The sequence below is a fragment of the Oncorhynchus tshawytscha genome, linkage group LG06 (genome assembly GCF_018296145.1).
Source record: "Oncorhynchus tshawytscha isolate Ot180627B linkage group LG06, Otsh_v2.0, whole genome shotgun sequence".
NCBI classification, from domain to species: domain Eukaryota; kingdom Metazoa; phylum Chordata; class Actinopteri; order Salmoniformes; family Salmonidae; genus Oncorhynchus; species Oncorhynchus tshawytscha.
Genome location: NC_056434.1, coordinates 112,266 through 184,354, shown reverse-complemented (window position 1 = coordinate 184,354; position 72,089 = coordinate 112,266). Strand labels below are relative to the sequence as shown.

Below are 72,089 nucleotides of genomic sequence, written 5' to 3'. Positions count from 1 at the left end.
CTCAGTTGTTGAATCTTATGTTCATACAAATATTTACACATGTTAAGTTTGCTGAAAATAAACGCAGTTGACAATGAGAGGACTTTTCTTTTTTTGCTGAGTATATACTGCCAATTTTAATGTTACCTGATATCCACTGTCCTTGACTCTCACAAAGGCAGTCAAGCACCCAAGCTAACTGGCTAAATTTTGTTAGCATGCTAGCTATTTCCAGACATAAACAAGAAAACACATCCTCACTTTCCATTTCAACATTACTCACCTAGCAGAGCCGATTAGGCTTTTTACATGTTGTTCTTTTCCCTAACGTTTACTGACAATGGACAAATTCAACGTGTGTTGACCATTTGTAAATGCATCAGTTACTCTGAGCTCTGGAACATTCAGTCCAGTGCTCTGAAATCCAAACAAATTTCCCTGGCTAATTTACAAAGCACCCCATTTAACAATGTCCCAATGACTATACCATTTAGCTAAGCTAAGAATGACTTGAATAGTCAATATACTAGCAAGTTCGATACAATGATATGCTATGCTGTTCATAAGGATAGCGCAACCAACAAATTTGTCAACCAACATAACATATCACTCAATTTTATTTTAAAAGTCATTACTTCATGACATTGCTCAATATTTTCTTAACATCTTAATTAGTTAAAACAATGAATTTGTATCTTAATACCAATAAGCATACGACATACTCAATTTACTTCACAAATAGTACGTCTAGTGTATTTAAGCTGAGTACATCTACTAATTTTGATTTGATGGATTTTGCTTGTCTGTTAATAGGACGCTAACATCACTACGCTGGTGTATTGAGCTTTTGATTCTGCCTTTATTACATCACATTCGCTCCGTAATATATGACTACTATTCCAATTATTACTTTATCAAAATCTCTAGTAATCGATTATACACACATACAATTTATCACATTTTCATATCTTCACAGAACCCATATAGAACGTTAGAAATTCTTAGGTACCCACATCAACCATCCCATTTGCATTTTCAAGGACTCTCCACAGCTACGAAGCAGCTCTCCAAACATACTCCCAGCAGAACCAAAAAAATGCACCTTTTGTTTTCCAGACAATGACCGGCCCGTCATGGGATCCTCAACGGTTCTCTAACCTCCCAGAAACCAGGGCAAAATCAAGCCTCCCAGAAAGTATAGACCAATCGATGCTTTCTAAAATATTATCCCACTCTCAATACCAACCGTGATATTCTATGATGGGCAGTGAAGGAACGGAACCCCAAGATAACGTTATATCAAAGCTTATCATCCATATTTCAATATTTTTGTCATTTCTATCTCATGGTTAGTCCCTAGGATAATGCAACTCATGCATGTACATCTTTCAATACTTCTAAAATGGGGTACAGGTTTAAAACAATTACAGGTGTACCTTACTATCTTATACTATATCATAAATGGTCTTAACTAGTACACAGAATCTAGTTTTCATCCAGTTCACACAGATTCCGGATGTTTTAACGTTAAATGGCCAAAACTAGTTCACACATATTCTAGATGTGTCACATTCTGACCTTAGTTCTTTTGTTATGTCTTTGTTTTAGTATGGTCAGGGCGTGAGTTGGGTGGGTAGTCTGTTCTTTTTTCTATGTTGTGGTTTTGTGTTTGGCCTGGTATGGTATGGTTCTCAATCAGAGGCAGGTGTCGTTCGTTGTCTCTGATTGAGAATCATACTTAGGTAGCCTTTTCCCACCTGTGTGGTGTGGGTAGTTGTTTTCTGTTATGTGTATGTTACCTTACAGAACTGTTTCGTTTCGTTCTCCTTTGTTATTTTGTTTAGTGTTCTCTGTTTAATAAATATAATGATGAACACTTACCACGCTGGGCTTTGGTCCTCACCTCATTCCACCACAGACGATCGTTACAGAATCACCCACCAACCAAGGACCAAGCAGCGTGGTATCGGGCAGCAGCGAGTTCTGGACTCCTGGACATGGGAGGAGATTTTGGATGGAGAGGCACCCTGGGCACAGGCTGGGGAATATCTCCGCCCCAGGGAAGAGCTGGAGGCAGCCAAAGCAGAGCTGCGTCATTTTGAGGAGTTGGCACGGCAGCGCAACAGGGACGAGAGGCAGCCCCCCAAATTTCTTGGGGGGTGGCACATGGGGAGTGTGGCTAAGTCGGGTAGGAGACCTGAGCCAACTCCCCGTGCTTACCGTGGAGAGAGGTGGACCGGGCAGGCACCGTGTTATGCCGTGAGGCGCACGGTGTCCCCAGTGCGCAGGCATAACCCGGTGCTCTACATCGCAGCGCCTCGTATCGGCCGGGCTAGAGTGGGCATTGAGCCAGGTGCTATGAAGCCGGCTCAGTGCATCTGGTCTCCAGTGCGTCTCCTCGGCCCGGGTTATATGGCACCAGCCCTATGCACGGTGTCCCCGGTTTGCCAGCACAGCCCAGTGCGGTCTGTTCCACCCCGCCGCATTTGCCGGGCTATGGGGAGTATCCAGCCAGGACAGGTTGTGCAGGCTCGGTTCTCGAGACCTCCAGTGCGCCTCCATGGTCCGGTCCATCCGGTGCCTCCTCCACGCACCAGGCCTCCTGTGACAGCCCCACGCAGCATGCTGTCTCTCCGTCTCCTCCCTCCAGGTGCTCCCTCCTGTCCAGCGCTTCCAGAGTCTCCCTCCTGTCCAGCACTTTCAGAGTCTCCCTCCTGTCCAGCGCTTCCAGAGTCTCCCTCCTGTCCAGTGCCTCCAGAGTCTCCCTACTGTCCGGAGCTGCCGGAGCCGCCCGTCTGTCCTGAGCTTCCGGAACCGCCCGTCTGTCCTGAGCTTCCGGAACCGCCCGTCTGTCCTGAGCTTCCGGAACCGCCCGTCTGTCCTGAGCTTCCGGACCGCCCGTCTGTCCTGAGCTGCCGGAGCCGCCCGTCAGTCAGGAGCTGCCGGAATCGCCCGTCACTCCAGCGCTGCCGGAATCGCCCTTCACTTCGGCGCTGCCGGAGTCTCCCAACTATCCGGTGCTGCCGGAATCTCCCGTCAATTCGGGTCCGAGGTCAGTGGCGAGGGTCGCCGCTCCCAAGGCGCAACTTAAGTGGGCCGAGACTATGATGGAGTGGGGTCCACGTCCCGTGCCAGAGCCGCCACCGCGGACAGACGCCAACCCAGACCCTCCCCTATAGGTTCAGGGTTTTGGGGTGGGGGGACTGTCACGTTCTGACCTTAGTTATTTTGTTATGTCTTTGTTTTAGTATGGTCAGGGCGTGAGTTGGGTGGGTAGTCTATGTTCTTTTTTCTAGGTTGTGGTTTTGTGTTTGGCCTGGTATGGTTCTCAATCAGAGGCAGGGGTCGTTCGTTGTCTCTGATTGAGAATCATACTTAGGTAGCCTTTTCCCACCTGTGTGGTGTGGGTAGTTGTTTTCTGTTATGTGTATGTTACCTTACAGAACTGTTTCGTTTCGTTCTCCTTTGTTATTTTGTTTAGTGTTCTCTGTTTAATAAATATAATGATAAACACTTACCACGCTGCGCTTTGGTCCACACCTCATTCCAACGACGAGTGCTACAAGATGTTTAACTCTAAATGACCAAACCCAGGGCATACCTGCCGAACACATTTAAAATAATTGGAATTCACCACTTCTGAGTCACACAGACAGTTTTCTTCATGTGGTCTTTCCAATAGAGTTTCACTGGGTACCGTGCGCCACACAGAACCCACAGTTACCCTGGCCCCTCACCCTTACAGATCGCACCAATCTCCACTGTGATCAAGTTAGTATCAGGACGGCTATAGGTCACCCACAACTGACCAATGATTGGTGCCATTGAGTCGACTAACTCTATGATCAATCCTCCACTGACTCAGCCCTGTTCATGCTTCCAAGGTGCCCCCCTCACACAGGAGTACACACTCAGAGCCTACGTAACAGAGTTTTTTTTTTAACTCGACTTTGCGTGTTTTGCTCACCTCTTCCTTTAAAAAAAAATAGTTTGGGATGTAGTATCCACTCGGCTCGCTGTCTTTCTGATCATGGATGGGTCCATCTGCTCCATTCCCGAAGTGCGATCTCCCTGAGATCCCAAGTTTGACGGATCCCTCGTGCACAATTTACCCAGGTCGTCAGGAGCGGTCACCAAGTGAAGATTCACATCCCCATCGCCAAATGTGGTAGTTAATTTCTTTACTATCAAATGAGGAGAGACAAAGACAGATGTATTGAATGGGTCACAAGGGTAAGATTTGTATGAAAGATACTTATAATTCACAGCAGACAGTATCTGCTGTAAAAACTATTCTCATTGTGTAGAAACCAGGGTCTGGCCCCGAGCCATCTCTCCCTGGTACCTCATAGAACAGAAACATTAACTCATATTCTGGAATGTAGTATTGCCCAAAGACATCATAAATCTTCTGTCAGTGTTAAATCTCCCAGAGGCCCACTTTCAGTTCACACAGACACAATAGAGTTGTAAGAACCCTCTATTATGTTGCATAAAACAACCATTTGATGCAATAAAAGTATTATTACATAATCTTGTAATTTCTCTCACAGTACCCAGAGGAGGACAGAAGCTAGCTGTCCTCCGGCTACTCCATGGTGCTACCTCAGAGAGTGCTGTTGAAGTTTCTATAAATATTCATTGCAAAACCGTGTATTTTAATCAATTATTTGGTGACATATTAATATATTTACTATAGTTTTAATCTAAAAAGGATAACCTTTTTAATGTTTCACTATTTTTATTTGTTTGAAATTTTACTGAGGAGGATGGTCCTCTCCTTCCTCCTCTGAGGAGCCTCCACTGGTATATGTTGTGTAATTTGTTAGATATTACTTGTTAGATATTACTGCACTGTCGGAGCTAGAAGCGCAAGCATTTCGCTACACCCGCAATAACATCTGCTAATCATGTGTATGTGACCAATAAAATTTGATTTGGACGAATATAGCCCAAAACTATTGCACTTGTTTAAGTCAAAAAGAGGAGCTGTAAAGGCAGACATGCAGAAAATCCTTGAAGTTTAGTACGGGTTATGCACAGTAACACCTTTACAATAGTATATAGGTTATACTGTATGCATTTAGTTTCTGGTATTAAATGCAATTATTTGTATATCATATTACAGTGCAACACCATCCAGGAAAGAAGAGACAGTGTGATCCGTGGCCTGATCATATACCTCGGCGAGGTATGCTGACTACACCATGATTCGAGAGGACCTCGTTCAGCATGTGATGGTGTTCACTGTGAAGCATCTGCACCAGAATATAGAGCATGGGATCTGCATCGAAGGAGCAGAGGCCCTGGCTGGTATTCCTAGTCTTACACAGTCATGTACGTTGCTTATGGGCCTCATCTATGGCTTAAATCTAAGGTCCCCCAAAGAACTGAAATATACCTTTGAGGTGATCCAAAAAGTATTCTTGGGACTTGATGATCTCAGGACCTCTCCACAGGTCGAGCTCTAAAGATGAAGTTACTTGTTTTCAGCGATATCTAAAGATATCTATGAGAACTCTCAAAGGGGTACTCAAACTGTGGTCTAAACCCTACTCAGTAAGCTGAAAAGCTAGTTACTAGGTGGTATAGGAGCTACAGTTTACATGATGCTCTTTGTCAGGTGAAGTCATAAGAGACATTGTCAATTCCTGTTTAAAAACAGCTTTGTTTAAAAATGGACTCCATATACACTAGTGGATATCTGAGATTATTTGTCAGGTACAAACTATCTGGATATAACTTTACCTAAGGAGGCAAGGTGGAGTTATACCCAGAATGCTTATACCTGTCAAAATAATGTCCATAAGGGCTTCACTAGTGCATATGGAGTCAGGTTTAAGGGACAATTTTGCATATAATTTGTAACAATATGCACAATGTATGTTTTGAAAAGCCATGTTTTGATTAATCTAAAACAGTTTGAATGAGGTTGTATTTGAGCTAAAATTCATTTTGTGCTTTGTGTAAAGTCTATTAAGACAAATCGTTAATTTACGTTTCTGTTGAAATACCGCTTTGTTGTTAAGGGGCACACAGACCACCAGAGAATTCTTGCCAAACTGTACAAGATGTGAGGTCAAAGTGCTAATCCCAAACTATCACCTAAACCTTATGCAGTTGTGAAGATCTGAAATGATGTGTAGTCAGGTTCAAGCTATCTGGACGTAACGTTACCTAAGGGGGGGGCAAGGTGTAGTTATACCCAGAATGCTTACAGATGACACAATGGCGGACAGAAGACAGGGTGGTGCGGCAGGTGCCGCTTCTCATACCAATGCTGTTATTTTATCTAAAACATCAGGTGTACGCCGACCCCAGCTAAGTAACTCATGCAAAGAGTTCAAGCTCAATTATGTGATTGATCTCCAGTTCTTTGCCATGATTGTCAGTTATGTAGTTGCTCTACTGATAATCTCAGTGCGTCCTTGCTGGGATGACCCAAATCTACTGCCTGAGAATATCAACACCAAACACATTGGTTCACCGTTCCACGGGAGAGGACAGTACACAGCGTACCATAATGTTCTGAATAATGGCCAAGTCTACCTCGCTCCCTATTCCACTGATTTGCTTAGGCGTAACAAACACAAGTCCAACATTTATTGGAAACTGTTGAACTACCTGTTCACTACCCTCCTGCTCTCCGGGGATGTGCAACTCAATCCTGGGCCTAACATCACCAAGCCAGCCTCAATCCTGGGCCTAACATCACCGAGCCAGCCTCAACCCTGGGCCCAACATCACCGAGCCAGCGATACTCACCGGAGTGGAAAGCAGTGGATGGCCTCGTTCACTGATCGTCGCCGCTGTGGAAGTGGTTGAGTGCTATGGTCCCATGGTTTCTCTCGACTCACCCGGCTCCAGGATAGATTTTGACTCTTCAAACATACCCAAGTCTCTATATGTGATCCCTGACTCTACTTCTGGTACCCAAGCTGTTTTAATTAGTTCCCTGCATCCAGTGCAGGCGGGAGGGAGTGTTAATTGCGCTACCGAATGTGTCAATCACTCTCGAGTCATCTGGGACCCACAAGCTAAGCCCAAGGGACTACTAGGGGGGCACTTGAACATTCGTAGTGTCATTCCAAAAAGTGATCAAATTCAACATCTACTCACAGACTCCAACCTTGAATTTCTCTGCCTCTCAGAGACACGGCTCCATAAAAACTCTCCATATGCTGCTTTGATTGTGATTAGCTACAATGTTTTCAGGAGAGACAGGATTGAAGGAAGAGGAGGGGGTGTGATGATTTACATTAAAGAACATAACTGATGTAAACAAATTGAGTGGTCATGTGATAATGAACTAGAATGTATTGGCCTGAACATTACACTGTTTCCCCAAATGTCTTTTACCCGTATTGTAATGTATAGGCCACCTTCCACCAAAAGTCTGTTTTTTGATCGGTTTAATAACATGCTTAGGGAATGTGATTTTGGGAAAGAGGTCATCTTAATGGGAGATTTTAACATTAATTATGAAGACAAGTCTTGTAGGAAAACCCTTAAATGGATCACTAATACCTTTGACCTTACACAGCTACAGTGGGGAGAACAAGTATTTGATACACTGCCGATTTTGCAGGTTTTCCTACTTACAAAGCATGTAGAGGTCTGTAATTTTTATCATAGGTACAACTTCAACTGTGAGAGACGGAATCGAAAACAAAAATCAATTTTTAAGTAATTAATTTGCATTTTATTGCATGACATACGTATTTGATCACCTACCAACCAGTAAGAATTCTGTCTCTCACAGACCTGTTAGTTTTTCTTTAAGAAGCCCTCCTGTTCTCCACTCATTACCTGTACTAACTGCACCTGTTTGAACTTGTTACCTATATAAAAGACACCTGTCCACACACTCAATCAAACAGACTCCAACCTCTCCACAATGGCCAAGACCAGAGAGCCGTGTAAGGACATCAGGGATAAATCATTCAATATAGTTACTGGGCTATCTGATCATAATCTGACACTTATAGACAGAAAGCTGTCTAAGAGCAGGTTTAACCTCTCTACTGTTAGAAAGCCAGATCAACTAAGAATACCTAAGAGTGAATTAAACTATTTTGAAAATGCAATTAAGGCAATTAACTGGAATGATCTCTTGAACTATACAGACGTGGAAGCTGATAGTCAGGTTTTTCAATCCACAATCCAGACTACAATAAATGGTTTCCTAAAGAAAATCAAATCCAAACCTGGCCAAAAGAGCACTCTTCCTTGGCTAAATGGAGAAATCTGGAAATTGATGAAAGAACAAGATTATGCTCTAAAAATAGCCCTCAGGTCCAAATTGGAGCATGACAGACGTAGGTTTACCATGTTGAGAAATAAGGTAATAAAAGGAATCTGACAGGCTAAGGCAAACTTTTTTATTAACATAATTGGTGAAGCAAAGGATAATTCTAAATTGATTTGGGAGAATCTAAAAAAGTTAACAGGGAAAGACCATAGTAACACTGCAAAAAGACTAGAAATCATGGTGAATAACAATCTAACACAGGATGCAGTCGAATTAGCAATAGCCTTCAATTCCTACTTTATTGACTCTGTCAGGGTACTGACACAGAACCCCTCCACTGGTTTCTTGGGCTCAGTGCTAGTGAATGATGCTCAACCTGTCTTCATCATAAGGGAGGTTTCTGAGTCAAAGGTGAACAAGGTGATTAGCTCTCTAAGGAACTCTAAAGCCAAATATGTGTTTGGGCTGGACTCTACCTTTCTTAAAAAACTACAAAGAGTCATTCATTGGCCCCATTACTAAGGTCACCAACACATCTATTGGTCTCGGGGTGTTTCCAAGGGTATGGAAGTCGACCATAATAACGGCCATTTTTAAATTGTGCGACCCTGCTGACGTGAGTAACTACAGGCCCATTAGTATACTACCTGTGGTGTCAAAGGTTGTTGAAAAGTGTGTAGCAGAACAACTGATTGCCCACCTCAACAACAGCCCCTTCACATTACACTCCATGCAGTTTGGCTTCAGAGCGAAACACTCCACAGAAACGGCCAATTGCTTTCTTCTGGAAAATATGAAGTCCAAGATGGACAAAGGGGGTGTTGTCGGGGCTGTGTTTCTGGTACTGTTAACCATGAGATTCTCATCACAAAATTGTCCAAGTTCAACTTTTCCCCCGATTCCTTTAGAGGGATAAAATCATACCTCAAATCAAATCAAATCAAATCAAATTTTATTTGTCACATACACATGGTTAGCAGATGTTAATGCGAGTGTAGCGAAATGCTTGTGCTTCTAGTTCCGACAATGCAGTAATAACGAACAAGTAATCTAACTAACAATTCCAAAAAAAAAACTACTGTCTTATACACAGTGTAAGGGGATAAAGAATATGTACATAAGGATATATGAATGAGTGATGGTACAGAGCAGCATAGGCAAGATACAGTAGATGATATCGAGTACAGTATATACATATGAGATGAGTATGTAAACCAAGTGGCATAGTTAAAGTGGCTAGTGATACATGTATTACATAAGGATGCAGTCGATGATATAGAGTACAGTATCTACGTATGCATATGAGATGAATAATGTAGGGTAAGTAACATTATATAAGGTAGCATTGTTTAAAGTGGCTAGTGATATATTTACATCATTTCCCATCAATTCCCATTATTAAAGTGGCTGGAGTAGAGTCAGTGTCATTGACAGTGTGTTGGCAGTAGCCACTCAATGTTAGTGGTGGCTGTTTAACAGTCTGATGGCCTTGAGATAGAAGCTGTTTTTCAGTCTCTCGGTCCCAGCTTTGATGCACCTGTACTGACCTCGCCTTCTGGATGACAGCGGGGTGAACAGGCAGTGGCTCGGGTGGTTGATGTCCTTGATGATCTTTATGGCCTTCCTGTAGCATCGGGTGGTGTAGGTGTCCTGGAGGGCAGGTAGTTTGCCCCCGGTGATGCGTCGTGCAGACCTCACTACCCTCTGGAGAGCCTTACAGTTGAGGGCGGTGCAGTTGCCATACCAGGCGGTGATACAGCCCGCCAGGATGCTCTCGATTGTGCATCTGTTTGTGAGTGCTTTTGGTGACAAGCCGAATTTCTTCAGCCTCCTGAGGTTGAAGAGGCGCTGCTGCGCCTTCCTCACGATGCTGTCTGTGTGAGTGGACCAATTCAGTTTGTCTGTGATGTGTATGCCGAGGAACTTAAAACTTGCTACCCTCTCCACTACTGTTCCATCGATGTGGATGGGGGGGTGTTCCCTCTGCTGTTTCCTGAAGTCCACAATCATCTCCTTAGTTTTGTTGACGTTGAGTGTGAGGTTATTTTCCTGACACCACACTCCGAGGGCCCTCACCTCCTCCCTGTAGGCCGTCTCGTCGTTGTTGGTAATCAAGCCTACCACTGTTGTGTTGTCCGCAAACTTGATGATTGAGTTGGTGGCGTGCATGGCCACGCAGTCGTGGGTGAACAGGGAGTACAGGAGAGGGCTCAGAACGCACCCTTGTGGGGCCCCAGTGTTGAGGATCAGCGGGGAGGAGATGTTGTTGCCTACCCTCACCACCTGGGGGCGGCCCGTCAGGAAGTCCAGAACCCAGTTGCACAGGGCGGGGTCGAGACCCAGGGTCTCGAGCTTGATGACGAGCTTGGAGGGTACTATGGTGTTGAATGCCGAGCTGTAGTCGATGAACAGCATTCTCACATAGGTATTCCTCTTGTCCAGATGGGTTAGGGCAGTGTGCAGTGTGGTTGAGATTGCATCGTCTGTGGACCTATTTGGGCGGTAAGCAAATTGGAGTGGGTCTAGGGTGTCAGGTAGGGTGGAGGTGATATGGTCCTTGACTAGTCTCTCAAAGCACTTCATGATGACGGATGTGAGTGCTACGGGCGGTAGTCATTTAGCTCAGTTACCTTAGCTTTCTTGGGAACAGGAACAATGCTGGCCCTCTTGAAGCATGTGGGAACAGCAGACTGGTATAGGGATTGATTGAATATGTCCGTAAACACACCGGCCAGCTGGTCTGCGCATGCTCTGAGGGCGCGGCTGGGGATGCCGTCTGGGCCTGCAGCCTTGCGAGGGTTAACACGTTTAAATGTCTTACTCACTTCGGCTGCAGTGAAGGAGAGACCGCATGTTTTCGTTGCAGGCCGTGTCAGTGGCACTGTATTGTCCTCAAAGCGGGCAAAAAGTTATTTAGTCTGCCTGGGAGCAAGACATCCTGGTCCGTGACTGGGCTGGGTTTCTTCCTGTAGTCCGTGATTGACTGTAGACCCTGCCACATGCCTCTTGTGTCTGAGCCGTTGAATTGAGATTCTACTTTGTCTCTGTACTGGCGCTTAGCTTGTTTGATAGCCTTGCGGAGGGAATAGCTGCACTGTTTGTATTCAGCCATGTTACCAGACACCTTGCCCTGATTAAAAGCAGTGGTTCGTGCCTTCAGTTTCACACGAATGCTGCCATCAATCCAAGGTTTCTGGTTAGGGAATGTTTTAATCGTTGCTATGGGAACGACATCTTCAACGCACGTTCTAATGAACTCGCACCTTGAAGGCAGAACTCAGTGTGTCAGAGTGAGCAATGAGCTGTCGCCCATTCTTAGCTATGATGTGGGCGTGCCCCAAGGGTCAATACTGGGGCCCCTCCTGTTCAGCCTGTACATTAATGATTTGCCTTCTGTCTGTACTGGGTCTGAAGTTCAAATGTATGCAGATGATACAGTGATATATGTGCATGCAAAGAGCAAACAACAAGCTGCACAAGAACTCACTACTGTAATGGTCCAGGTTACAAAGTGGCTCAGTGACTCGTGTTTGCATCCCATTGTGAAAAAAACTGTTTGCATGTTCTTTACAAAGAGGGCAACAGATGCTACTGAACCAGATGTGTATGTGTGAGGGGAGAAGCTCCAGCTGGTATCTGATTTTAAGTACCTAGGCATCATACTTGATTCCAACCTCTCTTTTAAAAAGCATGTGAAAAAGGTCATTCAGATAACCAAATTCAACCTAGCTAATTTCCGATTTATATGAAATTGTTTGGCTACAGAGGTAGCAAAACTGTGCTTCAAATCTATGATACTCCCCCATTTAACATACTGCTTGACTAGTTGGGCCCAAGCTTGCTGTACAACATTAAAACCTATTCAGTCGGTCTACAAACAGGCTCTCAAAGTGCTTGATAGTGATGATGGCTATTGGGCTTCCTGTTACATCCTCAGAAAGCATGAGCTCCTGAGTTGGGAAAATCTTGTGCAATACACTGATGCATGTCTTGTATTCAAGATCCTAAATGGCCTGGCTCCCCCTCCACTCAGTATTTTTGTTAAACAGAAAACCCAAACCTATGGCAGCAGATCTACAAGGTCTGCTATGAGAGGTGACTGTATAGTTCCCTTAATAAGGAAAATCACCTTTAGTATACCCGCTTTCTCTGTGAGAGCTTCCCATTTCTGGAATACACTGCCATCAGACACACATAACTGCACCACCTACCACACTTTCACAAAATGTATGAATACATGGCTAAAGGTCAATCAGATTTGTGATCATAATCCCTAGCTGTGTATTGCCGCTTTCCATGTTGTCTGTTGTCTGTAGCTTGTGAGTTGTGGAAACACTTTGTTGCTTTTATGAATTTGTCTTGCTCCTTTTTGTTCTATGTTGCTCTGTCTGTATGCTATGTCTTGCTTGTCCTATGTTGCTCTGCGTGTGCTCACTGCTCAATGATTGTCTATATTGTAATTGTTTTTAATGACCAGCCCAGGGACTGTGGTTGAAAATTAGCCGGCTGTGCACTGTCCCTGTAAAAATAAAATAAACTCAAACTCAATAATGAGCTCTCCACAAATGCCTAAGGAGTAGGGTTTAAGGGGCAATTTGAGATTCAAGTTTGAAGAAAGTTATAACGTTTCATTTATTCAAAATAAAGTTTGAATTTAAACACTGTTGTTTCTTTTTGCATAATCCCTTGTATAGAAATAATATTTTTTTGTAAATTATCCCAAGTATATCGAGGTAACTATTTGCATCAGCTTTTTAAGTATAGTTGTGAGTATATATTTGAGTAGTAGGAACCCAATTTAAATACATTTTACTAACCTGAGTACCATAAGTAACTGAGCAAAAACATTTATAGATAAAACATAGAATATAAATTACAATACTGATTAAATTTAGCAAATTAAACTTACAATATTAGTTCTGTAACTGATGACATTAACTATATCAACCTTATAACATTAGTTCTGTAACTGATGACATTAACTACATCAACCTTATAACATTAGTTCTGTAACTGATGACATTAACTATATCAACCTTATAACATTAGTTCTGTAACTGATGACATTAACTATATCAACCTTATAACATTAGTTCTGTAACTGATGACATTAACTATATGAACCTTATAACATTAGTTCTGTAACTGATGACATTAACTATATCAACCTTATAACATTAGTTCTGTAACTGATGACATTAACTATATCAACCTTATAACATTAGTTCTGTAACTGATGACATTAACTATATGAACCTTATAACATTAGTTCTGTAACTGATGACATTAACTATATCAACCTTATAACATTAGTTCTGTAACTGATGACATTAACTATATCAACCTTATAACATTAGTTCTGTAACTGATGACATTAACTATATCAACCTTATAACATTAGTTCTGGGACGTGAAGAACTTAAGCAGGTAAAAAAAAAAAATCTGAACCTGTTAAAATTAAGTTGAATGAAAGGAATTTTTGAGATCCAGTTAGTTGTTTGCATTTAATATATTTGAGTTTGTAGTACACTAAAAGCAAAGTATATTATACTTAAAAGATCCTCCTTGTTGGATTTACTTAAAGAGCTGTTGCAAATAGTTACCTAATATTTTGTTACAGTGCAGGAAGCTGTCTTGTTTCCCATAATGTCAGGAATAGCACTATTACCTCCACACTCCTGGAAAGCCCCCATACCTCTGGACTGCAGTAGTTACTGGTCTAGTTGGCCTGGTCATGCTACTGATCTGATTCTTGGCAAACCAAACAACTGAAAAACCGGTTGGCCACAAAAATGTTAATTGTAATTAATTTGAGCCTACCTACGTGGAACACAACCAGGGAATTTTCCTAGAAGCCTGCCCATTTCCTAGAACCCTGCCCATCAATACAGGGGCGTAATCCCCCATCCTTCTTCCCAACAAAGAAAAAAACCCGCTCATGCAGGTGAAGTGGATGGCAGAATAAATCAGCCGCCAGCGCCTACTCAATATAACTGTTCATGGCTGGAGTCTCTGGACCTGAAAGAGAATACAGCCCTCAGAGGAGTGGTGCCGGACAGGAGGTCGATGGCACAATTGTTTGCTGGCCCTTTATGGGTGGAAAGGCGCGGATGTCCAAGAACCAGGGGAAGCTCAGGAGAGTCAACCAGATGTAACTGGATAAGCTCCATGGTCATCCAGAACTTGTAGTTGGATATGCATGGTGAGTTGCTTCACCTTCCCAGACCCTAGGGGTTGACCATCCAGGACAGTGACCGAAAACAGCATGTCCAGTTTAGTGAGTGGCAGCCTCTGTTGGCGAGCTAATGTGAGATCCAGAAAACAGCCGATAGCCCCAGAGTCTATGAAAGCCGGAATGTCCAACTATAAATGTCTGATTGCTGCTCCCAGATGGCAGTGGCCCAGGCCAGAGCCCGTCCTGAGAGAAAGGAGATGACATATGCCACTCTGGAATGCTCGGTGGGAAATGTTGATGCCTGCAGCTCAAAGAAAAAGTGAATATTGGAGCAGGAACCCACGACACCTCCCAGGATACCCCTCAAAGTACTCCGGTGCTGAGAGATGAGGCTCCCTAAGGGGAGGGAGATGATGAGCTGGTAGGAAGTGGAGGGTTAGAAACCACCACAGGTGCAGAAGCAGTTGCTCTCATCTGTCCGGTCTGCAGAGTGAACACAAGAGTTCCTAAATCCTCCGACAAAGTCTTCAGCCGCGCCTCATGGCGACCAATCACTGTTCCATGGTGAGTGAGAGCCGAGCGTAAGTGGTGGAGCTCGGAGTGTCCCTCGGACGATGTAGAAATCTCTGTTGGGTCCATTTTGTGGGCTCAGGTCTACTCTGACAATAGTGCTAGTATGAACTTGGACCCAGGCGAAGAGAAACACAGCAGGCAGAGGTAAGGGTAAATCCAGAATATTTACTTAAGGTCTTCATAGCAAAACAACAAAGCAAGGGCACACGAGAACACTGAACAAAATATGAGACCTGAGCAACTGGCCCAGTCCACAGAGGAACCTAAATAGTCATCCAGCAGGTGATCCCAATAGACCAATCAGGGTCACCTGGATACTAGAGGACACCCAAGGGTGCCCTCCAGTGGCAACCGTAGGTAGTACACTCCAGGAAGAAACCCTGACCTGTGACACAATGGACTGTGGACTCTCCTTCTCCGTGGCCGATGTGAGTAAAACATTTAAACGTTTTAATCCTCGCAAGACTGTCGGCCGAGACGGCATCCCTAGCCACGTCCTCAGAGCATGCACAGACCAGCTGGCTGGTGTGTTTACGGGCATACTCTGTGTTTACAGGCATAATCTCTCCCTATCCCAATCTGCTGTTCCTACATGCTTCACGATGGCCACCATTGTTCCTGTACCCAAGAAGGCAAAGGTAACTGAACTTAATGACTATCACCTCTGTCATCTTGAAGTGCTTTGAGAGACTCGTCAAGGATCATATCACCTTACCTTACCTGCCACCCTAGACCCACTTCAATTTGCTGACCGCCCCAATAGAGCCACAGACAATGCAATCGCCATCAACTTGCACACTGCACTATCCCATCTGGACAAGAGGAATATCTATGTAAGAATGATATTTATTGACTATAGCTCAGCATTCAACACCATAGTACCCTCCAAGCTCATCATTAAGCTTGAGGCCCTGAGTCTGATCCCTGCCCTGTGTAACTGGGTCCTGGACTTCCTGACGGGCCGACCCCTGGTGGTGAAGGTAGGAAACATCACCTACACTCCGGTGATCCTCAACACTGGGGCCCCACAAGGGTGCATGCTCAGACCCGTCCTGTACTCCCTGTTCACCAATGACTGCGTGGCCAAGCACGCCTCCAACTCAATCATGATGTTTGCAGACAATAAAACAGTAGTAGGCTTGATTACCAATGATGACGAGACAGCCTACAGGGTGGAGGTGAGGCCTTTGGGAGTGTGGTGTCTGGAAAACAACTTCTCACTCAACGTCAACCAAACAAAGTAGATGATCGTGGACTTCAGGAAACAGCAGAGGGTGCATCCCTCCTATCTACATCGACGGGACCGCAGTGGAGAAGGTGGAAAGCTTCAAGTTCCTTGGCATACACATCACTGACAAACTGAAATGGACCACCCACACAGACAGTGTGGTGAAGAAGGTGCAACAGAGCCTCTTCAACCTCAGGAGGCTAAAGATATTTGGCTTGTCACCTAAAACCCTCACAAACTTTCACAGATGCACATAAACAGCAACCTGTCGGGCTGAAAGCATCCTGTCAGGCTGTATCACCGCACTGCCACAACCGCAAGGCTCTCCAGATGATGGTGCGGTCTGCCCAACGCATTACAAGGGGCAAACTACCTGCCCTCCAGAACACCTACAGCACCCGATGTCACAGGCCAAAAAGATCATCAAGGACATCAACCACCCGAGCCACTGCCTGTTCACCCTGCTATCATCCAGAAGGTGAGGTCAGCACAGGTGCATCAAAGCTGGGACTGAGAGACTGTAAAACAGCTTCTATATTAAAGCCATCAGACTGTTAAACAGCCACCTCTAGCACATTAGAGGCTACTGCCTATAGGCATAGACTAGAAATCACTGGTCACTGAGAAATGGAACACTAGTCACTTTAATAAGGTTTACATATCTGGCATTACTCATCTCATATGTATATACTGTATTCCATACTATTATACGGTATCTTAGTCACCAGATGTTTACATATCTGGCATTACTCATCTCATATGTACAGTTGAAGTTGGAAGTTTACAGACACTTAGGTTCGAGTCATTAAAACTTGTTTTCAACCACTCCACAAAATTCTTGTTAACAAAATATAATTTTGGCAAGTCGATTAGGACATTTACTATTTGTATGACACAAGTCATTTCTCCAAAAATTCTTTACAGACACTTATAATTTCACTTATAATTCACTGTATCACAATTCCAGTGGGTCAGAAGTTTACATACACTAAGTTGACTGTGCCTTTATACAGCTTTGAAAATTCCAGAAAATTATGTCATGGCTTTAGAAGCTTCTGATAGGCTAATTGACATCATTTGAGTCAATTGGAGGTGTACCTGTGGAAGTATTTCAAGGCCTACCTTCAAACTCAGTGCCTCTTTGCTTGACATCATGGGAAAATCAAAAGAAATCAGCCAAGACCTCAGAAAAATAATTATAAACCTCCACAAGTCTGGTTCATCCTTGGGAGCAATTTCCAAACGCCTGAAGGTACCACGTTCATCTGTACAAACAATCGTATGCAAGTATAAACATCATGAAACCCCGCAGCCATCATACCGCTCAGGAAGGAGACGCATTCTGTCTCCTAGAGATTAACGTACTTTGGTGTGAAAAATGCAAATCAATCCCAGAACAACAGCAAAGGACCTTGTGAAGATGCTGGAGTATCTATATCCACAGTAAAACGTGTCCTATATCGACATAACCTGAAAGGCCGCTCAGCAAGGAAGAAGCCACTGCTCCAAAACCTCCATAAAAAAAGCCAGACTACGGTTTGCAACTGCACATGGGGACAAAGATCATACTTTTTGGAGAAATGTCCTCTGGTCTGATCAAACAAAAATAGAAATGTTTGGCCATAATGACTATCATTATGTTTGGAGGAAAAAGAGGGATGCTTGCAAGCCGAAGAACACCATCCTAACCGTGAAGCACGGGGGTAGCAGTATCATGTTGTGGGGGTGCTTTGCTGCAGGAGGGACTGGTGCATTTCACAAAATAGATGGCATCATGAGAAGGAAAATGATGTGGATATATTGAAGCAACATCTAAAGACATCAGTCAGAAAGTTAAAGTTTGATCGCTAATGGGTCTCCCAAATGGACATTGACCCCAAGCATACTTCCAAAGTTGTGGCAAAATTGCTTAAGGACAACAAAGTCAAGGTATTGGAGTGGCCATCACAAAGCCCTGACCTCAATCCTATAAAACATTTGTGGGCAGAACTGAAAAAGCGAGTGCAAGCCAGGAGGCCTAAAAACCTGATTCAGTTACACCAGCTCTGTCAGGAGGAATGGGACAAAATTCACCCAACTTATTGTGGGAAGCTTGCGGAAGGCTACCCAAAACGTTTGACCGAAGTTAAACAATTTAAAGGCAATTCTACCAAATACTAATTGAGTGTATGTAAACTTCTGACCCACTGGGAATGTGATGAAAGAAATAAAAGCTGAAATAAATCACTTTTTTCTAATATTCTGATATTTCACATTAACACAGGACATGTTTACTAGGATTAAATATCAGGAATTGTGATAAACTGAGATGAAATGTATTTGGCTAAGGTGTATGTAAACTTCAGACTTCAACTGTATATACTGTATTCTATACTATTCTATGGTATCTTAGTCCATTCAGCTCTGACATCGCTCGTCCATATTTATAATGGTCCATATGAATAAAAGTCTTCATTCATTCCTACTTAGATTTGTGTGTATTGGGTTTATGTCAGTGGAAGCCGGTGACTTGAAAAATTGAGGAGGATGAGAGACCCACGTTATAGGTGCGGAACACACGAAGACCATAAATTCTGTTTCAAAAATCGTTGAAGACTAATTATTTTAACCTAAAGCATTTAATAAAGACATTTATAGTACAATATTATGGGGAATGGGAATGAGAGGGCTACTTACACACTGTTGAGAAGGGACCACAGCAGTGATTGTATGAGGCATGAGTTCAGAGGCTTGACTTCAGTGCAGGACAGGATTTGACTGGGAAGACAAAAAAAACAATAACACAACACACTACACACTACACAGTTAGACAAAAGAGGTAAGAATGAGTTAGTCCAAGCAATGAGTAAAATCATTGATGTGTAATAATGTAATTGTGTTTGTGATTGAGTCTACATACAGTAATGAGATAACACATTGATAGGGGTACTCACAGTGCTTGGAGGAAACATTCAATGTGCCAGTGGATGAGCGGGCACATGAGACGTGGCTTCAGTTCATGAAAACCCTGTCAAATTGCAGCAACCTTATACTTGTTAAAATTAATTATATTTAAACTAGATTAGGGGGGGGATTTCCTCTACCCAGAGACAGCAACAACAACTGATAGACAATAGAACTCACAAGGCTGAGCTTGCTTTATGCATGTTTGCGTCATACAGTTCTATACAACTGTAGGCCTTATAAAAAAAAATGTACTCACATCTGTCATCAATATTATGTTGATAACTTCCAGTTAATAATTTTGGATTGAAAACATATAGGCAGCCTAGCCCACCCAATTTTGTATATATACCAAATTGTCACATTCACACTTTCTCCTGACACACAAATGGACTATAAATACATAACGTTACCAATTAGTTTACCCTGACCAAATGGATGCATCTGTTCTGTATGCATCTGCTCTTATTAGTAGCCTACAGTTGATCAGATGGAAAATTTCTCTCGTTTTCATCCCATATAGCATGTCAGATTTCTCATGTTTAGGTGTAGCCTAGGCTGCTGTAACATTTATGTAATGAGTTGTTGCTTGTGTCTGTCCAGGGTGATTATGTGTTATCATCTTCGCTAAATAAATACAGGAGGAAAGTGGAAAGTCTACTTGAGCGAGCGCGAAATAAATTGAGCCCTCTCCTGTACTCCCTGTTCACCCACGACTGCGTGGCCACGCACGCCTCCAACTCAATCATCAAGTTTGCGGGCGACACAACAGTGGTAGGCTTGATCACCAACAACAACGAGACGGCCTACAGGGAGGAGGTGAGGGCCCTCGGAGTGTGGTGTCAGGAAAATAACCTCACACACAACGTCAACAAAACTAAGGAGATGATTGTGGACTTCAGGAAACAGCAGAGGGAACACCCCCCTATCCACATCGATGGGACAGTAGTGGAGAGGGTAGTAAGTTTTAAGTTCCTCGGCATACACATCACAGACAAACTGAATTGGTCCACTCACACAGACAGCATCGTGAAGAAGGCGCAGCAGCGCCTCTTCAACCTCAGGAGGCTGAAGAAATTTGTCTTGTCACCAAAAGCACTCACAAACTTCTACAGATGCACAATCGAGAGCATCCTGGCGGGCTGTATCACCGCCTGGTACGGCAACTGCTCCGCCCACAACCGTAAGGCTCTCCAGAGGGTAGTGAGGTCTGCACAACGCATCACCGGGGGCAAACTACCTGCCCTCCAGGACACCTACACCACCCGATGTTACAGGAAGGCCATAAAGATCATCAAGGACAACAACCACCCGAGCCACTGCCTGTTCACCCCGCTATCATCCAGAAGGCGAGGTCAGTACAGGTGCATCAAAGCTGGGACCGAGAGACTGAAAAACAGCTTCTATCTCAAGGCCATCAGACTGTTAAACAGCCACCACGAACATTGAGTGGCTGCTGCCAACACACTGACTCAACTCCAGCCACTTTAATAATGGGAATTGATGGGAAATTATGTAAAATATATCACTAGCCACTTTAAACAATGCTACCTAATATAATGTTTACATACCCTACATTATTCATCTCATATGTATACATATATACTGTACTCTATATCATCTACTGCATCCTTATGTAATACATGTATCACTAACCACTTTAACTATGCCACTTTGTTTACATACTCATCTCATATGTATATACTGTACTCGATACCATCTACTGTATCTTGCCTATGCTGCTCTGTACCATCACGCATTCATATATCTTTATGTACATATTCTTTATCCCCTTACACTGTGTATAAGACAGTAGTTTTTTTTTGGAATTGTTAGTTAGATTACTTGTTGGTTATTACTGCATTGTCGGAACTAGAAGCACAAGCATTTCGCTACACTCGCATTAACATCTGCTAACCATGTGTATGTGACAAATAAAATTTGATTTGATTTGATTTGAGCTACGAAGCAGCTCTCCAAACATACTCCCAGCAGAACCCAAAAAATTCAACCTTTGTTTCCCAGACAATGACCGGCCCGTCATGGGATCCTCAACGGTTCTCTAACCTCCCAGAAACCAGGGCAAAATCAAGCCTCCCAGAAAGTATAGACCAATCGATGCTTTCTAAAATATTATCCCGCTCATCCCTCACCCCTACAAAACGCACCAATCCCCACTGTGGTCAAGTTAGTATCAGGACGGCTATAGGTCACCCACAACTGACCAATGATTGGTGCCATTGAGTCGACTAACTCTATGATCAATCCTCCACTGACTCAGCCCTGTTTACGCTTCCAAGGTGCCCCCCTCACACAGGAGTACACACTCAGAGCCTACGTAACAGAGGCTTTTCTTAAAAACTTGACTTTGCGTGTTTTGCTCACCTCTTCCTTTAAAAAAAAATAAGTTTGGGATGTAGTATCCACTCGGCTCGCTGTCTTTCTGATCATGGGTGGGTCCATCTGCTCCATTCCCGAAGTGCAATCTCCCTGAGATCCCAAGTTTGAGGGATCCCTCGTGCACAATTTACCCAGGTCGTCAGGAGCGGTCACCAAGTGAAGATTCACATCCCCATCGCCAAATGTGGTAGTTAATTTCTTTACTATCAAATGAGGAGAGACAAAGACAGATGTATTGAATGGGTCACAATGGTAAGATTTGTATGAAAGATACTTATAATTCACAGCAGACAGTATCTGCTGTAAAAACTATTCTCATTGTGTAGAAACCAGGGTCTGGCCCCGAGCCATCTCTCCCTGGTACCTCATAGAACAGAAACATTAACTCATATTCTGGAATGTAGTATTGCCCAAAGACATCATAAATCTTCTGTCAGTGTTAAATCTCCCAGAGGCCCACTTTCAGTTCACACAGACACAATAGAGTTGTAAGAACCCTCTATTATGTTGCATAAAACAACCATTTGATGCAATAAAAGTATTATTACATAATCTTGTCATTTCTCTCACAGTACCCAGAGGAGGACAGACGCTAGCTGTCCTCCGGCTACTCCATGGTGCTACCTCAGAGAGTGCTGTTGAAGTTTCTATAAATCTTCATTGCAAAACCGTGTATTTTAATCAATTATTTGGTGACATATTAATATATTTAGTATAGTTTTAATCTAAAAAGGATAACCTTTTTAATGTTTCACTATTTTTATTTGTTTGAAATTTCACTGTGGATGATGGTCCTCCCCTTCCTCCTCTGAGGAGCCTCCACTGGTATATGTTGTCTAACTGGTTAGTGTAACGCTTGTCGTCTGGGGAAGGAGAGGAGGACCAAGGTGCAGCGTGGTAAGTGTTCATATTTTAAATATTTTAATGAACACTGAAAACAAAACAATAAACAACCAACGAACAGTCCTGTAAGGGGCAACACAACACTAAACAGAACACAATGGAAAACAGGCTCCCTAAATATGGTTCTCAATCAGGGACAATGATTGACAGCTGCCTCTGATTGAGAACCATACCAGGCCAAATACAGAAATAGAATATCAAAGACAAACTAACATAGACAACCCACCCAACTCACGCCCTGACCATACTAAAACAAAAGACAAAACAAAGGAACTAAGGTCAGAACGTGACAGTTAGATATTACTTGTTAGATATTACTGCACGGTCGGAGCTAGAAGCGCAAGCATTTCACTACACGCGCAATAACATCTGCTAATCATGTATATGTGACCAATAAAATTTGATTTGGACGAATATAGCCCAAAACTATTGTACTTGTTTAAATCAAAAGGAGGAGCTGTAAAGGCAGACATGCAGAAAATCCTTGAAGTTTTGTACGGGGTATGCACAGTAACACCTTTACAATAGTATATAGGTTATACTGTATGTTTTTGTTTCCAGTATTAAATGCAATTATTTGTATATCATATTACAGTGCAACACCATCCAGGAAAGAAGAGACAGTGTGATCCGTGGCCTGATCATATACCTCAGCGAGGGGGTTGAAGACCTTATCACAGAATACAAGGTAAAGGTTTTTATTTTTGTATCCTTATTTATCTCTAAATGCAGTATCTTCCTTTCTTTCCCTCTCTCTCCTCTGAAGTTGCACAGTTAATCTAGTAGCCTAGTCTGTTGTTTCTTAATTATTTCACTCAGGATGCTGACTATGCCATGATTCGAGAGAACCTCGTTCAGCATGTGATGGTGTTCACTGTGAAGCATCTGGACCAGAATATAGAGCATGGGATCTGCACCAGAATATAGAGCATGGGATCTGCACCAGAATATAGAGCATGGGTTCTGCATCGAAGGAGCAGAGGCCCTGGCTGGTATTCCTAGTCTTACACAGTCATGTACGTTGCTTATGGGCCTCATCTATAGCTTAAATCTAAGGTACCCCAAAGAACGGAAATATACCTTTGAGGTGATCCAAAAAGTATTCTTGGAACTTGATGATCTCAGGACCTCTCCACGGGTCGAGCTCTAAAGATGAAGTTACTTGTTTTCAGAGATATCTAAAGATATCTATGAGAACTCTCAAAGGGCCACTCAAACTGTGGTCTAAACCCTACTCAGTAAGCTGAAAAGCTAGTTGCTAAGTGGTATAGGAGCTACAGTTTACATGATGCTCTTTGTCAGGTGAAGTCATAAGAGACATTGTCTATTCCTGTTTAAAAAACAGCTTTGTTTAAAAATGGACTCCATATGCACTAGCGGATATCTGAGATTATTTGTCAGGTACAAACTATCTGGATGTAACTTTACCTAAGGAGGCAAGGTGGAGTTATACCCAGAATGCTTATACCTATCAAAATAATATGTCCAATAAGGGCTTCACTAGTGCATATGGAGTCAGGTTTAAGGGACAATTTTGCATATATTTTGTAACAATATGTACAATGTATGTTTTGAAACGCCATTTTTCGATTAATCTAAAACAGTTTGAATGAGGTTGTATTTGAGCTAAAATTCATTTTGTGCTTTGTGTAAAGTCTATTAAGACAAATCGTTAATTTACGTTTCTGTTGAAATACCACTTTGTTGTTAAGGGGCACACAGACCACCAGAGAATTCTTGCCAAACTGTACAAGATGTGAGGTCAAAGTGCTAATCCCAAACTATCACCTAAACCTTATGCAGTTGTGAAGATCTGAAATGATGTGTAGTCAGGTTCAAGCTATCTGGACGTAACTTTACCTAAGGGGGGGGGCAAGGTGTAGTTATACCCAGAATGCTTACAGATGACACAATAATGAGATATCCACAAATGCCTAAGGAGTAGGTTTTAAGGGGCAATTTGAGATTCAAGAAGAAATTATAACATTACATTTATTCAAAATCAAGGTGTTGAAGTTTGAATTTAAACACTGTTGTTTCTTTTTGCATATTCCCTTGTATAGAAATAATATTTTTTGTAAATTATCCCAAGTATATTGAAGTAACTATTTGCATCAGTTTTTTTAATTATAGTTGTGAGTATATATTTGAGTAGAAGGAAACCAATTTAAATACATTTGGCTAACTTGAGTACCATACGTAACTGAGCAAAAACATTTATAGATAAATCATAGAATATAAATTACGATACTGAGTCAATTTAGCAAATTAAACTTACAATATTAGTTATGTAACTGATTACATTAAGTATATCAAACTTATAACATTAGTTCTGGGACTTGAAGAACTTAAGTAGATCAAAAAAAGAAAACATTCTGAACATGTCACGACTTCCGCCGAAGTCGGTTACTCTCCTTGTTCGGGCAGCGTTCGGCGGTTGACGTCACCGGCCTTCTAGCCATCGCCGATCCACTTTTCATTTTCCATTTGCTCTGTCCTTGTCTTACACACCTGGTTTCAATCCCCCAATTTCTTGTTCATTATTTACCCTCTGTTCCCCCATGTTTGTTTGTGAGTGATTGTTTATTGTATTGCGGTCCGTTATTGTGGCCTTGGATTTATTTGACTTGTATTGTGATTATTATTGAGTAAAATTACGTACATTACTCATATCTGCTGTCCTGCGCCTGACTCATCTTCACCAGCTACACACAGACGCATTACAGAACCTGATAAAATTAAGTTGAATGAAAGGAATTTTTGAGATCCAGTTAGTTGTTTGCATTTAATATATTTGAGTTTGTAGTACACTAAAAGCGAAGTATATTATACTTAAAAGATCCTCCTTGTTGGATTTACTTAAAGAGCTGTTGCAAATAGTTACCTAATATTTTGTTACAGTGCAGGAAGCTGTCTTGTTTCCCATAATGTCAGGAATAGCACTATTACCTCCACACTCCTGGAAAGCCCCCATACCTCTGGACTGCAGTAGTTACTGGTCTAGTTGGCCTGGTCATGCTACTGATCTGATTCTTGGCAGACCAAACAACTGAAAAACCGGTTGGCCACAAAAATGTTAATTGTAATTAATTTGAGCCTACCTACCTGGAACACAACCAGGGAATTTTCCTAGAAGCCTGCCCATGTTTCGTTACAGGCAGGTATAAATTGAAACATCTCAGTAGGAAAAGTTTCAGAGAGGAATTGATGCCCGTCTCACCTAACTGAAGGTAAGAGTAAATACTGGGATATTATAGAATTTAAATTAGATTGTTTTAAAGAGTTTATGCCATGACACTGAAGGCTATTGAGCACATTATAACTTTAAAATGTTTAATTAAACTTAATATTCATGTTTTTTTGTTACCAAGGAATTCAAAATACATTTTACTCATAGCAAAATAGCATATAAACACATACATTTCGATCTAATAGGCTACAAATGTTTGAATTATTTAGATAAATGGTATTTCCATATATGTTAATGAACTGCATTTATTTTACAATTATGGAGATGGTGCTTCAAGATGATGAAACCAAAATAGCTCTCCAGACTAAACTTAAGAAGGTACGAATTGAGATTACAGTTGAAATAAAATGAGAAAATGTGCTAAAAGCAAGCGACATATGTTAAACCCGTTTCTCCTCTATGTTCATCCCATAGTGGGAAACAAGAGCAAGCAGGTGTCCGTTGTCTATACCTGTGCGTAATGTGAAGGATGGCTCAAGTCTCAATGATATGCTGCACCACCAGGCAGTTAAGGTGCGTTTACAGTTTATGATGCTTTGTGTGTGCCGTGGTACAGTACCGCAACTTATTTGCTTGGCTCTTTTGCTCAAATTATGAAGCCGCGCCTCAATTTGAGTGTTTTCTATTTCAGTGAAGATTGAACACTATAAAATAAAGCAATACATTTTAATTTAAACTGTCTTATTTTATTTCATATGCAGAACCAACAATGTACATCACAAGTTTGTGAAGGTTCTGTCATGACTCCCAAGGCTCTAATGCGCTGTCCCAAAGATACTCCTCTTGAGATCCTACCTCAGGCGATTGACCTAATCAACCAATACTACAAGTCCTTCAAAATGTAAGTAATAGGCCTCAGTGTAATACTTCTCTAAAGACGATGACTATTATTACTCCAAAATTGTTCAACCCAAGTGCGGAATCTGTAAAAGACACACTGTTGCTTAAAATTGCAATATTGTTTAATGCCTTTTAGGCATTTATAGATTGTAGCCTAGATTTTCTGTACTTCATTTATGAGCCTTTATAAAGCCTTTACTGTACAATGTATTCTTAGGTGCTTCATAAATTATGGCAGTATGGGAAAATATTTAAGCCAGTCAGCCTTTATAGCCTATTGTAAACATTTGCTTATAGATCATTTATGAAGCATCTATGTGGGCCTTACAAAAGTTTTGCAATGGGAAAAATGTAAATCCCCTCTATTTTATGATTTGTTTGTTTTCAATGATTTACACATAGCCTAATTTAATTCCAAATGCATAGCCCCAAAATTGAACATCACCTTGCCAGATTGGAGGAAGTTGCTATGGAGATAGGTTCCTGTGGAACTTATTCGCTGACTATGGACGAATTAGTGTTTGGTGCTCGACAAGCATGGAGGAACGCCCCAAGATGCATCGGCAGGATTCAGTGGTCCAATTTACAAGTAAGAAAACATACTAACAAGGCAGAAGATACATTTCCGTTTCTCATTATCTTTTAGGAATCAATATCAGTAACTATTGTATTCTTGTATGTGTTTTTCATGCATGCACATGGGCGTATGTGTAATGTTCTATGTGTAGATTAACCTAATGAATGATGAGGGTGAGTATTGGTAGAGTGGGACACTTTATGAAAATATGCTTTCAGGAACACCTTACAGAATCACCCCATTGTGTTAACCCCCAACATGATACCATTCTAAATAGCTTAAGAACTCCACTACACTGCACTACCGTTCCATTAAAATAACATCAAATTGATCAGAAATACATTTTAGACATTGTTAATGTTGTAAATGACTATTGTAGCTGTAAACGGCAGATTTTTAATGGAATGTCTACATAGGCTTACAGAGGCCCATTATCAGCAACCATCACTCTTGTGTTCCAATGGCAAGTTGTGTTAGCTAATCCAAGTTTATAATTTTAAAAGGCTAATTGATCATTAGAAAACCCTTTTGCAATTATGTTTGCACAGCTGAAAACTGATTAAAGAAGCAATACAACTGGCCTTCTTTAGACTTGTTGTGTATCTGGAGCATCAGCATTTGTGGGTTCGATTACAGGCTCAAAAGGGCCCGAAACAAAGAACTTTCTTCTGAAGCTCATCAGTCTATTCTTGTTCTGAGAAATGAAGGCTATTCCATGCGAGAACCAGAATAGAAAGAGGAGTGGGAGGCCCCAGTGCACAACTGAGCAAGAGGACAAGTACATTAGAGTGTCTAGTTTGCGAAACAGACACCTCACAAGTCCTCAACTGGCAGCTTCATTAAATACTACCTGCAAAACACCTGTATCAACATCAACAGTGAAGAGGCGACTCCAGGATGCTGGCCTTCAAGGCAGAGTTGCAAAAAAAAAGCCATATCTCAGATTGGCCAATAAAAAGAAAAGATTAAGATGGGCAAAAGAACACAGACACTGGACAGAGGAAGACTGGAAAAAAGTGTTAGGGACAGACGAATCTAAGTTTGAGGTGTGTGGATCACAAAGAAGAACATTCGTGAGATGCAGAAAAAATGAAAAGATGCTGGAGGAGTGCTTGACGCCATCTGTCAAGCATGGTGGAGGCAATGTAATGGTATGGGGGTGCTTTGGTGGTGGTAAAGTGGGAGATTTGTACAAGGTAAAAGGGATCTTGAAGAAGGAAGGCTATCACTCCATTTTGCAAAGCCATGCCATACCCTGTGGACGGTGCTTAATTGGAGCCAGTTTCCTCCTACAACAGGACAATGACCCAAAGCACAGCTCCAAACTATACAATAACTATTTAGGGAAGAAGCAGTCAGCTGGTATTCTGTCTATAATGGAGTGGCCAGCACAGTCACCGGATCTCAACCCTATTGAGCTGTTGTGGGAGCAGCTTGACCGTAAGAAGTGCCCATCAAGCCAATCCAACTTGTGGGAGGTGCATCAGGAAGCATGGGGTGAAATCTCTTCAAATTAGAATGCCAAAGGTCTGCAAGGCTGTAATTGCTGCAAATGGAGGATTCTTTGACGATAGCTAAGTTTGAAGGACAATTATTATTTAAATTAAAAATCATTATTTAGAACCTTGTCAACATCTTGACTATATTTCCTATTCATTTTGCAACTCATTTCATGTATGTTTTCATGGAAAACAAGGACATTTCTAAGTGACCCCAAACTTTTGAACGGTAGTGTATGTGAATGCAAAGAGCAAACAACAAGCTGCACAAGAACTCACTACTGTAACGGTCCAGGTTACAAAGTGGCTCAGTGACTCATGTTCACATCTCAACGTTAAAAATCCAGTCTGCATGTTCCTCACAAAGAGGGCAACTGATGCCGCTGAGCCAGATGTGTATGTGTCAGGGGAAAAGCTCCAGCTGGTATCCGATTTTAAGTACCTTGGCATCATACTTGATTCCAACCTCTCTTTTAAAAAGCAGGTGAAAATGGTAACTCAAATAACCAAATTCAACCTAGCTGATTTCTGATATATACAAAAAAAATTGACTACAGAGGAAGATAAAGCTGTACTTCAAATCTATGATGCTTCCCCAATTAACATACTGCTTGACTAGTTGGGTCCAAGCTTGCTTCCATTCAATCTGTCTACAAACAGGCTCTCAGGGTGCTTGATTGGAAGCCCAATAGCCATCATCACTGTTACATCCTCAGGGAGCATGAGCTACTGAGTTGGAAAAATCTTGTGCAATACACCGAAGCATGTCTTGTATTCAAGATCCTAAATGGCCTGGCTCCCCCTCCACTCAGTACTTTTGTTAAACAGAAAACCCAAACCTATGGCAGCAGATCTACAAGGTCTGCTATGAGAGGTGACTGTATAGTTCCCTTAAGGAAAAGCACCTTTAGTCAATCTGCTTTCTCTGTGAGAGCTTCCCATGACTAGAGGCCAATCAATAATCCCTAGCTGTGTATTACCCGTTTCAAATCAAATGAAACTTTATTTGTCACATGCGCCGAATACAACAGGTGTAGACTTTACCGTGAAATGCTTACTTACAAGCCCTTAACCAACAGTGCAGTTCAAGAAGAGTTAAGAACATTTTTACCAAGTAAACTAAAATGAAAAGTAAAAATAAAAAGTAACACAACAGGAATAACAATAACGAGGCTATATACAGGGGGCACCGGTACCGAGTCAGTGTGCGGGGTTACAGGCTAGTTGAGGTAATCTCTACATGTAGGTGGGGGCGAAGTGACTATGCATTGGTAACAAACAAACAGCGAGTAGCAGCAGTGTACAAAAGGGGGGGTCAATGTAAATTGTCCGGTAGCGATTTTATTAATTTGTTCAGCCGTTTTATGGCTTGGGGGTAGAAGCTGTTGAGGAGCCTTTTGGTCCTAGACTCTGTGCTCCGGTACCGCTTGCCGTGTGGTAGCAGAGAAAAAAGTCTATAACTTGGGTGACAGGAGTCTCTAATAATTTTATGGGCTTTCCTCTGACACCGCCTATTATATAGGTCCTGGATGGCAGGAAGCTTGGCCCCAGTGATGTACTGGGCCGCTCACACTACCCTATGTTGCGCCTTACGGTCAGATGCCGAGCAGTTGCCATACCAGGCGATGATGCAACCGGTCAGGATGCGCTCGATGGTGCAGCTTTCGAACCTTTTGAGGATCTGAGGACCCATGCCAAATCTCTTCAGTCTCCTGAGGGGGAAAAGGTTTTATCGTGACCTCTTCACCACTGTCTTGGCATGTTTGGACCATGGTATGGGCCTTGGTATGCTTTCCATGTTGTCGGTAGCTGGTGAGGTGTGGAAACACTTATGTATTTTGTTTTGTTGCTTTTTGCGTTTCTGTGTCTTTACTATCATTAACTGAAGACTGATAGTTTTTATGAAAGATTCTCTGTAATTAGTTATTACGCGATAAGACTGATTAGTCATGTAACCGTAATTACTAGGATTACTAGGGCACCAAGGAAAAATATTCAGATTACAAAGTTATCATTTCCTAAAATAACTTTTCAGATATTTTATCTGAACAATTAGTCTTCGAATAAATGAATTATTTACTTTACCTCACGTTAGTCTCATTCCAAACGTCGTAAATTGTTGGTTATCTGCACGAACCCAGTCTTCACTATGAGTCATCCATACATCAATTGTCTTAAATCATTTATTTATTAATAATTAAGTAATTCACAGAAATGCATAAACAAACAAACAAACAAGGTAAATGTGGTACCATGAAATTATAGGAGAATGTGCCCTAGTGGGCTAAACCGGCATGGCGGCTTGTTAGACAAAAGGGGAAGTGGGGGTCGGCTAAGAAGTCACTACAGAGTTGATAATTATAACAATTGAAATGCTAATCCTTTTCACATGAACGCTCACTCATTCGGGAACAATTGCAATCAATATATATATTGACGCTCAGTGTGTCGTCTTGATCGCTGGTGAAAAGTTCATTTCTTTTGTAGAATTGTCCGTCTCTCTCCCTCTCTCTCTCGGTTGTGGTTAGAGGGGATTGTTCAGAGTGACATTCATTATAGAATAGATGTTTCGGCAGTTGTCGTTCTTCGCATTCAATGATACCGAATTCCTAGTGGCAGACTAGTAATTAATATCAAATACTTGTTCTTATTCTGTCGGTATCGATAGTCTAAGAGTTTAACCACGTGGTATGGTTAAAAGATTCAGCAATGGTCTACAACCTTTGTCCTCCTAATGGAGAAAAACATGGTCTGCAACCTTTAGCCATCTCATAATTGAGGTAAGCTCGGTCTGCTGATTGAAAAAAAACAGAGTGGGGGTTTTATTCGGAACGGCCGAAGAGGGCTGTCCCAGGATGTCTGACCCTGGGCTCAGGGGCGGTCCTCTGATTTAGTTCAAATCAAAAGGGAATTGTATTTTTCTTCATTAAACAGTCCAAAATCATATTACACAATTATACAAACAGTATCATACTCACTCATTCATCTTATACAACAATTAGATGTAAACCTCATATCTGAGGCTATTATATAAACAGCGTTATGGTAATGTGGCCACACCGTCTCCCATGAGCTTCCCCAAGTTGTGACAAACGGACCAGTTAGTAGCTGGATTCTTCACCGATCTTTTATACCTTCTCCGGAACATGAAATTTGTTCGTACCTCAAGTTCTGTGAGGTGGAAGGATTTCCTTTGTTCTCCATGAACATCTACTCTCTCTATACTGTGTGTCCATGAGGAGATTCTCAGGAATTTACAACGTCTCTCTGACCACAGCAACCTAGTTGAAGGAGGAAAGAGGGAGGCAGGGAGAGGGGGATGGGCTTGCTATACCCAAAGAGGCCAACGTCATGACAGCGTGCTATGTGATACTTGTTCTATGTTGCTCTGTGTGTGCTCACTGCTCATTGATTGTCTGTATTGTTATTGTAATTGTTTTTAATAACCTGCCCAGGGACTGCGGTTGAAAATTAGCCTGCTGGCTAAAACCAGAACTTACTGAAACGTTGATTAATGTGCACTGTGACTGTAAAAATAAACTCAAACTCAAACTGCAATCCACTTTAATGACCGGACATTTTTCCACGTAATGGAACAGATTATAATGTTAGAATACATGAACTTAATGCTCAAATTAACTGGTGTTACCTAAACTATAAAACCCAGCAACAGTAATCAGAAACTGTCAAAGAACATTTCCAATCCAACTATTCAGACCTCTGCTTCAAATGTCCCACTGCGTACCTAACAGCCCGATGTAGCCCAGCGAGCATGACTCACTTTCTCCAGCGGACTAAAACATGGCATTAGTAGTTTATCTAAAAACTACCAATAACTAATAACATATGAAATTAAAATTATTAGAAGGCATTATTTTCATTGCAGTCTACCCAAACAATATAACACAGGATGGATGGCTCTTCTTCAAACACAAATTGTCCTGAGACCACATTTTTTCTGTAGATACTGGCAAATTGGGACACCTTGGTATTCAAAGTGGGACACTTCATTCTTTATTGTAAAGAAGAATAAATTAGAGTATATGAGAAATTTCTATATTTTTATAATAAACTTCAATTATTCATACAAATTAAATGTATTAAAACTTTCTTTATGTCATTTTGTGGAACATTAAAGTGGCAATATGTATCTTTTTGGGCAACCCGATCCAAAAAATTTACGTAGAAATGTGAGTTATAGATCCATCATTCTACCTGAAAGCAAGTGGTAGATCTGTTCTATGTGCGCTATTGTAATGCTTCCAGTTCTTCCCAAAAAATGTTTTGTCTTTTACTTTCGGATTGGTACACCAGCTTCAAACTACACTCTAGTGGACATTTTGTAGAATGAAACCATTAAGACCTCACCCCTCAAACATGTCAATGACTGTTTTATTGTCACCAGCGTCAAATACAGCAAAATAACATTTTTAGTCATCATATTACCTGTATGGTTATGAATATACTGTAGCTAGCTAGAATTTTTTTATGTTGGTGAGGTAATATCTTTAATTTGATCCTATTTAGAAAATTGATTTCTGTTAAGAAAACAACATGTATTTCATAATCTACCGGGGAAAAACACTGCCTTAAAATGGCCTAGAGCAGGGGTGTCAAACTCAAATACCCAGTGGGCCAAAATGTAAAACCTGAACAAAGTCACGGGCCAACATTGAACAAATTAACCTTTTAATATGGACCCAAACAAGTTTTGCTTTAACATTGAATATGGAACAAGCATCGCTTATTACCATACAATATATAATTTAATAGTGGAGACATGCAAAATCGAATTTCAAATGAAAAAACACATCAATGGCATTCATTTATTAAATAAATAAAATTTAAATAAAAATTGTATGCCTCTTTTCTATTTGCAGCCTTCTGATTTAAATACCAAAATAAACTTTTTCCACTGGCTAATAATTTTACAAATAAAATGATAATAAATCAATCAACCATTCAAGCCCATGCCTTGTAGCAAGAAAAAGTGCATAAAGAAAACGTTAATTATTGCACACTGGTCTAATCTGATGTGCCCAAGCCAGATACCTGGCATCTCTTCTTGGATGCTAGTTCATCAATGTCTGGGCTCAAGCTCTGAGCTGAAGAAATCCTCAGTATCGAGCGAAGATGTTCATCAGTCAGACGTCTCCTGTGAGTTGTTTTGGTCATCTTCATCGAGGAGAAAAGTTGCTCGCATAGATAAGTACTGCCGGAGCTGAGGCATTGTGTCAGGGATGAACCGTGGAAACTGTGCGGCGCCCACAGCATCATACTTTGACTTCAGCGTGTCGTTGCACTGGAGTTCAATCAGCTCCATTTGGATGTTGGTTGGTGCATTTTCCACATCAACTGCGAAGGGATTACTAAGCAGTTCAAACTTGCATTTCTGGGCATCGAAGTCGGCAAATCGCCGGCTAAACTCAGCGGCGAGAACACTGAGTTTTTCAGCAAACTGTGCGCATGGGAACACGGTGGTAGAGATCTGCGCTTTTATGGATTGGCAGCAGGGAAAATGGCAAGGGTTTCCTTGCAGCATCTGATTCTCCCACAGGCACAGTTTAGTTTTGAAGGCCCTCACTGCAGCGTACATGTCTGTGATGATGCGCCCCCGCCCCTGAAGCTGCAGGTTCAGCGCATCGAGATGGCTCGAGATGTCACAGAGAAAGGCCAGCTCACACAGGAACTTTTGCTCCCGGAGCTCTGCTGTATCCTTCCCTTTGGTTTCCAGGAATTGACATATTTCCTCACGCAGCTCGAAACATCTGTTCAGTACTTTTCCTCTGCTTAGCCATCTCACCTCTGTGTGATACGGCACGTCTGCGTATTCCGAACCACACTCCTCCAGAAAAGATTTAAACTGGCGGTGATTTAGACCTTTGGCTCTTATAAAGTTAACTACCTGTGTTACTGTGGTCATAACATGTTCCATCTTTAGGGCTTTGGCACACAGTGCTTCCTGATGTATGATGCAGTGGTAAACAGTTAGCTCACCTGCACAGTTCTCTTCCCGCATCTTCTCCCGAACCATGCCCACCAGTCCACTCTTTTTACCGCACATCGCTGGCGCACCATCTGTCGTTAATCCAACTAGAATTTCAGTTACACATTTGGAAACCTCCTCAAAGATTTCCTTTCCTGTGGTTGTGCCATGCATTGATTTGAATCCTAATAGCTCCTCCGTAACACACAGATTTGAGTCCACTCCACGGATGAAGACTGACAGCTGAGCAGTATCAGATGCGTCGCAGCTCTCATCCACAGCGAGGGAGAACGCAACAAAATCTTTTCCCTTTTCCATCAGCTGGTCATACAGATTGGTGGCAAGATCACATGTGCGATCAGCTACTGTGTTCCTGCTCAGGCTCACGTTTGAAAATGCTTGTTTTTTCTCTGGGCATACGAGGTCACAAACCTTCATCATGCACTTTTTCATGAACTCTCCTTCATTAAAGGGCCGGGCTGATTTTGCGATCTCTGCTGCCACTATATAACTAGCCTTTACAGCAGCCTCGCTTTGTGATGTGGCTTTTTTAAACATATTCTGTTGTGAAACCAAACTTCTTTTCATCTCCTCTACTTTCTGGCTCCTTTGAGTCATGTCCAGGTCCTTGTATTTGTCATGGTGTTTCGTTTCATAGTGTCGTCTAATGTTGTACTCCTTACTTACAGCCACGTTGACTCCACAAACAAGACAAACAGGTTTGTCTTTTACATATGTAAACAGATATTCTGCCTCCCACTTGTCCAGAAAGCTCCTGTTTTCTGCCTTTCTTTCGCCATTTTTGGGAAGGGTTAGCTCGCTGACAGTTGTAGCGTCTATGTTGGTATGACTACTGTCACAGAGGAGAGAGCGTTTCTGGGTCCTGTCCTGATTGGCGCGCGAAAACAGCAGAGCATTATGGGATTCGTAGTATTAGTGGTGAATGCGCTGTATAATACCGGCGGGCCAGCTCTAGTAGTAATTTGGTATTGTCTCGCGGGCCAAATATAATTACCCCGCAGGCCAAATTTGGCCCACGGGCCAGAGTTTGACACCCATGGCCTAGAGTGTCCCAGTTTGACAGTAACAGGGTGTCCCAGTTTGACAGTAACAGAGTGTCCCAGTTTGACAGTAACAGGGTGTCCCAGTTTGACAGTAACAGGGTGTCCCCGTTTGACAGTAACAGGGTGTCCCAGTTTGACAGTAACAGGGTGTCCCAGTTTGACAGTAACAGGGTGTCCCAGTTTGACAGTAACAGGGTGTCCCAGTTTGACAGTAACAGGGTGTCCCAGTTTGACAGTAACAGAGTGTCCCAGTTTGACAGTAACAGGGTGTCCCAGTCTGACAGTAACAGGGTGTCCCAGTTTGACAGTAACAGGGTGTCCCCGTTTGACAGTAACAGGGTGTCCCAGTTTGACAGTAACAGGGTGTCCCAGTTTGACAGTAACAGGGTGTCCCAGTTTGACAGTAACAGAGTGTCCCAGTTTGACAGTAACAGGGTGTACCAGTTTGACAGTAACAGAGTGTCCCAGTTTGACAGTAACAGGGTGTCCCAGTTTGACAGTAACAGTGTCCCAGTTTGACAGTAACAGGGTGTCCCAGTTTGACAGTAACAGGGTGTCCCAGTTTGACAGTAATAGGGTGTCCCAGTTTGACAGTAACAGGGTGTCCCAGTTTGACAGTAACAGAGTGTCCCAGTTTGACAGTAACAGGGTGTCCCAGTTTGACAGTAACAGGGTGTCCCAGTTTGACAGTAACAGAGTGTCCCAGTTTGACAGTAACAGGGTGTCCCAGTTTGACAGTAACAGGGTGTCCCAGTTTGACAGTAACAGAGTGTCCCAGTTTGACAGTAACAGGGTGTCCCAGTTTGACAGTAACAGGGTGTCCCAGTTTGACAGTAACAGAGTGTCCCAGTTTGACAGTAACAGGGTGTCCCAGTTTGACAGTAACAGGGTGTCCCAGTTTGACAGTAACAGAGTGTCCCAGTTTGACAGTAACAGAGTGTCCCAGTTTGACAGTAACAGGGTGTCCCAGTTTGACAGTAACAGAGTGTCCCAGTTTGACAGTAACAGGGTGTCCCAGTTTGACAGTAACAGAGTGTCCCAGTTTGACAGTAACAGGGTGTCCCAGTTTGACAGTAACAGGGTGTCCCAGTTTGACAGTAACAGGGTGTCCCAGTTTGGACGTAGGCAAATATTCTAAAAACGTGAAAGTAGTAAAATAACCATTTACAGCCATTTTGATTTACATTTACAAAATATGTTGTAACGAAAAGCTGAATATCCTTTCTTAATTTTTTACAAGCTTAACATTATTTGTCTTAGAATCCTATGTCATTTTACTTACCATTATGACTTTAGAGACATTACACGGGATGCCACGCCCACAATGACTTCACGCCAATTGAATCCATTTTTTTATCATCACATACTTCCTCACTAACACACAGGCATTGATTGTTTGTTATGTTATTGTACACATTTAAATATATCCATTATAAAGCTTTGCTAGGTGTCCCACTTAACCAATACTCACCAACATGTTTCTTGGATTGTTCTGCAGGTGTTTGATGCCAGAAAGTGCAAGACTACTCAGGATATGTTCAAGTCTCTGTGCGAACACTTACAGTTTGCCACAAATGGAGGAAACCTAAGGTAAACAAAGAGTTGGGACTTGTTTCAATCCAAACATCTGCGTTATAGCGCGATTGAAACTATAAGGTTATTTTCAATTGAGAGATCATATGCAGTGTTTACGTGAATGCAGTCTCTGCGAATGCGGGAAGATTGCCTTTCGATTTAAAATCACGCTTCGACACAGATTGAATCTAGGCCTAGGTGACCAACAGCCCTACTTTCTGAGGTAGCCTAACTAATGTAGCATTCTTTGTGAAACTAGAAAGGATAGAGAAGTATGAGGTAATGAGGCAGAGGGCAGAAAACACTGAGTAAAGATCAACCCTGTATGAAGTTAGAAATGTGTCAAATGTAAACTACAGATTTGTCCCACTAACTGTTCGTCGCTCTGGATAACAACATCTGCTAAAATACTAACATGTAAATGCACCAATGTAAAAGTAATTCTACTAATACTCCTGTCTCATGTGTTATTTATTGCACTTGACTTAGACCTTCAACCCTTTACTCCGTGAGAACAATACTGTAGGTCAGGGCTCCCCAATTACATTCAGCTATAGGCCAATTTTTCCTTGAAGGGATGGTCAGGGGCCGGAACATAGTTATGAATAGTTTGTACACTGCATATTGATCTGTGGGAATGCAATGTTATTGTTCTAAAATGGGGATTGCTAAACAATGTGTTGGAACCTAACCAGATTAAATTAGGCATACCTCAGGGGATGTGCTCCATCAAAAGGAGAGGGGGCAGGATTCTGGGCATCTCGCCCATCCAGCCTGGGGATGAAGTTGGTATGGTCATGCAAATGAAGTTACTGATCTGGTTGGCCTGGTCATGCTACTGATCTGATTATTGATAGACCATTATCTTGGCCAGGTCGCAGTTGTAAATGAGAACATGTTCTCAACTAGCCTACCTGGTTAAATAAAGGTGAAATAAAATAAATAAATAAAAAGACCAAACAACTGAAACACCTGTCTATAAGAAATCTTTTACAGTCTAAATGTAATTTTAATGGTAAAATTCTTGAATGGAAAATTCTCTTAACATTAAAGAATAACTTAAAATAAATATACATTAACCTCTTCAATTAAAAAAATTAACATTATCATCTATATAATGATATAACAAATAAAATAATAAAATCAGCAGCCAATTTTTTAAACTAAGTATACATACCAACTAGAAAATAAGCAGCTGTAAAAGGGGAAATGGAAAACAAAATGGAAATTAAAAGGCCTGATGGTGGCGCTAGAGGAAAGGTCAGGTAGTCACCAAATCAATAGGTTTCTTCCACTTGGTCTTGATTGTGCACAACAAATGTTATGGCAATCCAGCCATTCCTTTGAGATATATCTTGTTCTCAGTCTGTTCTCAGTCTTGTTCTCAGCCTGTGGGCATCATGTGTGGAGTGATCCAATATCTATAGCCATGCCATTTAACAGTTATCACTGGCCCTTGCTCAGCATTACCCACCAAGAGCCCAGCGCCGAGCCTTCTTGCTAGCAAAGTCACTGATCAAGTCTTTGAAGTCCAGCTTTCTAGCTAACTGACTTTCAATGGACAGCATGGCAAGACTGCAAAACCTGTCCTGGGACATAGTGGACCTCAAATAGTTTTTTTAATCAGTTTTAGCTTACTGAAAGCTCTCTCGCCACCAGCAACACTCACAGGCAGTGTGCAAAAAATACGTAAAGCAATGCACACTTCTCCAAAAATGCTTTGCAGCTGCATCTTACAAATTGCCTTCAGGAGACCAAGAGGGGGCAAGTTAGGGGGGAAAGTGGCAGCATATACAGTGTTCAGGTGTCTTACTTCATTTTGAAACTCAGGTGTAAGATCTCTGAAATACTTCATGATCAGTGGTTGGCACACAGAAGGGACTTTATCCTCACTAATCTGCCTAACTTTCAGAACAGCAGAAAAGTATTCTACAATTTCTGCAGTGGTGTGAAACCTAGTGTCCAAGTCACTTATGTTGTCCATAGCAGTAAAAAACACTATTCCGAAACACCGTTGCTGCACTGTCCTGAGCTGTCTCCTCTTGAGAGGTCTCATCATGGAATCTCTTCCTTTTCCTCTGGCAGTGTGTTCCTTGCTTACTTGAGGTACAACAGCTATTTGCATAGCAATCAGCATTGCTTCAGACAGGAGAGACTCCCGTCCATCTCTAAGAGCCTGCATCTCTTCCTTTAAGTCTCTTATATTGGCTGCCTCTGTGTCAAGTGAGATTTTTCCTGACTGGAGAATCACATTCCTCTTCTCAATGCATTGCAGTACCTGCAATTATGCCAACTGACATGTCATTCAACACAATGCTGCTCACCTCCTTCTTCAGTTGGGAGTAGGGCTGGTTCAGGGATATGGGGATGGGGAGACATGGCTGCTGAACCTGAAGCTGCATCTGTTGGGCCTGGCACCAGGCAGGGGGAGGGACAACTGATTTATTATGAATGGCTTGCTAAACGTTTGCCTACATTGATTAAATGTGGGCTAAAAGAGGAGCGAAATGTAAACACAGAATTTTCTGTGAAGATATTAAGTAACTAATGTTAGGGGAGCAAAAGTAGCCTATTTCAATATGGACTAAGCTATCAGGTTCATTTCCACCACTCACGGACTACACCCACCTTCCTTTGTGAAACATTGGGTGACATACTGTCTCCCTTTCTGTTCTCTTTCCTGACTTTCTTTTCATTTTGGAGGGGGGAATACAGAGGCTCTCTGGATGTTTACTTTTGCCAAAAACAAGAAAAGATAAAGAAACCATTACTTTTATTAGTTATTAGTACATTGAAGTAATATAATATATTAATGATGATAGGTTAATAATGTAATATGGAAAAAAATGTACCTAATGTTCTCATCATTTTTTAAGGCCCCTTAGACTCTTCCTAACTACCCCCTTAGAGAGGCATATTGGTTAATATGTTTTTTAATTAAAATCACTTTGAGCTGATTTCCTAGATTTTTGTATTTTATGTCAACAACTAAATTATTAGGCAATTTGTTATTTATTTTCTCTGGAAATAAAATTGCCAATGGGCTGCCTATTGGGGAACCCTGCTGTAGGACATTCACTCTGTTATGGGCCAGTTTCACAAGCTCCTTCTTATTTCAGTTTGTCTGTTATTACATATCTTATTCTTTCTTCTGTCTTATTTATTTCAGGTCTGCGATTACCGTCTTCCCTCTGAGAAAGGAAGACATGCGAGATTTCCGGGTGTGGAACAGCCAGCTGGTGAAGTATGCAGGTTACCAGATGCCTGATGGCAGTATCCAGGGAGACCCATCCAGTGTAGAATTCACTGAGGTACTATATAAAGTAGCTATAGCCACCAGGATCCATCCAGCTATTTCAATAACATGCATTCAAACAGGCTCACATACTGTATGTCTTTGTTTGAAAATATACATTTTTAAAGTTGCTGTTACTTTTGTGCTGTGTTCTTAAAGATCTGTATCCGGCTTGGATGGAAACCTCAGTACGGCCTCTTCGATGTATTGCCACTAGTCCTGCAGGTCAATGGGGAGGACCCAGACCTTTATGAAATCCCTCCACACCTGATCCTGGAGGTTCCCATGGAACACCCTCAGTGAGTGACTTTAGCCTCGTTTCTATTGGATGATTGTGTAAACACACTTTTGAGAACAAATACGATGTTAAGCCTGCAGAGAGTCATCATAGCTATTCCACTGCATACAACGACATTCATTGGTTACGATACCGCTACAAAAGTGGTGTCCAGTTATGTTATGACACATGTGTATGCAAATCCGTTTGATTCCATACTAGATTTGCCATTGATTGGATTCATCAGAGACACATAGTATTCAGAGCATCATGCCTCCATAGCCATGGTGATGTTTTTAAGTAGGAGTTATCTAATTAAATCAATGTTTTATGTAGCTGCCTGGGTAAAATCAAACCATTGCCCCCAGTCACTCAAGAGTTTGAACTATAAAAAAGGATTTAAAATCCTCCGTCTTGAGGAACAGAGCTGAATAGGAGAGAGTGAAGAGCTCTATAGAACTTAACTACGCAGCACATTCCTTTATCCAAATAGTTTCCCAAAGCCAGGTCTAGGAGGGCCCAATGACCTGTACCATTTTCTTTTATTTAAATGTCTAACCACTCCAAAGTGGTCCTTCATTTGTTTCACTGGACACAATACTGAGTTGAGTCAAGTGTTTCAAGCACCTTTGGTAGAGTGAACACGTCAACTGTGTGTGTGCGTAACTCATTCTGTATGAAAAAGGTGTCACATTGAGGACTGAATGATTCACTATAGAAACTAATCACATCTATCCTAGTGGTGGTGTTTTTGGGCATGCTCTTTTATATACAGTGCCTTGCGAAAGTATTCGGCCCCCTTGAACTTTGCGACCTTTTGCCACATTTCAGGCTTCAAACATAAAGATATAAAACTGTATTTTTTGTGAAGAATCAACAACAAGTGGGACACAATCATGAAGTGGAACGACATTTATTGGATATTTCAAACTTTTTTAACATATCAAAAACTGAAAAATTGGGCGTGCAAAATTATTCAGCCCCCTTAAGTTAATACTTTGTAGCGCCACCTTTTGCTGCGATTACAGCTGTAAGTCGCTTGGGGTATGTCTCTATCAGTTTTGCACATCGAGAGACTGACATTTTTCCCATTCCTCCTTGCAAAACAGCTCGAGCTCAGTGAGGTTGGATGGAGAGCATTTGTGAACAGCAGTTTTCAGTTCTTTCCACAGATTCTCGATTGGATTCAGGTCTGGACTTTGACTTGGCCATTCTAACACCTGGATATGTTTATTTTTGAACCATTCCATTGTAGATTTTGCTTTATGTTTTGGATCATTGTCTTGTTGGAAGACAAATCTACGTCCCAGTCTCAGGTCTTTTGCAGACTCCATCAGGTTTTCTTCCAGAATGGTCCTGTATTTGGCTCCATCCATCTTCCCATCAATTTTAACCATCTTCCCTGTCCCTGCTGAAGAAAAGCAGGCCCAAACCATGATGCTGCCACCACCATGTTTGACAGTGGGGATGGTGTGTTCAGGGTGATGAGCTGTGTTGCTTTTACGCCAAACATAACGTTTTGCATTGTTGCCAAAAAGTTCAATTTTGGTTTCATCTGACCAGAGTACCTTCTTCCACATGTTTGGTGTGTCTCCCAGGTGGCTTGTGGCAAACTTTAAACAACACTTTTTATGGATATCTTTAAGAAATGGCTTTCTTCTTGCCACTCTTCCATAAAGGCCAGATTTGTGCAATATACGACTGATTGTTGTCCTATGGACAGAGTCTCCCACCTCAGCTGTAGATCTCTGCAGTTCATCCAGAGTGATCATGGGCCTCTTGGCTGCATCTCTGATCAGTCTTCTCCTTGTATGAGCTGAAAGTTTAGAGGGACGGCCAGGTCTTGGTAGATTTGCAGTGGTCTGATACTCCTTCCATTTCAATATTATCGCTTGTACAGTGCTCCTTGGGATGTTTAAAGCTTGGGAAATCTTTTTGTATCCAAATCCGGCTTTAAACTTCTTCACAACAGTATCTCGGACCTGCCTGGTGTGTTCCTTGTTCTTCATGATGCTCTCTGCGCTTTTAACGGACCTCTGAGACTATCACAGTGCAGGTGCATTTATATGGAGACTTGATTACACACAGGTGGATTGTATTTATCATCATTAGTCATTTAGGTCAACATTGGATCATTCAGAGATCCTCACTGAACTTCTGGAGAGAGTTTGCTGCACTGAAAGTAAAGGGGCTGAATAATTTTGCACGCCCAATTTTTCAGTTTTTGATTTGTTAAAAAAGTTTGAAATATCCAATAAATGTCGTTCCACTTCATGATTGTGTCCCACTTGTTGTTGATTCTTCACAAAAAAATACAGTTTTATATCTTTATGTTTGAAGCCTGAAATGTGGCAAAAGGTCGCAAAGTTCAAGGGGGCCGAATACTTTCGCAAGGCACTGTATTATTATCAGATATATTGTGTTGATCTTTCCTCATTAGGTATAAGTGGTTCCAAGACCTAGGACTGAAGTGGTATGCTCTGCCTGCGGTGTCCAACATGCTGATGGAGATTGGTGGACTTGAATTCCCAGCCTGTCCCTTTAATGGCTGGTACATGGGCACTGAAATTGGTGTGAGGGATTTCTGTGACTATCAGCGTTATAACGTCTTGGAGGTAAGGCTCACTTTCACAGGTACTCACCATGGCTACAGCACAGGGTCATGCTCAGCAAGAGTAGCCCATGTTTTGAAATGTAGGAGGAAACCTCGTCTGGAATAACCAAAAATATAATTTTCGGTTTAAAAATGTTTTCTTGTTTCATACCTCTGCAACACAACCCTGGCTGACTTGATAATGATGCAATGATTGTAGATGTTTTTTTGCTTCCTGTCCGTACAGGAAGTTGGTCGCAGGATGGGCCTGGAGACACACAAGCTGTCCTCACTGTGGAAGGACCAGGCCTTGGTGACCATCAATGTTGCAGTCATATACAGTTTCCAGGTAACCTATGATTTTCATGTATACAGGACCAATCCAAAGGCATGTTTTTCCCAATAGATATTCACAGCCTGTACAGCACCTTGAGTTATCAGCTGATGTACGAAGGGCTACATAAATGCATTTGATTTGATTTTATATCCCAAGTAATGTTGTTGCTGTTGTTGTTTTGTTACATAATTCGTTTTTTTAATACCTACAATTTTAAAGAAGATACTTCCATCCCATAATATTTAGCCAGAGGATGCTACAACTATTCAGCCATCAACTGGAGTTTTCCTTGAGATAAATGTACTCCTTTTGTCTCATTACTGTACGCTGTAGAAGAACAAGGTGACCATCACAGACCACCACTCTGCAGCCGAGTCCTTTATGATGCACATGGAGACAGAGTTCCGGCTGCGTGGCGGCTGCCCTGCAGACTGGGCCTGGCTGGTTCCTCCCATGTCTGGCTCTCTCACCCCTGTCTTCCACCAGGAGATGGTCAACTACATCCTCTCTCCCTTCTTCTACTACCAGGTAGATACTGAGACACCATCTTGTACTGTGCATAGTATATGTCATTCATCTGGTTAAGCTCCACCAGGGCAACAGGGCAGTTGCTGAATGATCATCTGTAACTGTTGTTGTTGTTTGAAGCCTGACCCCTGGACGACCCATGTCTGGAGAAATGGGGAGATGTGCCTGAGGAAACAACAGATCAGCTTCAAAGCGGTGGCCAGGTAATCTTACATGGACTATGACACCCATATCTGTAATGCTTTATGAACACAGTCATGATGCGTTATAAATTAAAATGCAGTCCTAATCATATTATTGACATAGCTATAAATGCACATAATGGTTGAGGTTGAGTGAAACCATGCTCATAATGCATTACAAAGTATTATCATTCATGGCTGGTTCCCTCCTATAGGGCGGCTCTCTTTTCTTCAAGCCTTATGAGCAGAGTGCTGGCTAACAGGGTGCGTTGCACTGTCCTGTACGCTACTGAAACAGGGAAATCACAGACATTGGCCCAGAGACTGAACTCCATGCTAAACTGTGCCTTCAATTGCAGGGTAGGAGATCCATCTCATCTCTATGAAGGATGATAGGGGGCCTACTGCCTCAGGCTAATATGCTTCAGGGCATTTGTGTGTGTTAAGCACTGTGAATCAATGTAAACCTCTAGTTTAATTGGAACCTAAATTTATGTGAGGACTATATTGAGCTCATTTAGAGTTAATTTACAGAACAAGCAATGGGGAGTTAGCTAGTAGATGTGCTTGTACAATGTACAATCTGTTGATGTCTTAAGTCACTACTGTCCTCAAAATGCAGAATTTCCCAGATATTTTACAAAGTTAACTAAAGCTTCTCTGTATATCTTCAAAGTTGCTCTGTATGGAGGACTATAACTTCAGTGACATGGAACAGGAGAGTCTTCTGGTTGTGGTAACAAGCACATTTGGGAATGGAGACTCCCCTGGAAATGGAGAGGTGTGTTTCTGTATTTTGAAGATATTAACAATAAAAATTTTCCCCACATTTATAAAATGTCATGTCTAAATATTCACCACATGTTAATATTTATTTATTAGAGTTTCAAGAAGCAGCTTTTCTCCTTGCAGTATCTCAGGAACAAGTTAAGGTAAGTAGTATCTCAAGCATTTTTCTCTGCATTGCCCTCTCCGTACTGTGCTGTACATGTACATTAGTGGAGGTTGCTGAGGGGAGCTCATAATATTATCTGGAACGGAGCGAATGGAATGGCATCAAACACATGGAAACCATGGAAACCATGTATTTGATACCATTCCACTGATTCTGCTCCAGCCATTACCACAAGCCTGTCCTCCCCAATTAGGTGCTACTAACCTGTGATGTACATGTCTTTAAGATGTACTAATTTGATGAAGTGGCGACTTGACTACAGTCTCTGTCACCTCTCTTTGGTTTTGAAACTGCTCATATCTCCCCTCTCCTCCCCCAGGTACTGTGTGTTTGGACTGGGCTCGAGGATGTACCCACAGTTCTGTGCTTTCGCCCATGCCGTGGATGCCAAGCTGGAGGAGCTGGGGGCAGAGCGGGTGACGCCCACTGGAGAGGGGGATGAACTGAATGGACAGGAAGAGGCCTTCTCTGCCTGGGCTCTCACCGCTCTCAAGGTAGGCAGACAAGGAAGGATGGCTCTCTGGCTTAAAAGTGGATCTTAGCTACGTGCTGACGATCATTTTTTCAGTGTATTTTATAGTATACATATTAACATACTTCTGGTATGTCTACTATATGCTCAAGTAACATTACAAAAAAGACCTGTTATGATCTTTAATCTGATAAGCATTTGCATATCATATTGATCTACATAGTGTATTTAATAATTGAGCCTAAGCACGCTTTCTCTGCTTCCAGGATGCCTATAAGGAGTTCAACATCCAGGGACAGCTGAGTCTGCAGCTCCCTGGGGCAGAGCGACTCTGCGAGGCCTGGGACCCTTTGAGATATCGCGTAGCACTGGAGAGCTGCTCCCAGGACCACATCACAGGTACTACACCTGGGCCAGGGGATGGACATTTGACAAGGGACTGGTGTAGCACTATAAACCATTATAAACTAATCTTGTATTTCAGTCAGCCAGTTGTACGTGATGATTTTCACTGTCCTCTCTTTCGCAGCACTTTCAACCATTCACTCTAAAACTGTCTTCCCCATGAAACTGAAGAGGAGACAGAATCTACAGAGCCCCCATTCAAGGTTAATTTCTTGTCTTCTGCCACACAATTTCTTTTACCCACTAGCATTGTTATTGTTGCAATACTTTTAACACTTTTGACAGGACTCAATTTTGACAGGGTTTAATTCAGCATTGTCATTCTTGTTTCTAGCCGGTCCACCATTCTGGTGGAGCTGGAGAGGGAGACAAGTGCAGAGGTCATGAACTTTGCCCCAGGAGACCATGTTGGTGTTTTCCCAGGGAATCTCCCTCAACTGGTGGCTGGAATCCTAAAGTTCCTTCCCCATACAGCCCCAACCAACCAGTGCCTACGACTGGAATACCGCTCTGACTCCTGCCTTGGTAAAATACTATTCAGTAATAATGGTGCTGAATGAGGTAACCACGGTAAAATCAGATTTCTTTTTAGGAAGACATCATCTTCAAAAAATGGACACTGTTAAAATGACTGCATTTCTATTTCCCAACAGATGATGAGAAAAACTGGCAGACTGTCAGACGCATCCCAGCATGCCCTTTGTCTCAGGCACTCACCTACTTCCTGGATGTGACCACGCCCCCCTGTCAGAACCTCCTCCACAAGCTCTCTCAGCTGGCAAGACTGGAGGGGCACTGCCAGCGTCTGCTGACCTTGGCAAAGGTACCTTCTGTTTGTATGGAATTGTATAGAATTGAAGAAAATACTATGTTTCATACATATAACCATGTAAGCCTATGCACTTTCCAAAAAATAATATAAACAGATATTTTTCGTTATTTAGCTTCTGTCTTAATTTGCCGTCAGGACTCTCAGGAGTACATGACCTGGAAGATGTTCCGTGTTCCCAACTTCCTGGAAGTCCTGGAGGAGTTCCCGTCTTTAGAACCCTCTGCAGCCTTCCTCCTCAGCCAGCTGCCCCTGCTCAAGCCCCGCCTCTACTCCATCAGCTCCTCCCCTCAACTCCACCCCAATGAGCTACATCTCACTCTGACGGTGCTCAACTATCACACACAAGGTATGGGACATTAGATTTTACATTTTGGTCACTTCTTCTCCAAGGTACAGGACAGGACGACTCAACTTATAAATGACAATACATCAGTTATCAAATGCTTTGAAAGGAATTTGAACTGCTATCTCTTGGCTGTGAAAGTAACTGTACTGTATTTTTCTGTACTACCGATAGATGGACAGGGTCCTCTTCACCACGGGGTCTGCAGCACCTGGCTGGATACCATTAAGAAAGGAGACCTGGTACCATGTTTCATCTACAGGTATAGAACGTACTGTAACATACTGTATGTCAGTAGGCTGGTACATTCTCCAAATGTACCAAATGCTTGGTTGTAGCCTATCCCCAGTATAATGATTGAGATTATCATTTCAAGTGAAGCTAACTGATTGTGTTATTGTTTACAGTTCAGGTGGGTTCCACCTCCCAGCAGAGCCCAGCACTCCAGTCATTCTGGTGGGGGCTGGCAGTGGCATCGCGCCCTTCCGAAGCTTCTGGCAACAACGGCTACATGACATGAAACACCCAGGTAGTGTGTGTGTGTGTCTGTATGTCTGTTTGTGTGTCTGTTGATACAAAATCTCTGACCTTAAGGGCTATGGTTTTGTCTTTGCAGGGTTCTCTGGAAGTCCTATGAGCCTGGTGTTTGGCTGCCAGAGTTCAGAGACAGACCATTTATACAAAGAGGAGACACTGGAGATGAGAAGAAAAGGGGTCCTGAAGAGTGTTACCACATATTCCCGCCAGCCAGGTCACCCAAAGGTACTGTTGCATTGTCATTTTGAAAGAAATCATGTATTGAGGAAGCTTTTCAATCAAAAGCTTGATTGAACCTGATTGGTTTGTGATTCAAGTGAAGGTTGAAGCGTAACATCTCCCTGTACTGTGCCTCCTATTCCTAACCTTTGACCTCTGTGTGTCAGCAGATCTATGTCCAGGATGTCCTGAGGGAGAAGATGGCAGGGGAGGTGCTGAGTGTGTTGCACCAGAAGGAGGGTCACTTCTACGTGTGCGGGGGTGTGAACATGGCCCAGGGAGTTACTCTAGCAGTACAGGAGATTCTGAGCAGCCAGCTTGGCATCACCCTCACACAGGCAGGAGAATACCTGACCCAACTAAAGGTTGGTTCACTTTCCTCTCAATCATTAATATGAAAACTAATATGAATGCCATGTATCCTCTTAATCTAGTTCCAATACTGTAGTAAGTGGACAGTGTTTTACAATGCTTTTATGGTTTGTATGTTTGTTTCTTTATTTGAAGATTCAGAAGAGGTACCATGAGGACATTTTTGGAGCCCAGTTTCAAAAGTGAGGTGATCGGGATGGAGAAAGATCTACACATAGCATGCATTTTCCTCTATGCTTGTGATGCCCTGTTTTTGTTTTTGTTGATAGATTAGGATTGTCACTTTGGAACATGTTTGTAGCTGTTGGTGGTCCCAAACAAACCAGCTAGCCATCCTTTGGCCCACTGCTTGAAAATGTACCCACTTTCACTGTTTTCACTTTATTTTTAAAGCACGGTAAGTATATTTCAGAGAGATGATTATAACATTTACATTCACGTCATGATATTAAAGATAGATTATAGATGCACATGTGATAAATATATGTAGTGTTTGTACAATATAATAGAATGTGGGATTGTTGAATCTGAATTATACATAATGGGAATATGCTTGTAATCCGAATGTGTTTTACTCATTTTGAATAAAAATAATATTACATAATCATTGTAGTTGAAGCCTTCTTGCAAGCCTCTGGTTTAGAGTATCAGTGACCTCAAGAAGGTCAAAGAAGCAAAAGCCTATCAGTGCTGCTGAGGTTTGAGGAGCTTCTGCCTGGGAAAGTACAGAGAGAGGCTAGAGAGGCTCAGAGATATTTAATTAGGCATGATGTATCGTATGCAGAGGCTGTAAAGCAGATTGGTGTAACTACAGTGTGGAATGATGGAGCTTCCATGGCTGCTCCTGTAGTAAGTGGGCCTAATGTCAGGGCTCGTGTTTCTGGTAGAAGTTAGTAGGGATTTATATGTTTTTTATTTCATTTTCATGGTAGTTCAGAATTGGGCAGATCATGATTGAGCGTACATTCCAGCACAGTAGGTGGCGGCATGCATTTACATGATTGTTTGCTGACCGCCATGATATCATAGAATAAGAATATCCGTGCCTGCAGCGCTTAAAATGTAGATGATCTGGAACGCGCCCCATGTTTTTACAGTGCAGATTGTCCCTGCTGAAATAACTTGCGGAAGTGGTGGTCGTCCATGCTCGTGAAAAGAGGTCCTGTAGTTGGTGTTTGCTAACTATGAACTTTGAGTTTACTGGATAATTACCTAGCTGCATTTTACGCGCATAGTGTAGTTAAATTGAAGTCCATTATGGCTGGAAGTCGACTTGAAAAATTCGGAACAGTGTTCACGCGGTAGGTCAAAATGTCGTGTTGCTAGCTAGCTAACGTTAGCCAGCTTAATTTCTGTCATTCAAGGTTACTGGAGGATGCTATCTAGTTTTCTAGACCCTTTAGAGTTTTCTAGCTAAGGTTAGCTAGATACAATTTTATTTGGTGTGGGAGTGTCTTTTCAGCAACTGGTAGTCCATGCTATCAAGGCTATGGTTCCGCATAATATACATTCTAACGTTAGCTAGCTAGTCTAGCTCTTTGCATGTGAAATTGAGAATGCATTTGCTCCATTGTTTACATTTTTGCTGCTGACTCACTGGTTTCATTTTCAGAGTCAGAGATCTTATGCGTTCTGGAGTTGTCAAACAGTCTGACAAGCCCATTTGGTATGATGTATACAAGGCCTTTCCACCCAAGAAAGACCCACTTTATGTCAGACCAGTGGCCAAGATCTATGGGAAGAAAGAAGAGGCTGTGCCTGACATCTTCTACAGAGAGGATGAAATCAGAGCGTAAGCTAATTAAAGGGGTTGCCTTAAGCTTTTTACTGCCATTCAAAAGCTGTTAGAAATATACAGGTGTTGATCAGCATTGGTCTCTGTCCCAGGAAATTCTATGAGGTGTATGGAACAGGGCCCAGAGCTTTTGATCTCACCAAATCCAACTTTGTTTCAACATGCCAAAGGTATGGGCAATAAATCAAATTGATCATAGGTTCATCAAGTTTTAGGATTCCTCATACAATGCTGGATCCTAACTTCTGCAGTTCTATAAAGTGTTTTTTTTTTTCTTCCTTCGTGTAGGTTTGTGGAGAAGTATACAGAGTTGGAGAGCTGGGGAGAGCTGGAGAAACAGTCCCTGTTTGAGGAGACTGGGAAAGCTCTCCTTGCTGAGGGCTTAGTATTAAGGAGGAGGGGTGGTCCTGCGGTGAGTAGACTGTTCAAATGATACAACTCAATCATTTTAATGCTGACTGCCTGTTTTCCAAATACTCTATAGACAGACATACTACATGACCAAAAGTATGTGGACTCCTACTCATCAAACATCTCATTCCAAAATCATGGGCAGTAATATGGAGTATTAAATGTTTTCCACTAGATGTTGGAACATTGCTGCGGGGACTTGCTTCCATTCAGCTACAAGAGCATTCGTGAGGATGGGCTCTGATGTTGGGCGACTAGGCCTGGCTCGCAGTCGGTGATCCAATTCATCCCAAAAGTGTTGGGTGTGGTTGAGGTCAGGGCTCTGTGCAGTCCAGTCAAGTTCTTCCACACCGATCTCGACAAACCATTTCTGTATGGATCTCACTTTGTGCACCGGGGCATTGTCATGCTGAAACAGGATTGGGCCTTCCACAAACTGTAGCCACAAAGTTGAAAGCACACGATCGTCTACAATGTCATTGTATGCTGTAGCGTTAACATTTCCCTTCACTGGAACTAAGGGGCCTAGCCCGAACCATGAAAAACAGCCCCAGTACAGTTGGCACTATGCATTGTGGCAGGTAGTATTCTTCTGGCATCCACCAAACCCATATTCATCCGTCGGTCTGCCAGATGGTGAGGCGTGATTCATCACTCCAGAGAAAAGTTTCCACTGCTCCAAAGTCCAATGGCGGTGAGCTTTACACCACTCCAGCTGACACTTGGCATTGCCCATGGTGATCTTAGGCTTGTGTATGGCTGTTCGGCTATGGAAACCCATTTCATTAAGCTCCCGACTAAGTTGTGCTGATGTTGTTTCCAGAAGCTGTTTGGAACTCGGTAGGGAGTTTTGCAACTGAGGACAGACAAATTTTACCCACTTCACAGCACTCGGTGGCCCTGTTCCATGAGCTTGTGTGGCCTACCACTTCGCAGCTGAGCCATTGTTGCTCCTAGACGTTTCCACTTCACAATAACAGTACTTAAAGTTGATCGTGGCAGCTCTAGCAGGGCAGAAATTTGACGAACTAACTTATTGGAAAGGTGACGATCTATGACAATGCCACGTTGAAAGTCACTGAGCTCTTCAGTAAGGCCATTCTACTGCCAATGTTTATCTATGGAGATTGCATGACTGGTGCTCAATTTTATACAGCAACAGGTGTGGCTGAAATAGTCGAATCTACTAATTTGAAGTGTTAACTTTTGCATATACAGTAACTGTCAAAAGTTTTGAAACACCTACTTGTTCAAGGGTATTTCTTTATTTTTAAACTATTTTCTACATTGTTGAATAATAGTGAAGACATTAACTATGAAATAACACACATGGAATCATGTAGTAACCAAAAGTGTTAAACAAATCAATGTATGAGATTCTTCCAAGTAGCCACCCTTTGCCTTGATGACAGCGTTGCACATGCTTGGCATTCTCTCAACCAGCTTCACCTGGAATGCTTTTCCAACAAGCTTCACCTGGAATGCTTTTCCAACAGTCTTGAAGTTCCCACATATGCTAAACACTTGTTGGCTGCTTTTCTTTCACTCTGTGGTCCAACTCATCCCAAACCATCTCAATTGGCTTAAGGCCGGGTGATTGTGAATGCCAGGTTGTCTGATGCAGAACTCCATCACTCTCCTTCTTGGTCAAATAGCCCTTACACAGTATGGAAGTGTTGGGTGATTGTCCTGTTGAAAAACAAATGATTGTCCCACTAAGCGCAAACCAGATGGGACGGCGTGTTGCTGCAGAATGCTGTGGTAGTTATGCTGGTAAAGTGTGCCTTGAATTCTAAATAAATCACTGACAGTGTCACCAGCAAAGCACCCCCACACCATCACACATCCTCCTCAACGGTTCACGGTGGGAGCCACACATGCGGAGATCATCCGTTCACCTACTCTACGTCAAACAAAGACATGGCGGTTGGAACCATAAATCTCACATTTTTATTCATCAGACCAAAATACCAGTGGCAATCTATCCAATGTCCATTGCTCTTGCTTCTTGGCCCAAGCAAGTCTCTTCTTATTATTAGTGTCCTTTAGTAGGGGTTTCTTTGCAGCAATTCGACCATGAAGGCCTGATTCACGCAGTCTCTGAACAGTTGATGTTGAGAAGTCTGTTACTTGAAGCATTTATTTGAGCTGCAACTTCTGAGACTGGTAACTCTAATGAACGTATCCTCTGCTGCAGAGGTAACTCTGGGTCTTCCTTTTCCTGTGGCGGTCCACATGAGAGCCAGTTTCATCATAGCGCTTGATGGTTTTTGTGACTGCACTTGAAGAAACTTTCAATGTTCTTAATTTTACAGATTGACTGACCTTCATGTCTTAAAGTAATGGACTGTCACTTCTCTTTCCTTATTTGAGCTTTTCTTGCCATAATATGGACTTATATGGATTTGACCAAATCTTCTATATAACACCCATACCTTGTCACAACACAACTGATTGGCTCAAACACATTATGGAAAGACATTCCACAAATTCACTTTTAACAATTAACACCTGTTAATTGACATGCACCTCATGAAGCTTGTTGAGAGAATGCCACGAGTGTTAAAATCTGTTATCAAGGCAAAGGGTGGCTACTTTGAAGAATCTCATATAAATATTTTTTGGTTACTACATGAATCCATATGTGTTATTTCATAGTTTTGATGTCTTCACTATTATTCTACAATGCAAAAATAAAGAAAAGCCCTGGAAGTAGGAGTAGGGCTGTCAATCTTTGAATGGTCCTGTATAGTGTATATACTAATCACTTACAAACATGAGACCTTCTGTTTTGTAACAATGGCTGCACTTTTGCCGATTGACCTGCAGGTGGCGTCAGCGACCAGGGATCCAGTGTTGGGCATGAAGCTGACTGACATGCTGGCGGAACTGCAGACAGATGCACCTGGCGAAACACCGACACCAGGAGAAGAGACACAAGCACCAGTGACTCCACAGTAGGCCTCTGCAACATGGCTTCAACCACACTCTTCACCTAGATGGAACCCACAGGAGGTTGGTGGCACCTTAATTGAGGGGGGGGGGCTTGTGGTAATGGCTGGAGCTTATTAAGTGGAATGTTCTCAAATACATCAAACGCATGGTTTCCATGTGTTTAATGCCATTCCATTTGCTCCGATCCAGGCATTATGAGCCGTCCTCCCCTCAGCAGCCTTTACTGATGGAACCAACCATCCACCTCCACTGACTAAAAAGGGACTTTCAGTATCTGTCCAACACTAGACTGATACTTCTCAGTCCAGACTTTCTGAACAATGGATCAACAAGAAAGACTTCTTGTTCAGTGTTTCTGGGTGGGCCTGGGCAGCTTTCACAACCCTCTATCTTGACTGCAGGTTTTTGACCGGTAATGTGTAGGATTCCAAGTTATTGTACATTTCTGGTCTGGAACCTTGTAAGACTGATGTTATGCATAAGGCTGTAAATGCATATTCAGTGTGTGTAATATATACTGTGTGTCCTACTGAACTCTTGAGTATTCACTTGCAAGATGATGCTTACGTTGCAGTGTGCTTTGACTTTCGACAGGCCACCCCTGTTGATAGGTGACATCGCTGTGATTATCGATTGGCACCGAGTGATCAGTAAAGTAATTATATATATTCTAGAATGTGGCCTCTTTTCCATTTTTCCTCTGTCGCTCACCCTCCGTTATCTTTCAGTCACGCTGTAGAACACTCATGCAAGACAAGCAAGCTGTGAGTGAGTGTTGATATTGCATTCTCCATTTGCTGCTGTGACAGTCTAATTCAGCAGTGTCTGCTGCCTGAGCTTCTGGGATGAAATGGAGATATTAATGCCGTATTGCTTCAGAGAAATACCACTGAGCACATAACCACATCAGCCGACTGGGGATGAGTAAATAAGCATCACAGGTGCCACATTAAAAGAAATGCAAGGTAACATCTGTGGAAGGTATTCCACCAGATAGGAAAGGATTGACATCAACACCTACACACTGAATGATTGATAATTAAACTCCACAACTATATTTAAATGAAGATTAGTTTCTACTGCCACAATTCAAATGAGCACCACACCAACATTGCATATTGTTCTGAACATAATCTTGGCATATGTGTTTTTCCATGCGTATTTCAGATTCAATAACATCTCAAAGCACACCAGAATAACATGCCAAGTAACCAGTTGTTAGAACCTCTGCAGGTTACCTTTTCTCTTCTCTCTAATCAGAATGATCATCGGTCTTCCTGTTCTCAGTGCTTGCAGAGACTTTAATCCACTATATGACCTTGCAGCCCTGCAGTTCAACTGCTATTTGAAAAGAAATCTAAACAGCGCTTATATCTAGAGCCTTGGCTTTGATATAGAGAAGTACTGGTCGGGGTTATTTGCTCTGGAATAAAACTTGCACCCATGACCGTTTTCCCAGTTCCAAAGTCCCCCCTCCACCATCTTTTCTACGAGATGACCTTGGCGGTGTTTCTCATTATCAGCCGTCTTTCTGTTTATCAAAAGAGAACTGTCCATCTCAGTCTATTCTGCGCTTGCATGGAGAGGAGAAATGATATCACCAGAGTAATGGAATGGGTGATTGTCTGCACACAGTCAGAGAAAGCAATTCTGTGGCAGATGGATGGCTAGACTATCTGAGGGCCTAATGAACAGAAAGGAGGGATAGAATCAGAGAGAGAGGTAGAGAAGGGAAAGAATCGGAAGGAGGGAGAGTAGGGTTCGGAATGAAGAACAATCCTTGTCTGTCTGCCGAATCCACAGGCGTAGAGGGGAGAAACGGACACTCAGTTGCATCAAACTGTGGTTTGATGCAATCCTCAAAGATGTGATTTTTGCACTGTTTTCCTTTATCTTGAGGGTTAAATAATATAGTTTCTGTAGAGGTGTGGGTGAGCATATACAGTTGAAGTCGGAAGATTACATAATTTAAGTTTCACAATTCCTGACATTTAATCCTACTAAAAATTGTCTTGGGTCAGTTAGGATCACCACTTTTTTTTAAGAATGCGACATGTCAGAATAATGGTAGTGATTTTATTTTTTTCAATTACATTTCCAGTGGGTCAAGTTTACATACACTCAATTAGTATTGGGTAGAATTGCCTTTTAAATTGCTTAACTTGGGTCAAACGTTTTGGGTAGCCTTCCACAAGCTTCTCACAATAAGTTGGGTGAATTTTGGCCCATTCCTCCTGACAAAGCTGGTGTAACTGAGTCCGGTTTGTATGCCTCCTTGCTTGCACACAACTTTTTAAAGTTCTGCCCACAAATTTTCTACAGGATTTGAGGTCAGAGTTTTGTGATGGCCACTCCAATACCTTGACTTTGTTGTCCTTAAGTTCTTGCGTCGAGCAATCCCATATCCGGGAGCGTAATCATAGCCTCAAGCTCATTACCATAACGCAACGTTAACTTCATGAAAATCGCAAATGATATGAAAGAAATATATTCACTCACAAGCTTAGCCTTTTGCTAACAACACTGTCATCTCAGATTTTCAAAATATGCTTTTCAACCATAGCTACACAGCATTTGTGTAAGAGTATTGATAGCTAGCATAGCATTAAACCTAGCATTCAGCAGGCAACATTTTCACAAAAACAAGAAAAGCATTCAAATAAAATAATTTACCTTTGAAGAACTTCGGATGTTTTCAATGAGGAGACTCTGTTAGATAGCAAATGTTCAGTTTTTCCAAAAATATTATTTGTGTAGGAGAAATCGCGCTGTTTTGTTCATCACGTTTGGCTAAGAAAAAGAAAAAAAAATTCAGTCATTACAACGCCAAACTTTTTTCCAAATTAACTCCATAATATCGACAGAAACATGGCAAACGTTGTTTAGAATCAATCCTCAAGGTGTTTTTCACATCTATTCGACGATAAATCATTCGTGGCAGTTGGGTTTCTCCTCTGAAGCAAATGGAAAAATAGACGCAGCTGGAGATTACGCAATAATTTCGACGGAGGACACCAAGCGGGCACCTGGTAAATGTAGTCTCTTATGGTCAATCTTCCAATTATATGCCTACAAATACGTCACAATGCTGCAGACATTTTGGGGAAACGACAGAAAGTGTAGGCTCATTCCTGGCGCATTCACAGCCATATAAGGAGACATTGGAACACAGCGCCTTCAAAATCTGGGGTATTTCCTGTTTGAAATTTCATCTTGGTTTCGCCTGTAGCATCAGTTCTGTGGGACTCACCGATAATATCTTTGCAGTTTTGGAAACGTCAGTTTTCTTTCCAAAGCTGTCAATTATATGCATAGTCGAGCATCTTTTCGTGACAAAATATCTTGTTTAAAACAGGAACGTTTTTTTATCCAAAAATGAAAAGAGCGCCCCCTATATCGAAGAGGTTAAACCATTTTGCCACAACTTTGGAACTTCCTGACTGATGTCTTTAGATGTTGCTTCAATATATCCACATCATTTTCCTTCTCATGAAGCCATCTATTTTGTGAAATGCACCAGTCCCTCCTGCAACAAAGCACCCCCACATCATGAAGCTGCCACCCCCGTGCTTCACGGTTAGGATGGTGTTCTTCGGCTTGCAAGCATCCCTCTTTTTCCTCCAAACATAACGATGGTCATTATGGCCAAACAGTTTTATTTTTGTTTCATCAGACCAACATTTTTTGTTTCATTTCTCCAAAAAGTACTATCTTTGTCCCCATGTGCAGTTGCAAACCGTAGTCTGGCTTTTTTATGGCGGTTTTGGAGCAGTGGCTTCTTCCTTGCTGAGCAGCCTTTCAGGTTATGTTGATATTGGACTCGTTTTACTGTGGATATAGATACTTTTGTACCCGTTTCCTCCAGCATCTTTACAAGGTCCCTTGCTGTTGTTCTAGGATTGATTTGCATCAAAGTACGTTAATCTCTAGGAGACAGAATGTGTCTCCTTCCTGAGCAGTATGACTGCTGCGTGGTGTTTATACTTGGTACTATTGGTGTTTATACTTGCGTACTATTGTTTTTACAGATGAACGTGCTACCTTCAGGCGTTTGGAAATTGCTCCCAAAGATGAACCAGACTTGTGGCCTACAATTTTTGTCTTTGCTAATTTCTTTTGATTTTCCAATGATATCAAGCAAAGAGGCACTGATTTTGAAGGTAGGCCTTGAAATACATCCACAGGTACACCTCCAATTTACTCAAATTATGTCAATTAGCCTATCGGAAGCTTCTAAAGCCATGACATCATTTTCTGGAATTTTCCAAGTTGTTTAAAGGCACAGTCAACTTAGTGTATGTAAACTTCTGACCCACTGGAATTGTGATGCGGTGAAATAATCTCAGTAATTTTTTCCAACAATTGTGTCATGCACAAAGTAGAGGTCCTAACCGACCTGCCAGAACTATAGTTTGTTAACAAGAAATTTGTGGAGTGGTTGAAACACTTAGGTTTGACTCATTAAAACTCGTTTATGTAAACTTTCGACTTCAACTATAGCCTACTGAATAGTCTGACATGCTTTCTGTATGTGTTGTATGGTTGAGTTTGTAAGTTCCAGGTGGAGAAATGCGGAGAGCAACCATTGTGTTAAGATGGAATTAATACAATGAACTTCACGAAGGAGGCCTTTAACAAGAGAAACACTGTCTGGAAGTAGATGGCTTCTTGGCAGCAGCCACAAGATTTCTCAATATTTCCTTTCAAATGGTATTTTCAGGCAGGTAATACATTTTTTTCCTGCCAGGCTTCTGGCAAGGATCTCTGGATACAAATTATTCCAATTGAGCATGGACTGAAAGTTAATTGATCAAAATGCCATTCTCTCTGTCATTGGAGTGTGAGTGTGGATAACAGTTTACTGCTTCTGACATAGTTTTCTAAAGAAGCTGTGGAGGAGACTAGATACAGAATTAATCTTGAAGTGAAAAGTGTTTGGGGAGAGAATTCTGCTTGAGGGCGGTGTTCTGTTTTATACAGTGCTTTTGAAAAGTTTTCAGACACCTTGACTTTTTTTTTAGGTTACAGCCTTATTCTAAAATGTATTACATTGAGGAAAGAAATCAATATACATACAATACAAATTGAAAACAGGTTTAGATTAGATTTTTTTTTTGAATAAAAAAAGTTAGAATTAATTGAAATATCACATTTACATAAGTATTCAGACCCTTTACCTAAGTACTTTGAAGCACCTTTGGCAACAATTACAGCCTCAAGTCTTCTTGGGTATGTCGCTACAAGCTTGGCACACCTGTATTTGGGGAGTTTCCCATTTTTCTCTGAAGATCCTCACAAGCTCTGTCAGGTTTTATTGGGAGCATTGCTGCACAGCTATTTTCAGGTCTCCAGAGATGTCCGGGCTCTGGCTGGGCCACTCATGGACATTCAGAGACTTCAGAGTCCTGAAGCCACTCCTGAGTGTCTTGGCTTTGTGCTTAGTCGTTGTCCTGATGGAATGTAACCTTCGCCCCAGTGAGGTTCTGATCGCTCTGGAGCAGGCTTTCGTCAAGGATCTCTCCATTACTTTGCTCTGTTCTCTTTGCCTCGATCCTGACTAGTCTCCCAGTTCCTGCCGCTGAAAAACACCCCCACAGCATTGTGCTGCCACTACCATACTTTACCGTAGTGATGGTGCCAGGTTTCCTCCAGCCGTGATGCTTGGCGTTCAGGCCAAAGTTCAGTCTTGGTTTCATCAGACCAGATCTTGTGTCTCATGGTCTGAGTGTCTTTAGTTGCATTTTGGCAAACTCCAAACGGGCTGTCACGTGCCCTTTTTACTGAGTGTCTTCCGTCTGGCCACTCCACCATAAAGTCTTGATTGGTGGAGTGCTGCAGAGATGGTTGTCCTTCTAGAAGATTCTCCCATATATACAGAGGAACTCTAGAGATCTAAGTGACCATCAGGTTCTTGGGCACCTCCCTGACCAAGGCCCTTTTCCCCAGATTGCTCAGTTTGGCCTGGCGGCCAGCTCTAGGAAGAGTGTTTGCTGGTTCCAAACTTCTATTTAAGAATAATTTAGGCAACTGTGTTTTTGGCATTCTCCAGATCTGTGCCTCGACACAATCCTGTCTCGGAGCTCTACGGACAATTCCTTCGACCTCATGGCTTGGTTTTTGCTCTGACATGAGACCTTCTATAGACAGGTGTGTGCCTTTCCAAATCATGTCCAATCAATAGCATTTACTACAGGTGGACATCAATGAAGTTGTAGAAACATCTCAAGGATGATCAATAGAAACCGGATGCAACTGAGCTCAATTTCTAGTCTCAGAGCAAAGGTTCTGAATACTTATGTAAATAATGTATTGTTTATTTGTACTACATTTGCAAACAATTCTAAACCTGTTTTTGTTTGTGGGGTATTGTGTATCGATTGAGGATTTATTTATTTTTTCATCCATTTTAGAATAAGGCTGTAACAAAATGTGGAAAAAGTCAAGGAGTCTGAATACTTTCCAAAGGCACTGCATGTAACCACAACTATTCTTACTTGTTTTACACCTGGTTGGTTGTCAAATGTGATCAGTGGTAGAAAATAAAACCGAATTCATTAAATATGTAACAATGTATTTTCTCAATGTTGGGTAGCCTAGGTTGTGTAAATTATATAATTGAATGTCGTTTTAATTATGTTTTGTAAAGGGCTGTAGAGTCACTGTATATACTGTACCATAGCCTATATACAATAGAACATTCAATAATTCATTCAATGGCTTTATTTACATTTTTCCATATTCATAAATGGGTCGAAATGTAAATTGAACTTTCTCTTCAATGCTTTCTCCCACTCTGTCTTTTTCTTCCTGCTCACTGGCAGTGCTGTCACAAAGCTATCTCATCTCATTGGCATTATACAGTCGGTGTCTGAAACTGTCTTAATTGTTTTGCCTTTCTATTGCTTACGATAAAGCCTGGCTTGTCAGTCACTTTGGCGGATAACTGTATCACAATTTGCAAGACAGTGGGGTGAGGGAGTTTAAATATTTTTTTAATGTCATGTTTTATTTTTTACATTTGATATCCTACCTACCCAGAAGTCATTATGTCCTTATCATACCATCCCTTTCCACCTTAAACAGCCTAAAGTTTGACAGTGTTTCACTTGATGTGTAGTTTTACCTGGAAGTGCTATTGATTTGGGCTGGGCAATTATAACACAACAGTTCATACTCATGTTAATCTTGCATATAAAAAGGGTATGTAAACATATAAAAATAGGCGTTCAAACAGCCAGAATTAAAATCGACAAGCCAATTTCAGTGGTCAACAAATTGGACTCAAATGGCAAGCCTAATTAATGTTATTTGCTTCTGTTTGTGGACCGACTGACTGACAGCTGCATGTACAGGAAAACACCCACGCACTCACTGGAGTGTCGGCAGCACACTCTCACTTTTTCTTGGACCAATATTCAGAGCCCTAAAGTATGGTTGTAGTTTGAAGAGTTAGGAGTTAGCAGGTAACTTTGGTTGAGTTTAACTTTGGATAACCGGTACCATGAAAGTAGTTCAGTTGGAGTCGGGTAAATATCTATAGCAACGAATCCTTAACCTGATCTAGGTTAGATCTTAACTCGGGGCTAACTAATTTATCTTGAATGAAGTGTCTGAGCTGTGAGTTGAAGACCAATTAGCCTCAATCAGATTCCCTCCTGTTCTATCTTTTCTAAGAAATACTAAAGAAAATGTATGTTTTAAAGAACAGTTTATTAAAGTTAACCACAGTATACAAGTATTGTCCAATCAATTAAATGTATTTATGAAGCCCTTACATCAGCCGGCATCACAAAGTGCTGTACAGAAGATTAGAGAGAACATACTTAAATTCACACAGGACACTGGATAAGACAGGAGAAATACTCCAGATATAACAAACTGCCCTAGCCCCCCCGACACACGTACTACTGCAGCATAACTACTGGAGGGGTCAGGAGACACTGTGGCCCCGTCCGACGATACCCCCGGACAGGCAGGATATAAACCCACCCACTTTGCCAAAGCACAGCCCCCACACCACTAGAGGGATATCTTCAACCACCAACTTACCATCCTGAGACAAGGCAGAGTATAGCCCACAAAGAGCTCTGCCACGGCACAACCCACGGCAGGCCTTTCCATAAAAATGAAGCTCTATAGGAGAAAGCCCTGCCTCCAGCTGTTTGCTTAAAAATTCTAAGGCCAGTAAGGAGGCCTGCGCCTTGTGACCGTAGCGTACGTGTAGGTATGTAACGGCAGGACCAAATCGGAAAGATAGGTAGGAGCAAGCCCATGTAATGCGTTGTAGGTTAGCAGTAAAACCTTGAAATCAGCCCATGCCTTATTAATAGGAAACCAGTGTAGAGAGGCTAGCACTGGAGTAATATCACATTTTTTGGTTCTAGTCAAGATTCGAGTAGCTATGTTTAGCACTAACTGAAGTTTATTTAGTGCTTTATCCAGGTAGCCGGAAAGTAGAGCATTGCAGTAGTCTAACCTATAAGTGACAAAAGCATGGATTAATTTTTCACAATTTTGGACAGAAAGTTTCTGATTTGTGCAATGTTATGTAGATGGAAAAAGCTGTCCTTGAAACAGTCTTGATATGTTCACCAAAAGAGAGATCAGGGTCCAGAGTAACGCTGAGGTCCTTCACAGTTATATTTGAGGCTGTACAACCATAAAGATGAATTGTCAAATTCAACAGAGGATCTCCCGCTTTCCCACTGCTGTGCGTCCCCTAAGTGGTTACGTGGCCTCGGATACAATATGCCACACACTTGCAAAGGTTGCGTAATCATCCACTTCATTTGAGGAAGACCACTGATTTAAATATTTTATTAATCAAATGTGTTTTGGGGTGTTAAAATACTATCGCATTACACATTTACTCCATGCACATTAAAATTGTAGTATTACTTAATACAATTATTTGATCAATGGGAGTGAAAAAATGTGCTGTGCATTGATAACCTCACCAAAGTAATAACATAAATACGGCACTTTTTAAAATGATTTCACACAATAGCCTGCTGATTTTGCAAGACCTTTTCTTTCATTTCGATTCCAGCACAAATTCAAATGTGACATTGACTTGCCCATGTGGATGGATGTTTAAGAATGGTCTCAGTTATTAGTTAAGCGTTCGATTAGCCACGTGCAAATTCCACAAGCAGCTACAAACCTGCTAGAGTTAGCGGCAGGTTGACATGCAAAATCCGCCAACGTAGTACAAATGAAGCCTGAGCTGGAATGGGATGCCAACTGAAGCTGGCTAGGGTTAGAAAACCCTGATTTAGATCAAGCTTTCTTCGTAGTATACCCCTCTGGCTGTGTCGACTCCAATGATGAGATATTGATTGGCTGAGAAATGTCATTGTTGAATAATAACCCCGGGCTATGAGGATTTCGCCCATTGTAGAGAGAGATTGAAAGTGAGAGCTTTCTCAGCCACTGGGTGGCACCCCAATCATACACGGAGTATTTCTCCCTTTTTGGGGTCTACCCATGCACATGCACATACACAACACAGTTCAGTGAGTAATTGTCATCTGTGGCAAATTGAAGGGCAGATGCTTGTTCCAGTGTTCTTCCTATTTAAATGATCTTGTCAATATTTTTTGCAAGGCCTTGGTTTTCCTCCCCCTACCTGTGACTGAGTTTGGATTTAGTAAATGTATAATAAATAGGAGAAAAGGACACGTGATTTATCAACATCTGTCACTTATTTTGTCAGTACAAGTACTTTGCAAGGGAGAAGGGTTCACAAAATATCTAATGTGGGAGAGCATGCCTGTCATTTGTGTATGTATAGCATGCATTTTAAGACATCCTCCTTAAATACAGCTTGAAATTCAGTTTACTTCAGTTGCAACATCCTTTTGTAAGGTAAGTCATCCATCCAATACATTTCTTTCCCCAAGGCACCATAACTCCTCTGTCAGAGAGCATAGCCGCAGGAAGTACGGGTGCTGCGTGCCTGATAAATCAATATATATATATATATTTTTTTTTGTAAAACATTTTTAGTCCAACAAATGAATAAATCTGGTCTTTATTACTGCTCTATAACAGAGTCAGCTGTGATTAAGGTTCTGGGCAGGGTGGAGGCCAGCTAGTGGTGACTGTTTAACAGTCTGATGGCCTGGAGATAGAAGTTGTTTCTCGGGCCCAGCTTTGATGCACCTGTACTGTCTCCACCTTTCTAGATGGTAGTGGGCTTTGGTGATCTTGGCCTTCCTGTTACACTGGGTGATGCGTTGCATTGACCGTACCACCCTCTGGAGAGCCCTGCGGTAGCGGACGGTGTAATTGCCATACCAGGCAGTGATGCAGTCCGACAGGATGCTCTCAATGGTGCATCTGTAGAAATTTGTGAGGGTCTCTGGGGGGCCAAGTCTAATTTCTTCAGCCTCCCGATGTTGAAGAGAGTCTGTTGCGCCGCCTTCACCACCAGGTCTGTGTGAAGGGACCATTTCAGGTTGTCGGTGATGTGCACACTTGAACTGCGGTCCTGTCGATGTGGATGGGAGGTTCATCATCAGCTTCTTTGTTTAGTTGACATTGAGGGAGAGGTTATTTTCCTGGCACCACTCTCACCTCATCCCTGTAGGCTGTTTCATCGTCAGTGTCCAAAACATTTTGCATTAATCTAAATGCATGAGAATTTACAACAAATTCTTGTTTTCAATGACTGCCTAGGTGTGTTAACTGCCTTGTTCAGGGGCAGAACGACAGATTTTTTTTACCTTGTCAGCTCGGGGATTTGATCTTGCAACCTTTCAATTACTAGCCCAACGCTCTAACCACTAGGCTACCTGCCGCCCGACTTGCTTCAGAAAGACTACAGTATGAGGCTACCTACCGTACATGAACATGCAAAATGACTAGCTTCTGGGATTAGCCACTAAGTTTCCAAGGATAATAGAGACTGACACAGTCACTTAGCACGGTAACGTTCTGTGTTCCATTAATTAGATTACATTAGGCCAACTGGGAAACTGGGTGGGCTTGGAGGATAATACTGTCACCCTGAATGGTTTGCTTGATCTGGCTCTAAAACCTGCACCTGAATTATATTGTTATTTTTTACAAAACCACTATGCCATATGTAAAATAATATGAATTGAGTTTAAAATCTTGTTTTTGCAGTGTGTGGAGAGCATTCTCTCACTTCCTTAGTGCCACTGTCCTGGCTCTATGTGCACACATCAGTTTGATTGAGTGCAGCAACCATCTCCTACTTGGCAACTGGGAAGCATTCATCTTTGACATGTCCAATACCACCCTTGTCCACATCAGTCTAGTTGTTCAAGCAAGCACTAATCCATTAGTGGAATCGATGGAAAGTAACAAAATCTATGTTGAATGCAATTAAATGAATGTGTATTTTTACCAGTGAAAAATGGGTAAAGTGGGTGGGGAAAACAAAACTCATAATGGCAGCTTTCTTTAATTGGACGTATGAGTTACATACTTACCTCTGTGTTTGGGTGCATTTGTATATGTCTCTCCACGTTTAGTCCCTTGTCTTACAATGAGAGTTAAGTTGCTGGTAGTGTGTAGTTGGCTAGCGTCGGGGCTGAAGTCTCATCACGAGGCCCAGGTGCAGATGGAATTAGACAATAAGAGGCGTGAAAGTAGTAAATTCAGAGGAGAGTAACGGTTGCTCTGAGGGAGAAGGAGGGAGGGAGGGAGAGGAGGGAGACCGGGTTATATGAGCGTTTTAAAGGGTTAGATTTGCGGTGTCTTGCCCCCACCAACCAAAACCCAGATAAAACGGGAGTGTGAACACATCAGCGAGTACCCATGACAACTGAAGAGGAACAAATGTCACACTGAGCGCTGGATGACTGGCAGCCGCCTGCTCCCTTCATCCCCCTCCACCGCCAGCCGTGGCAAATGCCACAGGATGTATTATGCAGATACAGTAGTCACACACACTCCAGCCCAGAGAGCCAGCCAGTCAAAGAGCTGAGAAGTTCAATTCAGAGCCTCCACTCTGTGGCTGTCTGTGGTACAATTTTAGACAGGTGTCCATCTGTCTGGGTTATTGATATATTAAAAAACACAATCTGGGATATTTCCATCTGCTCATTGATAAATACCTTAATGAGATTAGTATAACTGTCTTGCGTTAGACCTACAATATGTATTCACAACACCAGGATTAAGACTACGAGTGTAAAGGTGCTTCCTTTGTGGTTTGAACCAATTATCCATAATTCAATGTATTTTGTCATTTGGGTGAAGTGTCCCTTTAAAAAAATGTTGAATGCTTATTCATATCATTCTGCAAGCATGCAGTATCTGAAGACAAACAGTGGACCTCTGGTCTGGTTCGTCTCCGTCTGTCTGGGTGGTGGCAGAGCGAGGCGCCCGGACGGTAAAGGACCTCACCATAATCAATGGCAGGTTGGCTCCACTGGGTGTTGGAGCCCTTTTCACAAACCCTGTTTGTCTTACTCCTCCGCAAGCAGCTCAGGCTTGGAAGAAAGACTGTTTTATACCAGTGTACTGCTCAGGTTATAGATTGGAACCTGCTTGTCTGTTTGTTTTATTTATTGTTATTTATTTATCTGTACTGGGAGTCTAAGCGTGAGAGCAAATCTCCATAACTCGAGGAAAAGTTCCAAACAAATAAGGGCATGCTTCTTGTACCGCTGGTCTTAAAGTACAATCTCTTCGCAGTTCTCTTTCCCCATGGCTTGTGCATCTTTTCATTGGAGATCTTCGTCAGAAGTTTAAATGAGCGTTGTGCCATGTAGACATTTAAAGGTGCATTTTGCACGATGTTCTTCTTTGAAAATTAATATTAAAAACTGTTCAGCTCAAGCAGTGGTGTTGGTAGACTGTCTCTCCCTATTCATGTCTGTCTGCAAGTGAAATTGGCAGGCTGACTGTGTCCATGGCCGGGTAAAGGGTTCAAACGTTTCCTGCCGGGTTCTGCCTCCTCACTGTTGACGTGTGTGTGATCCAGGTCAATGTAATTTGCTCTGCAGGCTTGTTAATTTCAGATGGCATTAAAATGCACAGGCTCACTCTGGGCTCCGCCCCAGGCTGTTCCCTCACCCCTGTCACCTACAGCACCTTTCACATGATACAATTCAAAATAATTGGCCAGATAATTAATCCTTGTGAAATGGCCTCCTAATAAGCGTAAATTGCATACAACAGCTTAAGCTCGCTTTTTAAAATCTCATCAGAGCTCACGATTAAGCTTGAAAAGGACCAGGCCTGGAGAGCTCTCGAGGCCCATGCAGCACATTAAAGTCTCTCATTTAGCCACGTCTCTCTGCGCTTACCTTCTGCCAAAGTGTTTATTTCTAAATAATGATGGAAAAGGCACTATTGACAGATGGAGCAAGCAGGAGGTGGTGGAGTGAGGGCAGCTTGGGGTATATAATGTAGCACTGTGCCTGGTGGTGGAGAGAGGGCAGCTTGGGGTATATACTGTGCCTGGTGGTGGAGAGAGGGCAGCTTGGGGTATATAATGTGCACCTGGTGGTGGATAGAGGGCAGCTTGGGGATATATAATGTAGCACCATGCCTGGTGGATAGAGGGCAGCTTGGGATATATAATGTAGCACCATGCACCCTGGTGGATAGAGGGCAGCTTGGGGTATATAATGTAGCACCATGCCTAGTGGTGGAGAGAGGGCAGCTTGGGGTATATAATGTAGCACCATGTCTGGTGGAGAGAGGGCAGCTTGGGGTATATAATGTAGCACCATGCCTAGTGGAGAGAGGGCAGCTTGGGGTATATAATGTAGCACCATGCCTGGTGGTGGAGAGAGGGCAGCTTGGGGTATATATTGTAGCACCATGCCTGTGGCTCTAAGACACTCTAACCTGGGGTATCATCACACTCTGGAGGGCCGGAGCACAACGGTACACACACACACACGTCTCCCCAAACCACAGCATCAAGACCCTGGCATGCAGCCCCTCCCCTCCCTGCATGTCTATGATCACTACTAATAAGTTCATTCGTTAACTGCCACCACATTTGCACACAGTGAACTTTGGGCAAAGAATAAGCAAGTAACCGGACTGTAGCAGCAAGGGCCTTTGACAGTAGCTACAGCTGACTGGAGGCTATAAGCAGGAGACAGCGGGGAGGGAGGAATGGGACCTGCCGGAAGGCTATAAGGAGGAGACAGTGGGGAGGGAGGAATGGGAGCTGACTGGAGGCTATAAACAGGAGACAGCGGGGAGACAGCGGGGAGGAATGGGAGCTGACTGGAGGCTATAAGCAGGAGACAGCGGGGAGGGAGGAATGGGAGCTGACTGGAGGCTATAAGGAGGAGACAGTGGGGAGGGAGGAATGGGAGCTGACTGGAGGCTATAAGCAGGAGACAGTGGGGAGGGAGGAATGGGAGCTGACTGGAGGCTATAAGGAGGAGACAGTGGGGAGGGATGAATGGGAGCTGGCTGGAGGCTATAAGGAGGAGACAGTGGGGAGGGATGAATGGGAGCTGGCTGGAGGCTATAAGGAGGAGACAGTGGGGAGGGGATGGGAGCTGGCTGGAGGCTATAAGGAGAGACAGTGGGGAGGGAGGAATGGGAGCTGACTGGAGGCTATAAGGAGGAGACAGTGGGGAGGGAGGAATGGGAGCTGACCAGAGGCTATAAGGAGGAGACAGTGGGGAGGGAGGAATGGGAGCTGACAGTGGGGAGGGAGGAATGGGAGCTGACAGTGGGGAGGGATGAATGGGAGCTGGCTGGAGGCTATAAGGAGGAGACAGTGGGGAGGGAGGAATGGGAGCTGGCTGGAGGCTATAAGGAGGAGACAGTGGGGAGGGATGAATGGGAGCTGGCTGGAGGCTATAAGGAGGAGACAGTGGGGAGGGGGAGGGAGGAATGGGAGCTGACCTGAGGCTATAAGGAGGAGACAGTGGGGAGGGAGGAATGGGAGCTGGCTGGCGGCTATAAGGAGGAGACAGTGGGGAGGGAGGAATGGGAGCTGACTGCTGTAATGAGTTAAGAAGCGGCACCAGAAAAGGACTGTTTTTAAGGGAACTGTTACAGTGTATTGCTGCCAGACTCGATGTTGACATTTCTTTAACAATACACCACTGGGCTCTTTGTTCTCTTTGTCAGACGGCACTGGGTGCCAAGCCTTTATACAGAGACACATTTTAATTGAAGCCTTTGTGAAGTTGTGTGCACATTTTCAGTTTGGATAACATCTCATCCTCCCTTGTCAGGTAATTGCTGTTTGTCCAGAGCTGTAACCATTTCAAAGCCGAAAGCACAGTTTGTGTTCTATCTTGTTCTTGATAAAGGGAGATCAAAGTTATACAGATCTTACAGCTTTATTTCTCAATAACTAGCTCTCTCCTCATACACAACAACATCAACTTAACTTTATTCACACAGTCCCAACTTGGTGATATCCAATTGGTAGTTTGTCTTGTCCCATTGGTGCAACTCCCCTACAGACTTGGGAGAGGCAAAGGTCGAGAGCCATGCGTCCCCCGAAACACAACTGCTTTTTGACACACTGCTCGCTTAACCCGGAAGCCAGCCGCACTAATGTGTTGGAGGATACACTGTCCAGCTTGCAGGTGCCCAGCCCACCACACGGAGTTGCTAGAGCACGATGGGACAAGGAAATCCCAGCCAGCCAAGCCCTCCTATACCGGATGGTGCTGGGCCAATTGTGCGCTGCCTCATGGGTCTCAGCCAGCTGTGACACAGCCTGGGATCGAACCCAGGTCTGTAGTGACACCTCAAGCACTGTGATACAGTGCCTTAGACCGAGGCCAAATTGTGTAATATATTTAACCAGCGTTAGATCTAGTTTGCGTGGGAGGAAAGTTTAAATGGAGAATTGAATTGTGTTGGCAACAACATGCAGATTTCTGTGCAAGACATAGCTGCTGATTATGATTGGTGTGTTATTGCTCTCTAGAGCATAACAAATCGCCATTATGTTGTTTTGCTGAGACTAATTTAATTGTCACATTGTCACAAAATTAATTATCTGTCATTTATATTGATGCCATAAGCGCAAGTAAAGAGTGCAGCTGCTGCCTCTGGCACCGCAGCTAAAAGTACACCCAGACCGGCTCCAGGTCTCCCACTCTGTTTGGGAAGGAGGAGAGGGATTTGATGTTACCTCTGAGGGACTCCTACAAGCACCTACTTCTCTCCACAAAGCTGCAGTGAAAAGCAGTAGCCACCCATGGCTTGTCCTACTGAGCGAGCGAACTCTGTGTGTGGGTGTGTTTCCCCTGAGTGACCCTAATTTAGTTGTGCCATGAGTGGTCAGGCTGTGGTGAGAGACCCCTTTCTTCCCAGCAGATAAAGAGGCTAAAGAGCTGGACTAGATTGTTTAAATGTCATGGTCAGGTCTGCTTTTTGTCTACTGCTACAAGGACCTCTTGGCTCTGGAGGGTTCTTCATCAAATATACTGTATCCCCACCCTATGGGTCGCGGTTTAGAGGAAGAGGAGCAGCTATCTTCTTGCTATTTCTGAGATTAACTCCACAGCAGCGCTCAGTGAATATCAATTATATGGTTGTCTTTTTCTTCAAATCTTAGCAGTGCAGATTTGATAAATTCTTGCTAGTCGTAACTTTAGCAAATGTCATTTCTGAATGGCGGGTATGTATCTATTCTGTCTCTATCATCTCTCTGTCCCTGCCGGCTCTACACATCATTGATGATACTCCCCTTGTGAATATCAGTGGTATAGTGGACGGTAAACTCAAATTAACTCAGATTAATCACATTTTATTTTTGGAATAGCAGTTTCTCACTTAATACAATAAACATGTTTTTTTGTATTAGGGCGAGTATACAGGGTGGGCCAGTGAGTACAGTGATGGGGTAGTAGTGAATAGCCAGTGGGTACAGGGATGGGGTAGTAGTGAATAGCCAGTGGGTACAGGGATGGGGGTAGTAGTGAATAGCCAGTGGGTACAGGGATGGGGTAGTAGTGAATAGCCAGTGGGTACAGGGATGGGGGTAGTAGTGAATAGCCAGTGGGTACAGGGATGGGGTAGTAGTGAATAGCCAGTGGGTACAGGGATGGGGTAGTAGTGAATAGCCAGTGGGTACAGGGATGGGGTAGTAGTGAATAGCCAGTGGGTACAGGGATGGGGTAGTAGTGAATAGCCAGTGGGTACAGGGATGGGGTAGTAGTGAATAGCCAGTGGGTACAGGGATGGGGTAGTAATGAATGGCCAGTGGGTACATGGATGGGGTAGTATTGAATGGCCAGTGGGTATAGGGTGATTGAATAGCCAGTGGGTACAGGGATGGGGTAGTAGTGAATAGCCAGTGGGTACAGGGATGAGGTAGTAGTGAATAGCCAGTGGGTACAGGGATGGGGTAGTAGTGAATGGCCAGTGGGTACAGGGATGGGGTAGTAATGAATGGCCAGTGGGTACAGGGATGAGGTAGTAGTGAATAGCCAGTGGGTACAGGGATGAGGTAGTAGTGAATAGCCAGTGGGTACAGGGATGAGGTAGTAATGAATGGCCAGTGGGTACAGGGATGAGGGGTAGTAGTGAATAGCCAGTGGGTACAGGGATGGGGTAGTAATGAATGGCCAGTGGGTACAGGGATGAGGTAGTAGTGAATAGCCAGTGGGTACAGGGATGGGGTAGTAATGAATGGCCAGTGGGTACAGGGATGGGGTAGTAATGAATGGCCAGTGGGTACAGGGATGAGGTAGTAGTGAATGGCCAGTGGGTACAGGGATGAGGTAGTAGTGAATAGCCAGTGGGTACAGGGATGGGGTAGTAGTGAATAGCCAGTGGGTACAGGGATGGGGTAGTAGTGAATAGCCAGTGGGTACAGGGATGGGGTAGTAGTGAATGGCCAGTGGGTACAGGGATGGGGTAGTAGTGAATGGCCAGTGGGTACAGGGATGGGGTAGTAGTGAATGGCCAGTGGGTACAGGGATGGGGTAGTAGTGAATAGCCAGTGGGTACAGGGATGGGGGGTAGTAGTGAATGGCCAGTGGGTACAGGGATGGGGTAGTAGTGAATAGCCAGTGGGTACAGGGATGGGGTAGTAGTGAATAGCCAGTGGGTACAGGGATGGGGTAGTAGTGAATAGCCAGTGGGTACAGGGATGGGGTAGTAGTGAATGGCCAGTGGGTACAGGGATGGGGTAGTAGTGAATGGCCAGTGGGTACAGGGATGGGGTAGTAGTGAATAGCCAGTGGGTACAGGGATGGGGTAGTAGTGAATAGCCAGTGGGCCAGGGATGGGGTACAGGGATGGGTACAGGGGGGTAGTAGTGAATAGCCAGTGGGTACAGGGATGGGGTAGTAGTGAATAGCCAGTGGGTACAGGGATGGGGTAGTAGTGAATGGCCAGTGGGTACAGGGATGGGGTAGTAG

The 72,089-nt window shown here is 42.7% G+C and overlaps 2 protein-coding genes across 3 annotated transcripts; both read left to right on the top strand.

The window, feature by feature from the left end:
* Positions 1-25,915: 25,915 nt before the first annotated feature.
* On the top strand, positions 25,916-49,148 carry LOC112266155 (nitric oxide synthase, inducible-like). The gene is made up of 25 exons (XM_042323692.1): positions 25,916-26,020; positions 26,117-26,215; positions 26,404-26,543; positions 26,969-27,131; positions 37,167-37,258; positions 40,413-40,554; positions 40,698-40,837; positions 43,256-43,430; positions 43,656-43,757; positions 44,079-44,273; positions 44,394-44,476; positions 44,671-44,815; positions 45,132-45,236; positions 45,338-45,387; positions 45,730-45,904; positions 46,149-46,281; positions 46,412-46,490; positions 46,622-46,812; positions 46,941-47,110; positions 47,255-47,465; positions 47,637-47,724; positions 47,870-47,991; positions 48,079-48,224; positions 48,389-48,583; positions 48,726-49,148. The coding sequence occupies exons 1-25, from the start codon at positions 25,916-25,918 to the stop codon at positions 48,774-48,776; spliced, it is 3,297 nt and encodes a 1,098-aa protein (XP_042179626.1). The 3' UTR covers positions 48,777-49,148.
* A 523-nt stretch (positions 49,149-49,671) lies between these two features.
* mrps23 (mitochondrial ribosomal protein S23) lies at positions 49,672-54,427 on the top strand. Of its 2 annotated transcripts, XR_002955800.2 has the most exons (6): positions 49,672-49,891; positions 50,203-50,382; positions 50,478-50,555; positions 50,674-50,797; positions 53,626-53,811; positions 53,941-54,427. XR_002955800.2 is itself a non-coding variant. In XM_024443178.2 (5 exons), the coding sequence occupies exons 1-5, from the start codon at positions 49,848-49,850 to the stop codon at positions 53,755-53,757; spliced, it is 558 nt and encodes a 185-aa protein (XP_024298946.1). In that variant the 5' UTR covers positions 49,672-49,847; the 3' UTR covers positions 53,758-54,427. The 2 variants fall into 2 exon arrangements, 1 of the variants encoding a protein (XP_024298946.1); XM_024443178.2 differs by having other exon boundaries at positions 53,626-54,427.
* Positions 54,428-72,089: the final 17,662 nt, after the last annotated feature.

What these genes read in the sequence shown, in the direction of transcription:
- LOC112266155 (XM_042323692.1), top strand. Translation starts at nt 25,916, where the DNA reads ATGGTATTTCCATATATGTTAATGAACTGCATTTATTTTACAATTATG. An exon ending in ACTCCCCTGGAAATGGAGAG is followed by an intron (nt 45,237 to 45,337) that starts GTGTGTTTCTGT and finishes TTTATTTATTAG; the next exon opens with AGTTTCAAGAAGCAGCTTTT. An exon ending in AATACCTGACCCAACTAAAG is followed by an intron (nt 48,584 to 48,725) that starts GTTGGTTCACTT and finishes CTTTATTTGAAG; the next exon opens with ATTCAGAAGAGGTACCATGA.
- mrps23 (XM_024443178.2), top strand. Translation starts at nt 49,848, where the DNA reads ATGGCTGGAAGTCGACTTGAAAAATTCGGAACAGTGTTCACGCG. An exon ending in TTTGTTTCAACATGCCAAAG is followed by an intron (nt 50,556 to 50,673) that starts GTATGGGCAATA and finishes TCCTTCGTGTAG; the next exon opens with GTTTGTGGAGAAGTATACAG. An exon ending in GGAGGAGGGGTGGTCCTGCG is followed by an intron (nt 50,798 to 53,625) that starts GTGAGTAGACTG and finishes ATTGACCTGCAG; the next exon opens with GTGGCGTCAGCGACCAGGGA.